Here is a 72,089-nt window from a genome sequence, read left to right as displayed (position 1 = left end):
TGTTAGTGTTCAGATATGTTCCCAAAAGGTTGTCTTGAATTGTTGAGACTAAAATGCCCATTGCCCTAAACCTCCACACTTTTTATCATCCAAAGGGGAACCTGTTCATCTTTGTGAATAATATCGATCCTGAAAGTTACAGCTTTGCACTTGTTCTTGTACATAGTAGAGAAGGGAAAATGGTTGGGAATAGGGGTTTGCCTAAGTCAAACCTTGTTTTAGGAATTAACTTTAAATGATGGAATGATATACCTCGGATGTGCAATTGTTGATGATGATGCTTTGCTTCTTGAATGTAATCACATATGTTGTATGAAACGGCATGGACATGAAAAACTCTAATCACACACACATGCTTGCATATGAATGATGTAATTTTGCTTCACAATGGTTGAATGAAGGATATATAGCCTTTAAGATCTCTGGAAATGCTTGATGATGAATATTACACGGATGCAAGAGCGTTGGATATGTCAAATTATGATCCTTGGATGAAACTAGGTTGATCAAATGTCTTTATATAGGGGTATTTAGGTCATTACTAATTAGATCAACCTCCAACAGTCATGCAGAGCCACAAAGTTGAATTCCTGCTGGAGAAGTGAGACCCTTGCCCCTGTATATGGTGAAAATGGATAACAATAACAACAATATTGAAAGGCTATAATGAATTCAACCACCAAACCCTAGCCTAACAATCAACAAAGATCCACCATAACATATGAAGATTACCTAAGACAATGCAAATCAAATGAAAATCACAAAGATTATACCATCACATGTCCAATAGGGTTTTGATCTCCATTCTTCCTATCTCCATTGATCTTGCTTGATATATTTGCTCTCAGATTTTTATATGCACAAGAGCTCAACAAAGAACGGAATGTGGTTGTAAGTGGAATTGTAGTGTAGCCAAGTATTCCAAAATCAGTCATTAGTCATTAGGGTTAGACAATGAAGAAAGCATCTCCTTAAATAGAAGACACAATAAGAAATGGAGGGTTAAGATTGAGAGGTGTAAAAAGAGAGGTCGGCTAGGATTAGAGGGTAGGTATAAGAAATACCAAAATAATGAAAGGGGTAGGTAGTGTAGGAATTAAGAGATGAATGACATGTGTCATGTGTAGAAAGAGCTAATGAATTAATTAAATAAATAAAGATTTATTTAATTAATAGAAGAAGTAGGACAATTAAATAAATAAAATATTTATTTAATTTAGGAAAGGGATAATTTAAATAAATAAATGTATTTATTTAAATAAGAAATAAGGCTAGAAGAGGATAAATGAATTAATTAAATAAATAAAGATTTATTTAATTAATAGAAGAATTAGGCTTAGATAATTAAATAAATAAAATATTTATTTAATTAGACATGACAATTTTGGGTGTCTACATTTTGCCCCTCTTTGAGACAATGCAGCTTGTCGCGTTGTTTCAAAGAAGATAAGATAAACTGATACAGAGTTGCCCCAGAATGGGAATGATATGCCCCCTCGAGAGATTGGATGAAAAAGTCTGAAAAGATTGCAGACAATCTCTCGATAAGAAAGAAAGGCTAGAATGGGTTAAGCGAATAGAGTGACAAAGTCACAGGATGAAGAATACTGACTCGGGAAATGAAGACGAGGGCTAGGGTAGGCTATAAGATAGACCACGGGCAAAAGACATCCTCATTGTCATCCACACCCTTACAAGATCACAGTGCAGAGCGAGAAAAGAGCAGCAGCAGTCAGCAGCGATGGCTTTCATTCATAGATTCGACCGTGTTCGCCGATTCCAGCGACCAGCAGATGCAGGAGAGCCGGTAAGTACCCGAAAACCTCCTCGTACTTTCACGCATTTCAAGTTTTGTCATTAATGCATGCTAAGTAGCAATAAATGCGCTAGGAATAGGGTAGTTAAAAAGTGCAAAAACGCGCAACCGCGTCTGTGTCGGACAGGCGCGTCTGTGTCAAAATGCATAGGTTGAGTCTTTTAGGTCAAATCGGCAGTTCTGTGATGAACATACGCTGTCGATTGGATAAGCTGCTGAGAGGATACACTCAAGCAGGTCCTCTAGGAAGACTAGGATAGATCAAGGCACTTTGTGATGAACAGGGAGCACCAAGATAGGCAGCACTTTGTGATGAACAGGGAGTGCGAATGTGAGTGACACTTTGTGATGAACAGGGAATGTCACACACGTAGTACTTTGTGATGAACAGGGAGCACTACTAGGATAGATAGCAACACTTTGTGATGAACAGTGAGTGTCACTAGGATAGGTAAGTGTATGCATTTAGGTAGCAAGTAGCATTTTGTGATAAACAGTGAATGCCACGATAACTGACATGATTGACTGGTTGACTGCAGGAGTATCTGCCTATGTTGGAGTCACGGGAGAGATTCCCATCGACTCAGAGGTTGCAACCAGAGTTGTCGATTCAGGACATGATTTCTATTGAGGAGATGGGTCTCACACATGTGCTCTATGTGCCTGAGTTTCGGGCAAACATGGGTTTGCTGACTGCGTTGGCTGAGAGATGGCACTCCGAGACTTGCACGTTTCACTTGCCTATGGGTGAGATGACAGTGACATTGGAGGATGTGTACAGGATTCTGCATATCCCGATCGATGGAGAGTTGATTCCATACGATCATGACGGTGACAGGGAGGCATTGAGACGGGTATTCCAGGATCCCGGGTTGGAGATGCGAGCAGGTCACGTGGCCTGGGATACCATGACCGCCACAGGTTTAGCATTGCCGACTGTTATTGGGGGAGCTATCAGTGGGTATTTATGTCCGGACAGAGCCACACGAGGATTGGCAGTTGGCTGGGGAGGGGCATTGGAGACACTGATGACAGAGCACACCAGATATGCATGGGGGCCATGTGTCTTGGCCCATTTGTACTATGAGCTGCATCAGTTTGTTTACCACGGATCAGTGGGCTTGGGCTGCGGCGTTACTCTCCTTCAGGTGTGGGCATATGAGCACCTTCCCATCACATGGCCGATCCACTTCAGAGGCAGAGGGCAGGGACGGAGCTTCGTGCATTTGTACGACATGATCACATCCCAGCCTCGGATTGGTAGATTGGAGCATTGGAGGCGCATCATATATGACATAGACATGGTTATCTAGAGGCCGTACCTGGGGTGCGAGGAGTGGGATGACAACGCATTGGAGCTACCCTATGCATTCAGGAGCAGGTATCTTATTGGGCGGACGCCCTATATTCTGGAGAGGCAGCTTGTTGACAGGGTATGCAGGCAGTTTAGGCGGATTCAGCGGATGCCACGAGGCTCGGGCATGTATGCCCGCACAGTCAGAGATCAGGTACAGTTCGGGCCGCTTCTATCATATGATCAGGTCGTGACACAGCTGACGGAGATGATGCCATTACCATGGGATATGTGGCCGGAGGTAGAGGATGCAAGGATGGACGCAGAGTATTCTACGTATTGGGCAGAGCATCCATTTCCGAGATTGACAGATCCGGGAGAGCTGCTGGAGGGAGAGGTGGGAGGGGATGATGATGATGATGATGGAGGAGATGGAGGCAGGGGTCGACGGAGGCGGAGGGGAGTGGTGGGAGAGAGGCGAGTAGCGCCTCGGAGGGAGGGAGGACAGGAGAGAGCAGCTCAGGTGGTGAGAGGCCGGGGTGGACTGCCCCTACAGGTACCAGCAGCACAGGGTCCTAGACAGATGCAGGGACAGGGACAGGTACAGGCACAGGTACCTATTCAGGCACCGAGACAGGTGTAGGCAGAGGCACAGGGACAGGCACCTGTAGAGGAGGAGCCACAGGCAGAGGCTGAGGGCGGAGATCCTGAGGAGGATGAGCTGTTGAGGCTGCGAGAGATCTGCCAGGGCCAGGCAGATGAGATTGAGGATTTGGTGCGAGAGAGGGATCACCTCAGGATCAGGCTCAGGGACACAGAGCGGGAGAGGGATCAGGCTATCCAGAGAACACGAAGGCCGAGACAACTCTGAGGGCAAGGAGGCGGGCAGCAGAGGATGCAAGGGCAAGCTACGCATATGTGCTGCGAGGCGGAGAGGAGATCGCCTACTGGAGGGATCTATACTATGCTGTTGTGCCAGCAGATCAGCGGGCGAGGAGCTTCCATAGATCGTCGCGCACAGTGACGGCTACGAGAGGGAGTCGCAGGAGGCAGGCGTCCAGCGGTGGGGTCATGGGCCCTCCACCACCACCAGAGAGACAAGGGGATCCTGGAGCGGGACCATCTAGAGCTCAGACTCCGTCGAGGCCAGGCGGCTCCGAGGGAGGGAGTTCATCATAGCCATAGAGGGCTCCCCTTTGTATCAGTATATGTACCATTTTGTATTGTAGACACCTGCGGGTGATCTTGTAGCCATATGATTCTTTTGACATCATTGTATCATGACACATTTTGATTATATATGAGAGATGATCCATTTTTGCGATAGCTATATGCATGTGTACCTTATGTGATGAGATGTTCTTATGTGATACATGTTTTATGATATGGATGCTTATATGATGCGATGCAATATATTTTTGTTCTTTTATGTTGTATATATGATGCATGATGCAAATGTGAATGTATGTAATGAAAATGAATATGATACTGCAAATGATTATTTACATAATGAAAATGTGAGATGTGCTAACATGTGTTGTATGCAGGATGTGATGCATTTATGATATCTATATGTATGTAGGAAATGCTTATATGTGGTAATGCAGGTGTAACTATATGAAATGCAAATATTTTTTTGGTGTGTCAGTATACTCAGTCATGTGGCAGCGGGCTACGCAGACTCGAGAAGGACAATGGAAGTCAATCAAGAAAGGGGGATGGAAGATAGAAGATATGAATGTGAAAGAGCTTCGTGTGCGTTATCATCATTGAACTTTATTATGGCAAAATAGGTTATGACAATCGAGGCATATGTTCGACCCAGAAAGTCATTGTACCTGTTTGCATGGAGATAAGACAGTCACAAACAAGGAATGCCCCAGTTCATACTAGACTCACAGTGTCCTCATATCCTTGGACAAGTCATAGCATTACTAAGAGACAATCCACAGACAGCAAATGCAAATAGGTGACGATACCCCATCCTCGCCTTTCTAGTCAAAGACATCCTGGAGATAGAATCTCTAGTCAAAGACATCCCGGAAAAGCTAAAAGACATGTCACCAAAAAGATAAAATCAAAAGAAAACCAAGAGTCGACACCAACATCCACTGTAGTCCTCAAGTTTAGTGTCTCTTGTCACTTGTTTAAGTCTTATTCGATTGTGGTCACAATGTTCACTTTCACAAAAAGGATAGATAGCACTGAACCATATGTTATCTGAGTCTGTTGAAAGATTTGATTTTGTTGAAGCTCATTGTTGCTACTGTGTCTCATTTGAAACTGACTGAATCCATGAAACTGATACTTTATTGCGGAGAAGATGAAACTTTATTGCGGATCTGTGATGCAAATGTTGCTTTATTGCAGATTGTGCGCGGATAGACTGAAGGAAGCTGGAAGAAACTGTACTCCTTGAAACATGTGATGTTCTCAGTTCCACACCCATCACTAGACGTAGGATTGGCCGTAGTCACAGATAGGATCTGATTTATTATGGATGGAAAGGGAGGTGAAAAGGGAGATTTATTATGAATGGCTAACCAATCTTGGGTAGATCAATAACAAGCCATGATGGGAATGGGTAAGTTTATTGTGAGTGAATAGGTTGTGAGTGTGTGCAATGTGAAAGGATGAAAGTGAATCCTGAAGGAGGGAGGAGCAATGTCTCTACGCATGGCGCTGGTGACCCAGTTTTCACCATGGTACTTGCCCAGGGCGCCACTGAAGTGGTTTTCACCGTTGGACGAAATTATTTCTCTTTACTTTTTTGATTTTTCAATTTTTTTGTGTCACAAGGCGCCTGTTTGCCAGGTTTTCACCAAGTAACGATTTTTTTGTTTTATAATTTTTTTGTATTTTTGAAATTTTTTGATTTTTTTTTATATTTTTGAATTAGGATGTTCCGAAGAGCTTATGTGTAGAACCTGTGAAGGTGCATGCTGTTGATAGGATCCTCCAAGGGTTCACCTTCTGTAGTTGAGAGCTGATATGCCCCAGATCCATATACCGCTGTGATGATGTAAGGACCAAGCCAATTTGGTTCAAACTTGCCCTTCTTATCTCTGTCTTGCTGATTCTTAGGATTTTCTCTGAGTACTAAGTCACCTACCTCAAATGTGCGAGGCTTGACTTTGTGATTGTAACTGCGACTCATTCGTTGTTGGTAAGCCTTGAGATGATTAAAAGCAGTATGTCTTCGTTCCTCCAGCAGTTCTAGTTCTTGTAAGCGAGAGACCCTGTAATCTTCATCGTTGATTATGTTTCTCAAGGAGACCCGTAGAGAAGGTAGCTCGACCTCAATAGGCAAGATGGCTTCAGCGCCGTAGACAAGTGAGTAGGGTGTAGCTCCTGTAAGTGTGCGGACACTTGTGCGGTAGGCCCAGAGTGCAGGATTGAGTTGGACATGCCAGTTACGGCCAGCGTCGTCGACTGTCTTTTTAAGGATTTTGAGAATTGTTTTATTAGACGCCTCAGCTTGGCCATTACCTTGGGGGTAATATGGTGTGGAGAAACGGTGAGAGATATGGAAGCAGTCACAAAGTTCACGAACATCCTGATTTTTGAAAGGACGCCCGTTATCAGTAATAATGGAAGTAGGAATCCCATACCGGCAAATGATGTAGTTCATGATGAAGGTAGCGATTTGTTTCCCAGTAACTTGTGTGAGAGGCACGGCTTCAATCCACTTTGTAAAATACTGTGTGGCTGTGATAATGAATTTATGTCCATTGGAAGAAGGAGGGTCAATCTTGCCTATGAGATCGAGTCCCCACTGACAAAAGGGCCAAGGAGATGCAAGTGGTTGTAGTTCCTGTGCTGGTGCATGTATGAGGTCTCCATGAATTTGACACTGCTTACACTTCTTGACAAACTGATATGCATCTTTTTCCATAGTAGGCCAGTAGTATCCAGTCCTGATGAGTTTCTTGGCCAAGGTAGGACCACTAGTATGCAGACCACATATCCCTTCATGCACTTCTCGTAATGCAATCTGAGCTTCGTCATTCTCTAAACATCTAAGAAGGGTGCCATCTAGACCTCGTCGGTATAGGATATCAGCTAAAATGACGTATCGAGAGGATTGGCGAATGAAAGTGCGGCGTTGATTGTTTGATAGATCGAGAGGTAAGATATTGTCGCGAAGGTATGTGAATATGGGACCATATAACTGGGATTCAGGACCAACAACACATATCATTTCCATAGGAGTGATCTCATATGACAGAATCAGCAGATTGTCTACCAGAAATTCATAGCAGGTCTCATTTTGCGGTAGATCAATGAGCGAAGCAATTGTAGCCATGGCATCAGCAGCGCGATTCTGTTCTCTTGGTATCTGCTCAAACTCTATCTTTGCAAAGTGCTGTTTCAGATCATCTACCAGTTGTTTGTAAGGCATTAGCTTTTCGTCTTTTGTTTGATAATCATCAGTTGCTTGACGGATGACAAGTTGAGAATCCCCAAAAACACGAAGTTCTTGGATCTTCCATTGAACTGCAATTCTTAACCCAGTTGTTAATGCCTCGTATTCCGCTATATTGTTGGTGCAAGGAAATGACAAGCGGTATGATTTTGGTATAGAATCGCCTTGAGGAGTTATAAAGAGTATACCCGCTCCTGCCCCGTGCTATGTGTATGAGCCGTCAAAATATAATTGCCATGGCTTTGCAGGTGATATTGTTAGAATGGACTCATCTGGAAATTCTGACTGTAGAGGAGCATCATCTATCATGGGAGCATCTGCCAGTTGATCTGCGATTGCTTGTCCTTTTATAGCTTTTCTGTCCACATATTCAATGTCGAATTCACTCAAAATCATTACCCACTTGGCCAGCCGCCCAGTAAGTGTAGCTTTGTTGAGAAGATATTTTAGTGGATCAATTCTGGCAATCAACTTAGTCTTGTGAGTGAGCATATAATGTCGTAATTTCTGTGAAGCAAAGACCACAGCGAGACATGCACGCTCAATTGGTGTGTAGTTCAGCTCATATCCCACCAATGTGCGACTGATATAGTAGACTGCTTTTTCCTTGCCGTCAGGTATTTGCTGTGCTAGGAGTGCCCCCAGTGCTGTTGGAGTAGCCGATATGTAAAGTAGTAATGGTTGATCTAGAATTGGTGGCATCAAAACTGGTGGGTTCAACAGATAATCTTTGAGCATCTGAAAAGCTTGTTGACAGTTCTCATCCCATTTGAACTTGATGTTTTTGTGTAGCAGGTGCTGGAAAGGGTTACACTTATCTGCAAGTTGTGTTATGAATCTTCGTATGGACTGGAGTCTCCCTTGTAAAGACCGAAGTTGACTGATATTCTTGGGTGGCGGCATGTCCAAGATAGCCTTGACCTTTGCTGGATCAGCTTCTATTCCTCTTTTAGACACAATGAATCCTAGGAGCTTCCCGGAGGTTACTCCAAAGACGCATTTCTTTGGATTTAGTCTTACCTTGTATTTTTCCAGCCGATCAAAGACAACTGAAAGTATGTCCAAGTGGGTGTCTCTGTCTATTGACTTTCCTAAAAGATCGTCAACATAATCCTCCACTGTTATGTGCATGAGATCATGAAAAATAGTGGTCATCGCTCGTTGATAAGTGGCGCCTGCATTTTTCAGCCCAAAGGGCATGACATTCCAACAGAAGGTTCCCCATGGACAAGTGAATGATGTTTAATGTTGATCTTCGGGTGCTATCCTGATTTGATTATATCCAGAAAATCCATCCATTAAAGATAACATTTCATGGCCTGCTGTGAGATCAACAATTAAATCAATGTTTGGTAATGGGAAATCGTCCTTTGGACAAGCCTTGTTGATATCTCTGAAGTCTGTACATATTCGAATGCTGCGATCCGGTTTACTGACAGGTACTAGATTGGAGATCCATTCGGGATAATCAATAGGGCGTATGAATCCGACATCCAATAATTTCTCCAGCTCTGCCTTGACTAGTAATGCCACTTGCGGGTGCATTTTCCTTAATTTCTGCTTTACTGGTTTTGCCCCCGGTTTGACTATTAAATGATGCATCACCAAATCCGGGTCTAGCCCAGGCATATCAGCGTAAGACCATGCGAAGTTGATTTGTCGTTCCTTGAAGAAGCTTATGAATTTTGCCCTTTCGGCCTCTGTCAATGATTGAGCCAAGAATATGTTGTGTGGGACCTCTACTGTACCAATGTTTGTCTTTATAGTCTCCTCTACCAACATAGATGATTTTTCCTCGTATGATGCTGGGAGAATGTCGAGCCTTCCATCTTCGGGCGCCTCAGAGAGGTTTTCACCCTCAGATACGTCCTTTCTTTTTACTTTTTTGGAGTCAGATAGCGCCACAGTGTGGTTTTCGCCATAAGACCCTTGTTTTGTTTTTATTTTCACATTTTTGCGACTAGAAGGCCCGACACCCTCACCAAAGTATGCTATGTTGTTGAGCTCTATGGCGTATCCTACTTTGTGGTCTCCAGGGGGAAGATCATCTCGAATGCCAAGGTAGTCGATAATAGCTTCGTCATTTTGAAATGTATCAAATTGTGCTGGTCCTTCATGATCCCAGTCAATGAGTTGAGGATGAACAAGGGGAAGGTCTTTAGTGCTTTCAGGGTTTGCTGGACGAAGAGTGAAGATGTGGTTATATTCAGGTATGTCAAGGCAATCGTCGAGGTCATTGATGGCACTCTCCTCATCAGTTTCGATCGTGAGCGAATCCAAATTGTCATCACTAGTAGAGCCTTCTGGGACAGGTGTCCTCATCCTATGTGATCTTGACCTAGGGCCTTGAAACAAAGCTTGTGTGGGATCCTTATGGGTTGGTTCTTGACCAACTCTGAACTTTTTGTAAAATTCCTCCTCCTCTGTGGGTTCATCTGGCTCTCTGAATGTCTCGGTGAGCTCATAGTCACTGGAGGATTTGTCTGAACCCCATTCCCACTCATTGGAGTCTGTGGAATAGTAATCCTCTTGTTGAACTTTGGCAACTTTGATTCGCCATACCTCTTTTGTTCTTTTATTATGTGGTCTGGGATTCAGAAAACCAAGCCCCTTGGAGCGTTCCCTTCTTGTAGTTAGCTCAGGTTGTAAGGGCTCCATGACACCTTCTTTGCGTAGTCCGAGAGGGCTTTTTCCATCATACCCAAATCTTTGCAAAATTTTGAAGCCTTTGCCATAGTTCTCACAGGGTATAATAATCTGATCATGTGTGTCCTCTTCAACGTCCTTATAGAGCATTTTATATAAATTTTCTTCTTCTAGTTCACCCCATTTTTGAAAGGTAGTAGGATCCCATTTGAGCATCATGATGGAGATTTGCTTGTTAAGATGTGGCCTCCCATATTCCTTGGGAGAGGTCATGACTTGTCGTAAAAACATTGTTTGATTCAAAGTGTATTCTCCCATGCCTTTGTCTTGAAACTTGGCTCTAAGTTCACCTTGTTTGGATGTCGAGGGCTTTAATGACTCAGGATCAATATATGCTGAAGAAGGAGTAGCCTCACGATTGCTGGGAATGATAGTCTCAGTATGTGATCTCAAGTTATTACAATATATGAATGGATTTGGATCACCATTGACCGTTACCTCGACTCCATTGTGAGGAAACTTAATGCACTGATGGTATGTTGATGGGACTGCCCTCATTTCATGAATCCACGGACGTCCTAGCAATATGTTATACGTGAGATCTAGATCTAGGACTTGACAAACCACATCCTTTGTGACTGGCCCTATTCTTAGCGGTAAGGCGACTGTGCCCTTGGACGAGCGCTCTTCATCATCATAAGCCTTGATGGTGATTTGGTTTGCAGCATTCACAGCCTTGTCAGAATATCCCAATTGTCTGATGGTGCTCAATGTACAAATATTAAGACCTGCTCCTCCATCTATCAGGACTCGCTTTATTCTATGTTTATGTATGAAGGCTTCAACATGTAGAGGTGCATTATGTGGCTGACTTATGGAGGCGTCATCGGCTTCTGTAAATGTGAGGGAGTGTGGAACGGATAGGTATCCCACCATGGCTTGAAATTGGTCCACGTTTAGATCAGTAGGAACAGCAGTATCTCTCAAGATTTTGTCAAGGATAGCTTTATGTGCAGGAGATATACGTAAGAGCTCAAGAATAGAGATAAGTGCAGGTGTCTTCCCTAGTTGTTCTACAAGGTCGTACTCAGGCTTGATTGATGAAAGATTGGTATTCTTAGTGGAGGCACCTGGCAACGTGATCTTACCTCGACGGGTTGTAACATGACATTCAGAGGTAGATTCAGACGAAGATCCCACACCTTTTAGGACAATTTTGGGTCTCTGAGAAGGATTCTCAGGATTTTTGTTTTTGATAGTAATGGTAGAGATATGATTGTCCATTGAGATGTGATTGATAGTAGAATTATAATTGTAAGGTGCTCTAGTATAATTGGCTTGATCATCTGTGACTTTGCCTTTTCCTTTGTCATGTTTTGGGAATGGTTCCTTAAACATCTCATGCTCTTGATTAGATGAATGTCCCTCAATCTCTATATCTCCTCTGTCAATGAGATCTTGCACAATGTTTTTCAATCGATGGCAATTACCTGTCTTGTGACCCTTGCTCTTATGAAACTCACAAAATTCATCATCATTCCACCAATTCGGTTTGACCTTTGGTTCATATGGAGGAAAGTCTGGAACCGTGATTACTTTGTTTGCTACAAGCTTTTTGAATACTGATTCAAGTGGTTCTCCCAATGGAGTGTACTTCCTTCGTGGTTTAGAAGTTGTTTGATTGTTCACTTGATTGTTGGTAGAACTTGATCCAGAAAAGACGAACTTTGGTCTCACTGTGTTGGCATCGACAACGCCATCATTAACTGTATTCTTGTTCTTGTTCCAAAATTTTGGTTTGTCCTTTCCTTTGAAGTCTTCTTTGTTTTCTTTGAATAGCTTGATAACTCCTTGTTCAATTAAGACCTTTTCTGTTGCTAGGCCCTTTTCAATGACATCCTTGAATGTAGACAAACAAGCTTTTCTGAGATCATAGCCAATAGCTTTATTAACGTTTTGTGTAAACATCTCCACCATCTGTTTTTGCGGGATTTCACAAGAGCATCTGCTAGCTAGGTTTCTCCATCTCTGTAAAAATGTTGCGAAAGATTCTCCTTCCTTTTGTTTCGTATTGCACAAGGTAGTAACTGAGACATCTGTTTCAATGTTGTAAGAGAAATGCTAAATGAATGCCTCTGCCAAATCGCCCCATGACTTAATACTGGGAGGTAATTGAGAAAACCATTCCATAGCTTGATCTCCTAAGCTCTGTGGGAACAACCTCATTAAGTATGTTTCTTCTGCCGCTACCTCAATGCAAGCTGTGAAGAATTGTCTTATGTGTGCCTTGGGGTCTCCTCTCCCTCTATATTTATCAAATTTTGGTGTCACAAAGTGTGGAGGAAATGGAGGCATTGGAATGCTCTTATCGAAAGGATAAGGGCATATATCTCTCATAGTGTATGTAGGTTTTGATGTACCCATGTCCTCCACCTTCTTTTGTAGATCTCTAATTTGTTGCTCCAAATTATTCTTGGGAGGAGATTGATTTCTTGTAGCATACCCCATGTTTGAAATGCCCATTTGAGGAGGAGCTTGTTGCATGTATGGATGATACTGATCGTAGACATGTCCATATGGAGGTCTATATTGTTGAGACATATATGGAGCATTTGGCATAACTTCATGTTGAGGGACTCCATATCTGTTTTGTGCATATATACCATATTCAATAGGCCTTTCATTTTCCATTGTGTTGCCCCCAATTTTGACATGAGGTCTCCTTGTGTCAAAATGTTGAGGATGTCCTTGAGTATCCACTTGTCTTGATTGATTCATACCTTGAGCATGTGATTGAGCATAAGGCCTCCATGATGGTCCTTGAGTGTAAGTATCATATGTTTGAGCTTGTGTATGTGGGATTGCTGGCTTTTGAAGCAAAGCTGATGGTGACTCCGGCATCATATTATTCGGTCCTCTGTTTCCTCCACTATTTGGTCTCCTTTGATCCATGTTAGGTTGAGCTTGTTGTGAAGGTCGACTTTCCATAAGTTGAGATAAGTCAAAATCATGCGGTATTTTAGCTCCACTTTGTGCCATCATGTTTAAAAAGTATTGACGATCTCTCCTCATTATCTCTTCAACCAATCTATTGAATTGAGGGTCCATTATGGATTCTTGTATGTCTGCTGATAGTATTGAAGAGTTGTCCACTGTGTCATTGTGTGTAGCATTGTTGTTTATAGTGTTTGCGCTTTCCACATTTGGATTGTGTCTATAAACATTCATGTCTGGTAATGTAGTGTGCTCAGGATTGTAGAATAGATCATTGTCATACTCATAAGAACTCATATTTACGGATTCTTGAGCTTCTTTAGCTATTCTCCTAGATTTTTGAAGGCGGGTTTCAACCATGAACTAGGTGTTAGACCAAGATGTGAGAGACTAGATGAAAAATGACAAGAGTACGTAAGATCAAGAGTTGTATGGAGTGTAAGTGAATCTTGAGGTGTACTTGCAATATCCAAAGTGTAAGACCAAGTCTGTAAGTAGTAGAGTAGGTGTGACTTCCAAAGAGAGGATCGTTTCTCTTGATGAGGTAAGCTGACCTTGACTCTAAGTAAGACCAAATGAGACCCAAAGGTAAGAAACCTTGATGAGGGACCACTTAGCAAAGTGTAGTTGTATGTAGTGTGTTGACAAAGTATGATGAGGACAAGCAAGTGACCTTTTGACTCAAGTTTAGACAATTGTGAATGTAAAATGAGGTATGAAGCAATGATGGACTGTGTGAAACCTTAGAACAGGCTGAATGCTAGATGAAATCTGAAGAGACAACCTAAGAAGCTCAAGTATGCCGAAATTGATTTCTTTTGTTTGCTGGACTGTTAAAGTTTTCAAATCCTGACACAGACGCCTCTGTATACTTCACAGACGCGTTTTCCAGACACAGACACCTCTCTGTTTGACACAGACGCTGACAAAAACACAGACACTATTCTATACTTCACAGACACGCTTATCCGACACAGACGCGGTTTGAACAGACACAGATGCGTTTCTGTAACTTTAGTGCAATTTTTCCAATGTGTGAAGTTGTTTTGTTGTGACCAAATCTGTTTTTTCGACTGTTTTTCGTGACAAGAGGACTCAATGTTTGCAAACTGTTTAGACTCCAAAAGTGTGTTGTTTGATGTAAAAAGTTTTTGCATACACTTGAAGACACAAAAGACACAATGTTTTGCTGTTTTGTCTTGAATGTTTGAGTGTTTAGCATAAGACAAGCACAAATCTTAGGGCTGGCCAAGACAATAGTTGTTGATCCCACATAGGGTTTTACCCCCCAGGCTACGCTATTCAGAGCGGATACTTAGATGCTTGACCTCACTGGCTCCACCCTCGACACTCACTTCTCGGGTCAGCCAAGCATCAGTCCCCATGAAAACTCCCCATGGCGAACTTTGTATCTCTACTAAGAACCGTATGTGTGTGGGCCGCTACCAGAGGTCTGACCTCCTGCCTCAACAACTAGAAGGATTTGGGCATCTAAAACAAAGAGGTGCTAGTAAGGGCATCCGCTCGTGTGGCCATACATGCGGCACTTTCAGCTCTGTAAATACAGAAGGCTCCCAGCCGGTAGGGGTTACGCCCTACAAATGATCAAATAAATTTGATCAAACGGGTTTATGGGGAGACATAGTGTCGGTATGAACTAATCAGCACACGTTATTCATAGTTTTCACCATGAATACATTTGATTATAGTGGTTTGGATGAGGTGGGTTTTCCTCGCTACCACTTGGGTCATTCTCTTCTCACTAGTAGTCCTAATGACCACACGGGAAGACAGGCCCTCTAAAGAGTAAACAAAAAGAGCCTATTGCTCAAGACACAAAAGACAATGATTCAATTTTAGTGCACCAATGGAAGTGTTTGCTAATCTATGAAAACAAGGCACACAACAAAATTACGAAACCCTAGCCAAGGCCCTGCAACAAAATTGTTAGTAGTTTGGGTTGTTTCAAATGATCACCCCTTCCTGCAAGCACACAAGTTAGGTAAATTTTAGAAAACCCAAAAGACTTTGTGAAAAGGGGCCTTCAACAAAAACGTATTTGCCTCCAAAGCAAGCTGCACAAACCAGGTTAGCTAGATCTGCAAGAGTTAGCCGAAAACAAACCAGATCTGAAACCCTAAGTACAAAATCCGAAAACCTGAATCAAAGAAAAATTGAAAAATTGCAAAACAGAATGCGCAGACGCCTTTATACCAGACACAGACGCGTCTGAAAGACACAGACGCGGTTCTGTAGTTCATAGACGCGATCGGATGTCATAGACGCGACTTCCGAGTGCAGACGCGATAAGATCCAGCATAGACGAGGTTAAAATTCTCAGACGCGATTCCAGAAACCTGCAAAAAAAAAAAAAATTGGCAGAAACACAGACGCGATTCCCGATATCGCAGACGCTTCTGAAACACAAAAACGCGATCCGAACACTCGCAGACGCAGAAAAAACCTAAAATATCGTCGAAATTGTCCGACCTGCAACTTCAAAAATGCGAAATCTGCAACAAAATTGTTAAATGCAAAGGGACAAGAGTCCCACCGGGCGTGCCAAAATGTATATGGTGAAAATGGATAACAATAACAACAATATTGAAAGGCTATAATGAATTCAACCACCAAACCCTAGCCTAACAATCAACAAAGATCCACCATAACATATGAAGATTACCTAAGACAATGCAAATCAAATGAAAATCACAAAGATTATACCATCACATGTCCAATAGGTTTTTGATCTCCATTCTTCCTATCTCCATTGATCTTGCTTGATATATTTGCTCTCAGATTTTTATATGCACAAGAGCTCAACAAAGAACGGAATGTGGTTGTAAGTGGAATTGTAGTGTAGCCAAGTATTCCAAAATCAGTCATTAGTCATTAGGGTTAGACAATGAAGAAAGCATCTCCTTAAATAGAAGACACAATAAGAAATGGAGGGTTAAGATTGAGAGGTGTAAAAAGAGAGGTCGGCTAGGATTAGAGGGTAGGTATAAGAAATACCAAAATAATGAAAGGGGTAGGTAGTGTAGGAATTAAGAGATGAATGACATGTGTCATGTGTAGAAAAAGCTAATGAATTAATTAAATAAATAAAGATTTATTTAATTAATAGAAGAAGTAGGACAATTAAATAAATAAAATATTTATTTAATTTAGGAAAGGGATAATTTAAATAAATAAATGTATTTATTTAAATAAGAAATAAGGCTAGAAGAGGATAAATGAATTAATTAAATAAATAAAGATTTATTTAATTAATAGAAGAATTAGGCTTAGATAATTAAATAAATAAAATATTTATTTAATTAGACATGACAATTTTGGGTGTCTACAGCCCCATTTTGAAATAGGGACCAGGGCATTAGGTGCTCTGGTCCTAGGACTAGGGCGCTAGCGTCCTAGTCCTTCTCAGTTAGGGACCTTAATTTAGCCCTAGGGAGAAGGATACCACTTTGGTAAATCAACTAGTAGGTGTACATGGTATCAAAACTAGAGAATTAGTACAAATAAGACCTAGATAGGAGATGAGGGGAAGATACACTAGAGTAGGGGCACAAACATGAGGTGTAAAGTGGCTCGATGATAATTTATGATGCTACATTTAGCCTCTACTTTAACGAGAGTATGAGCCTATGCAAATACTCATGGTAAAGTAGATGAAAGAGATGAAGGAGAGGAGTAATTGGGAGCATAATCATAAGGAGTATAAGACATCACTAATTTAAAGGAACCAAGCCCCCAATCTTAGGATCTTAACTCACTCAATCGCATGCAAGGGCACACAAAACAAGACAAAAAACAAAAAGACAAATAAAGGAAAAAGACACACCACACAAAAGCTAAAAACCAAAACAAGACCTCAAGTCAACTAGTTGAAGAGACCTCGATATCAAAATGCCTCAACCAGTAATTTATCATTCTTAAAAAAAAATGTCATCTCAAGAACACAAGTGCTCACATGAAAGAGAAAGAGCACACATCATCCTTGACCTACAAATAAAAAATATATGAGTTCATGAGAAGAAAGAGAGAATCATGGATACACATTTTAGATGTGTTTTTCTAGGTGATCCATGAGAAGAAGAATGAGAGAAAACATGGATACACATTCTAGATTTGTTTTTCTAGGTGATCCATGTTGGGGAGGAGAGTAGGAATAGTCTAGCTATGTTTTGCTAGTTCTACTCATCCTCATGTGTATGTGCAAGTAATGTCTGGTTTGAAGTGTTAATCATCCCATATAAGAGTTTTTTTTCTTTAGTTTCAAGCATGCAACAACTTATGTAAGACATATAATGAGAAATGCCAAGGGGTGTGTCTCTAGTTTTGGGAACATCTTATATAAGAGTTTGTTTGCTTTGATTTTGAGAATGTCTAACCTCATATGAGACAAATATATGCCTGGTTTTAAGGACATCCCATGTAAGAGTTTGTTTTCTCTAGTTTCGGGAATGTGCACCCAGTCTAAGACCTATATCAATCTTGCGTCTAATTTCAGGCATGAAGCATCTCGTGTAAGAGTTTGTTTTATCTGATTTCGAGAATGAACACCCTATTTAAGATATTGCAAAAAAATAGTATAATATAGTACAAAGAGGGTGATATGTATGCCCCCCCCCTTAAGTTGTCAACATAGCCATATGTTGATGTCTTAAGGAAGCTAGAAACAAGGATACCCACCTTCAACACCAAGGAGATATCCTTTAGGCAACAATGTTCATAAATCCAAGCTAAAGAGGCAATACTCTTACAAGCAAGGATAAGATAGTTGAAAAAGAGATATCTTGCAACAAGTGTAAAGAGGATCCTTGGAGGAGAAGAGATCTTTGTTCAAAAGACATCTACCTCCAAGAGGATATTTGAACAAACATAACATTTGAACTACCAAAAGAAGGGAAGGAGAACAAGAATGCATGTCTTCCTCCTATTGCTAGGTGATAGGGATTCTTGATGAAGGATGACACACTTTTGACTCAATGTGAGGGGTAAGTTTATAATAGATATACATTTCCAAGTGAAAAAGGTCTTAGCTAAGGATACACACCTCTTGCATAAGAGAGAATCCATGAACAAACAACAACTTCACACAAGGAATGACATCAAATCATAAGCAAACACCACTCAACAAGGGAAAAGTAGATCCTTAGAAAGGATAAGAGAGAGATCATTTCCCCCGAGCGTAGAGACAATGAGAAGAATTACACAAGCTCCAAGGAGAGATTGGACATAAGCAAATGCACAATGTACTCACATGAAGGAATATTGAATGCAAGAAAAGACATGAATATATGTAAAATGCAACTCTAAAGAAGAGATAATCTTCAAAAGAAAGAGAGAGATTTGGATTGAAGAATCACAAACTCCCCTAAGGAGAAATTAATCACAAGAGACATACCATTCCATTCAAGAAAAGACATAAACGTATGAAAAATGCAACCCCTAAAGGGAATAGTGAAACCTTAGATAGAGAGAAAAAATAAGAATGATATTCTTGACCCCCAAGCATAGAGGCAAAATTGAATTATGTTGCTACCCCAAGATGATTGTAGTTGAAAAATCATCACCCCTTATGAAAAAGATCCCCCAATGAAGTTAACTACTTATGTCATAGGGCGAGGAGAAACATGAAGGATTAAAGGAGTGATAAGGCACCACCTCTTCACCAAGGAAGAGTGTAAGATTGGTTGGAAGAGCTATGCGAGCCCTATCACATTGGTCTTGAAAAAATGTTTTAAATGTTTTATGTTTTCCAAGAGAATGATAATAACTACGATGAAAAAGACAATGTTCATCACATTTCTTATGCTTATAATTATAATTAATTTTAATGAAAGGGAAAACAACATTCTTATCATAGTTCAATCTCCAAAATATTCTAGTGGCTAATTTCTCTTGGTCATCAATAGGAGTAGGTCTTGTCTCTTGTGATGTAGGACAAGGTTTGTTAGAAGAAGATGGATTGTCATTTGTGATTTTAATAGTTCCATTATCAACTAGTTCTTGCATACTTTTTTAAAAGAAGAAGTGTTTGAAGAAGAAGCACCCTTAGATGGATGATAAGTCTTATGTCTTGAAAGATAATCCTTAAATTTTTGAATTCTAAGGAGATCATCCATATGTGAATCATGATAATTTTCTAGACCTTCGATAGTAATTTGTGTAGGAGGGTTTATAGGGACTCTAATTCCTTATTCAAATTTTCCAAGTCCTTGTCCTCTAAAACCTTGTTTTGATATTATGTTATAGCCACTCCTATAAGGATTTATTAATTGAGGAGGAGGAACATTATATTGAGTTTATCTGAAATTTGTAGTGTAAGTGTATCCAGAAGGAGAAAAGGGAAAAGTAGATAAAGAAAGAATGTCTTGTGTAGGGAGATTTTCCTTTCTATCATTATGCATATCCTCTTTTATAGGTTGAGAAAGATGATCCTTATCATCTAAGGCCTCATATTTACTTAATGTTATGTGGGGAGATAGATCATGACTGATATGCATAACATCACCTTCTCTACAAACATTTTGATGATTAAGATAGGCTCTAGGAGAATAAGGGGGATCTAGACAGATTGAAGCACCAACATTTTGATCTTACCCCCTTGTGCTAGGGTATGTGTACATGACTTTAGTCGATATCTTTCTCTTCAATGCTTTCTCTCAATTAGAGAGATCATTGATAGGATTATTATCTTTTTCATCATTCACATTAGATACCCTATGAGAGGTATAAGTATTAGGTTTTTCATTAACATCTCTAGGAAAAGGATCTACAAAAGCTTTGATTTGATCTACATATGTAATGCATTTTCCTAAAAATATCACCATAAAACAACATGCACTAAGGATACAAGCTTTGAGATTGAAAAGATTGGTAGGAAGCAATTTGGAAATTCTAAAAATGCAATATGCCAAAGTGCCATGAATGAAAAGAAACAATGTGAAATGAAAGAAACCATTATCCAACACATGATTATGATAACTGTAAGTGATAAATAATGTAATCATATGTGAAATAGAAAATAAATCTGATCTATTAAGTGCCATTATGAATGTTTAAAATCAGATTTGAAAATAAAAGTGATGAATTATGCAATCCACAAATCAAATTAGCCAAAATAGATTAGGTTTTTTGTGAATTTAACCTCCAAATTTATGTAACTTGAGTAAAATAAGATCTATGAATGCAAAATTGAAAATGAAAATGTTCTCAAATCAAATCTAAGACAATCAACCTAAATTAAACAACTCACAAATTTAATTTTAGAATTATAAATTAGGGTTTTTGTGAATTTAACCTCTAAATTTATGAAATTCAATTGAAAATTAAACTTATAAATGTAAATGTAAATTTGAATTTTAAAATGCATAAACAATCAGATCTAAGAACATAAATAAAAAATAAGGGTGTAAGATGTTGGGTTCACCAAAATGTAATAGATGAAAAATTAGGGTTTCACCTAATGATGAAGTAAAACCCTTGATTTTTGCTTAGGGGCCAATTAAATTAAAGAGGGGTGAATGCAATATATCTAGCCTCAAATCAATAAGGATAGGGCTATGAATTTTGATTAGATTCACTAGTTAAGATTTGATTCCCTCTTTTTTAGTTGAATTGTGAAAATGTTGAAATTAGGTTAAATGTGCTACAATTGAAGCAATTATGCATAAACAATGGGCTACAGTCACCAGATAGAGCCACAAACTTGGATCTGAGCCATATGTGAGTTTTTGGATCTATTCCCAAATGGTCGTCCTGAATTGTCGAGACCAGAATGCTCGTTGCTCTGGTCCCCTGGACTTTTTGTCGTTCAAAGGGGAACCTATTAGTCTCTGTTAATTAAGTTGAGTTACAACTTCACACCCGTTCCTACGCACAGTAGAGAAGAAAAAATAGTTGGGAATAGGGGTTTACCTAAATCAAACCCCGGTTTAGGAATTAACCTTGAATGAATTAATGCAAATACTAAAATAAATAATGGAAAGATATACCTCAGATCTGCAATTGTTGATGATGATGCTTTGCTTCTTGAATGTAATCACATATATGTTGTATGAAATGGCATGGACATGAAAAAACCCTAATCACACACACACATGCTTTCACATGAATGATGTAATTTTTCCCCACAATGGTTGAATGAAGGATATGCAGCCTTGAAGATCTCTGAAAATACCTGATGATGAATGCTTCACAGATGCAAGAGCATTGTATATGTCAACTTATGATCCTTGGATGAAATTAGGTTGATCGAATGCCTTTATATAGGGGTATCTAGGTCATTTACTGATAAGGTCAACCTCCAACGGTCATGTGGAGCCACAAAGTTGAATTCCCATCGTAGAAGTGAGACCCTTGCCCTATTTTGAAATAGGGACCAGGGCGTTGGGTGCTCTGGTCCTAAGAATAGGATGTTATTGCCCTGGTCATTCTCAGTTAGGGGCCTTAATTTAGCCCCAGGGAGAAGGATACCACTACGGGAAATCAACTAGTGGGTGCACATGACATCAAAACTGGAGAATTAGCACAAATCGGAGCTAGATAAGAGATGAGGGGGAGACACACTAGAGTATCCCTAACACAAACATGAGGTATAAATTGACCTGGTGACATTTTATGATGCTACAAAATATTTTTTGAGACATACTCATAATTTTCAAAATAATAAAGAAACATCACCTACTCTTCTAAAATTATTCATCATTAATCAAAGCCTTTTGATAGAACCAATTTCATTTTCACCAATTCACATTGTGTTAATTGTGCTAAGAGATAACATCCATGTAGTTAGATGAAAAAATATATTTAAAATACATAAATAATAAGAAATTCTTTTGTACCCTAAAAAAAAGTGAGAATAAATGAAAAAGATAAGTTACACTATGAAATTTGTCATAATTTTGGTATATAAAATGTGTGATTAAAAACATGTGGATAAATGCCTTATATCTCATTGAACTAAACTCAATAAGTGAGCTACTAAAAAAAATGACATATGTTACCCATACTTTAGAAAGATTTAGTACTCTATGCTTTGTCTTACAAAGTGTAAGTCCTCAAATGGATTTCTAATTACTAAAACATAAATTGTTTCTAGTTATCATTAATTTATAATAATTGATGAACATATCAAGTGTTACACAGATGTATATAAATTGATTGATTGCATATTAATTAAATCACAATATAAATACAAGTATGTGTCTATAAATAATAAAACTTTTAAAAATAATTAATTGAACAATGACAATAAATTATATAATATAAATGAAAATGGGTCTTATATTGATTTACTAAGAAATATTTAATGTACAATTATATTGACTAACTCATGTTGGTACTCACCTAAAGGGTTAAATCCTTCCACAAATTTGATGTAAAGAGTTTCTAATATATCCATGTAAAGTAAATAACCTCTATAAAGTTAAGTTATAATACTCACCTCAAAAGATGATTAACACTTGTCACTTAGTGATACAATCTTGAAATGTGTCTATATTTACTATGTTTTTATTTTTCCTTTGAAAAGGATTATATAATGATAGAGATTTTCTTCAAAACTTCAATTGACAGGAATGCTACTAAATATAAAATATCTATTTATCTAGAATGTAGTATATGTGAAGGAAGGAAGGAAACTTCCACCCCTTCTCTAAAGAAATAAATAAATCTTCAAGATAATAATGATTTCCTTACTCATTTACGTAAATTTCTCTATGAATACCACTTTATCCCTTAGTTATACCCACTTTTTCTTCAAAGTGGACTAAGCATTTAACAAAATTGTAACATCTATAATTGGTTTAGCCTTGAGATAGGGCTAGATCCCAATCTTCTCCCAAACCTCTTTGATTAGTCATCCTAAAAACATCCTCCATTAAGATAATAAAGAGTTGGAAAATCTCTTTGATCGCATATTTAATTCTCTTTTAAATATGACACTGCAAACTTTCTTCTCCAATATAATTATAAGACTATCTTTAAAAGATATATTCATTGCATTAAGGCATGTTACAAAAAATAGGTTTGTCAATGGACTCCTTTTGTATCTAAAAACATGCCCTTTCTTATCAATCTTTTGCATGATGTAGCTAATTTGATTAGCTTGAAATTTGGAATGCAAGGGTTAATATCATCTTGCTATATACTTCCTCTAAATTAGTACCCTACTAACAATCATGCGATATCACTTGCAGGTGCCTTATCACATTAATCAATGGTACCCTAGGTTTTACTTCCAAGGTGGTGATACATTGCCACTTTTATAGTAATCCCTAAGATTATTTATTTGTATCCATATCCTATTTGTCTTTGGTATTCTAAATGGATATTTCATTATGCTTGAATGCACTTGAAAATGAGTATAAATATGGTGAGTAAAGATCCTTACTTGATTCACACATTTCTTAATGAGTAGGTAGTCCAAAGACTGAATAACTCTCAAATCAATTATTATTTCTCTTTTATATTTGTGCAACCTTTTCTCATTTAAAGGCCAACCAAAGTTTATGATTTTTTTTATTTTATGTAAAATTAGTCAATTTCTATATTATAAGATATAAACTAACTTAATTGTCATTTGTTAGGTTTGCTAAAAATGAACAAAGCAGTGAATTTAATCATATTATAGATATAATTGTTATTTTGTTTTCAAACATATAGATGTCTTCTATTGTGTTTCACTAGAATTTCCCTACACTTTTGAGTTCCTCTTATTTTTAGCTTATTGTCACTCCAAACATTCATGGAATGACCTATCTTTCTCTTTCTCAACCACATTCAAATCCTCATTTCATTAGTATCAATTTATAAGTATCCTCATGCACAATTTTATAATAGCATAATTTATGTATAGCTAATATACACAAAATAAGTCAATAATTTACTTTTTAAAATTATTAAATAAAAATTATAATAATATAGTTGGGTTCTTCCTATAGTATGTTGGTTAAGTGGTGGTGTTGTTGTGACTACCAAGGTTCAAACCTTCGTTGGGCCATTATGATTGCAAGCTCGTGCCTTCGCTAATCCAATGTGTTCGTGGGTTTGAGCCTTAGCACTGTTATATGGGGACGAGGTCGCCCATTTATGGCCTCATTGATTCATCTCTAGGTCAAAAACGTTTCATGGATTCACAAAGTGTGTCGTGCCAGCATCACCAATCACGTTAAAAAATTTACTTCTCTTTTTTATTTTTTATAATAGTATAGATCAAACTATTTAATTCTATATAATTAATCAAATATATATGAAAAATCACATCCAACTGATATATTAATATACCCACCTAGCAAGAATTAGCATAATTAGCATGACACCTTCCATCACATGACATGCACATTGATTTAGGTATAAAAAATCTAAGTTTGTTCAATTGAGTTTGAAATTGATCGAACAAATATGAATAAAAAATTATTCACTATAAATATAAAAAGAATCTGATTAATCTATTGATGTTCATGGAGACTTTGGTATCATTGTTACAAGGACAAATGTTACTTTAACTATTTTTGCTTCATTTTCTCCACAAATCTTTGGAAGAACAAATTGTGTAATCTATATACATATAAATTATGCATAAAAAGTATGATAATTATAACCATGTCAACAAAGATTATTACAAAAATAGAAAAATTTATCACATGAATTTAATATATTCATCCATTTTAATATACAATATAATTTAAATAATAATAATTTCATTTTATATATTATAATACACAACATAAATCAATAATTAATTTTTTCTTCTAGTATTCTTCATTCTCATGATGGATCACGTGGTGTAATTCGAAATGTTGATGGAAAACACTTTCACACAATCTAATCCAAAAACAACATTGATTAGATCTATGAATTGTGGAAACCTAATATCGTTAATTATTTTTTTTCCACACTATTAAATAAGAACATTAATAATAACATTATAATAGTATTACTCAAAAAATTTAAATAGATAAAATAAATTACATCTAACTAATATATTAATATTCCTCCTCGCAAGAATCAATATAAATATTAACTTGAAATACTTCTAAATTTAATTATGTAAATGTTTGTCAAACAAACATTTTCTGTAACACTCTTTAGGGGAGAGGACTCAGTAGTTGTGCACCCTAACTTCATGCTTCTCAAAATCCTACATGAAAATTTCAAATCACTCCCAAAATTTTACAACAACTTACTTGGCAAGTCCCCTCCTTATAAGTAAGGTTTCAGGGCCACATCATCAAATATGATGCCACATCAGCATGGTGTCAAAAACAACCAAAAGAAAAGTGAGACCAATTGGTGTGCAAAAGGGCCCCAATACTTGTGCAACTGATGTGGCATCGCATGATTGGTAGCTTTTTACAACAAATGGTATATTTCATTCAATTATTGGTACTCATCATAGCAATAACAACTTTAAAGGCACAACTATTGGTGCAATGTTGTACAAAAATTGGACACTAAATCAGCAAGTATGGGGGTATTAAATCAACAACTTCTATCACAAGAATTGGAACATGCTCAACTACTGGGTCCTTTCCCCTACCTACCTATCAGCAAGATATTAGAAAAAAAACACATCTACTTTTTTGTAAAGGAAAAAATAAATAAAAAGCGAAAAGCACACAATAAATAAAATTGTTAATAACTATAACTTTCAAGGTCTCTCTAAATCCAATTGTTCGAGGTTGGCCCTTAATTTGTTAGCTTCATCTTGATATAGAAGAAGAAATAATTTTAATGTCTATGAGACTTAACAAAGTCTACGGAACAGCACATCAGATCTAACTGATTTTTGCAATTCTGTCACTTTCTTGTGTAAAATGATGACAAATGACCCCAACTTCTCAACAAAATACTCGCTAAAAACATATAATATTTTATAATTTTGTTGTATGGACAATTTGAATCTTGATATAATTGTTGGATAGTCTGTGTTGTCGTAGGGCGATTAATTGCGCAGTTTCTGTCGACGGAGATCCGTGTTTGATGCAGAGTTAATGCAGAGGAGGGTATCTTGCTTACCTATTAAGGCAGTTTCGGTGATAGGGTTGTCTTCTTCCTCAAATTCATAAAACCATTCTAAATTAACAGGGCGTAAATTCGCGGGTACAATCCCTTCCTTACCCTTTTTTTTTCAACTTTTTAAATATAATTGATGTTTTCTTGGAATGCAGTAGAAAATTGATTATAAATGAGTCGGGCAGTATGAATAATGAAGCAGCTGGTTCATTTTGTAGGCATTTTAGTTGCAAGTATTTAGGAGGGCTAAATGTGGTTGATTCGGTTTTTAATTTCAGTAAAATGGAGGAGGTTTGTTACTGTATTTTTCTAACAGTGAAGGAATCTCACAATTTCCGTTGTGCTTCAATTTGATAAAGGACGTTGGCAGAATTGTTCTTGTGAAGGAAAATTTGATGTGATTTTAATTTTAATTTTGAAATGTATGGGTTTATGGTGCGTGGAGTGAATTGTATGATAAAGTATTTGATGAGTGGTTTTCCAACTCAGTCTCTCTAAAATAGACATTACGAGGCCTTCAATAGACGCACTGGTCTCTGGGTTTATTTGGTTTCGACAACTTTTAGGCGTCTTTGCGCTGCAAGGAGCGGAGGAAATCCGTATGACTAGGGTTGTGTTCTAGTAAAGAGCATCTCAAATGTCACGAGATCGAATCTTTGCAATGTTGAGGAATTTAGTCCATTGTCATGTTCAGTGCTAGAACTCTGCTTATCATTACCCATTAGGGTGATTTGTCACCATTAGAGTGAGTTGGTATCTATAGCGTTCAAGGCGATACTCTTCTCATTGGCGACAACCCTATTTCTCTGTGGCGAACATGTGTGCATTTCACTTTATCAAAGCTGATTTGACACTGATGTTCCTCTCCAATTATTTCAAGGGTAGAGCCATGGGGTGGTTCCGAAGGCTTTCTGTGGGGATATAGCTATGGGCGGTTCTACATGGGAAGAAGCTTATTCATGTAGGGTTATTAGGGTGCATGCATATGTTTTGTAAGTCATCCATTATTCATTTAGAATAAAGTATTTATCTGATATATATAAGTGAATGTGATAAGTAGTTGAGTGGATATAATAAGGGTAAGAGAATGATAAGAATGTGTTCAAGAATGTTGTATGGGTGTATCTTATATTGAGTCATAGTGTGGAGTAGATTTCTTACATTACGGAACATTCTATTGGTGTTGCCCTACCTCAAGGGTTTGATCTTCACCAATGTCTTTTCATCCATTTTGTAACTCCATTTTATCAAGGGGTGTATGGATTTGTCTTATACCTTTCTATATTGTTTTCCTTATAGAATTTGTCAAACACTATAGAATAGTAATTACCACCATTGTCAACTTCCTAACAACTTAATCTTTCTATTAGTTTAGTTCAAGAGAACCTTAAATTCTCTCAATTGACTAAAGACCTTATATTTACTTCACACAAAATATATATGATACAAAGATTTTGACAAGGAATAAACATGTACAATGAATTAGATTCAACAACTATACATTAGAAAGAATTAGATTAAAATTAAACACAGTTGGTCTCTTTCAACCACCTTCAAACCCTCATCTCATTGATACCAATTTCTAAGTCTCATCATATGCATTTTTATAATAGCATGAATGTATAGTTGCAATGCAATAACGATATTCTCTTCATCAACTTATAAACCTTGTCTTGTGAGTTTTCCTAGTGCCACACATAACCAGTAATTACAAAAAAAATATGTAACTATTTTTACTTCATATACAAATTACAATAGTTTATCTCTGATTAAGACTTAATAGATTAAAATCAAAATAAACAAATAAAAAATCTATATATTCACAAATCTATTAGCTATCTCACCAAGCAAAAGGATATGAAATGACACTAGAAATATCTGACCATAAGTGATGCATTATATAGACTTAATTAAATTACGTGCTAAATTTTGAATCTGCAATTCACTATCAAATTTGTTAGCCTAACATAGACAAAAGATAACACAATTAATCTAAATAAAAGAACTATACAAAATAACAAGGGTAACTATGAGCCTACCTCACCTATTTCCTACTAATCATGCATCTTTCCATTTTCTAAAAGTGCTCCTCACCTTTTGATTTTATCCTTTCTTCACCTCCTCCAACTGTTCATTTTATATGTATGCAGGTTTCATGAAAACAATTTAATAAAAAAATAACCACGTTAACATAATACAGGTCTTTGACAGATAACCAACAATTTATGTGAACAGTGATCTGCATTGAACTCTATGCATGCGATTTTACAAAGCCAATAACATAATCTAGCTTGTCAAATGCTCAAAACAAAAACAAACAAAAAAAAGTTAGAAAAACTTTTAAATTTTTTTTTTGCGGTGTAACAGTGCACATTATCATTATTATAGTGCAAGCCTATTTTTTTTTAAGACTCTTTCATTTATCATCACCAATAATCTCCACAAGAACATTCTCCCTCCTTAAAGTGATGGAAACGGTTTGCATCTCTTACGATAATTTCTCTTCCAACAATCTTGGAGATAAATTTCGTTGCAATGTGGCAGTCAGCACATATTCGTAGGTTCTTAACAACTCTAATAGCTGATCCAAGAGGAGTGTTTAACAAACCAAACGCAATTGCCAACTTTTCACTATGGTAGCATAGAAATAATTCTTTTTCCTCCTCTTCCACATCATTGAGTAAATGCCTTGAATCCGGAAAATACCCTGCTGCCTTCATCTCCCAATCCAATTTCTCTAACTTTGCATAAATTTCCTGTGTCTGTGGATGTGATCTGTCCCCTACACAAAAAACATGTACCGTTTTATGGCCTTCAATCCAACTACATCCAGGGATCTTTTTAATTCCTTTATCTTTCATCAATCTTCTTACTATTTGAACCTCACTCCACCTTCCCGCTTTTGCATAGTTGTTTGAGAGAAGAACATAAGTTGCAGCATTTTCTGGATCCAAATCAAGAAGCAGCAACGCCGTAAATACTCCCAAGCCTATATTCATATGTGCTCTACAAGCACCAAGAAAACTCATCCACAGACCCACCACAGGTTTTAGCGGCATCTTAATGATAAAGTTTAGGCAGTCCTCAAGATAGCCAGCACGGGCAAGTAGATCAACCATGCACACATAATGATCAACTGTAGGTGTGATGCAATAGGGGTCACTCATGTGATTGAAGAATGTACAGCCCTCATTCACTAAACCTGCATGGCTGCATGCACATAGAACACAAGCAAAGCTTACAGTGTCAGGATATGTCCCAGAGTGCTCTATTAATTCAAAGATTTTGAGAGCATCTTTGCAAAGTCCATTTTGTGCATATCCTGCAATCATGACATTCCATGAGACCACATTTTTTTGAGGCATTTTGTCGAACAATTCACGTGCCTTGTCTATGCTTCCACATTTTGCATACATATCAACGAGAGCATTTCCAACTCGAATATCTGACAAAAATCCCCTTTCCATAATACACTGATGAATGTCCATACCCTGTTCTAATGCTCCCATTTTGGCACAGGCAGGGAGGATGCTGGCAAAGGTTGTGGAATTCGGCTTTACACATGCCATTTGCATTCGGTTGAAAGTTTCTAAAGCCTTTTCAACATATCCATTTTGTGCATATCCTGCAATCATGGCATTCCATGAAACCACATTTTTTTGAGGCAATTTGTCAAACAATTCATGTGCCTTGTCTATGCTTCCACACTTTGCATACATGTCTACAAGAGCATTTCCAACTATAAGATTTGACAATAATCCCCCTTCCATTATGCTTTGATGGATGTCCACACCCTGTTCCAAAGCTCCCATTTTGGCACATGCAGGGAGGACGCTGGCGAAGGTTGCAGAGTCTGGCATTACACCTGCTAGTTGCATTTGCTTGAAAGTTTCTAAAGCCTTCTCAACAAATCCATTTTGTGCATATCCTCCAATCATGACATTCCATGAGATCACATTTCTTCGAGTCATTTTGTCAAACAGTTCACGTGCCTTGTCGACGCTTCCACATTTTGCATACATATCTACCAGGGCAGTTGCAACTACAATATCTGATAAAATGCTCCTATCCTTTATGCTTCGATGGATGTCTATACCCTGTTCCAAAGCTCCCATTTTGGCACAGGCAGGGAGGATGCTGGCAAAGGTTGCAGGGTCTGGCTTTACCCCCGCAAATTGCATTTGCCTGAAAGTTTCTAAAGTCTTTTCAACAAATCCATTTTGTGTATATCCTGCAATTATGGCATTCCATGAGAACACATTTCTTTCAGGCATTCGGTCAAACAGTTCACTTGCCTTGTCAATTTTTCCACATTTTGCATACATGTCTACCAGGGCAGTTGCAACTACAACATCTGACAAAATCCCTTTATCCTTTATTCTTTGATGGATGTTCATACCCTGTTCCAAAGCTCCCATTTTAGCGAAGGTTGGGAGTACGGTGGCAAATGTAAATCGATCCGGTTGGAGAACTGTTTGTTGCATGTGGTGAAACAGTGTGACTGTCTCTTGAGGGTACCCGTGTCTTCTGTACGCTGCAATAATTGTATTCCATGAGAGGTTATCTCGTTGTTCCATGTGGTCAAACACTTTACGCGCATCCACCAAACTTCCGGATTTGGCATACATGTAAATAAGCTTATTAAGAAATGCTGTGCGTGTAGCGAATGAAAATCGCTTGTGGGTGATGAAAAAGTGAACATTTTTTGCCTTGTGAAAACGCGATCTTGAGAATGCAGGTCTGCAATAATTAAAGATGCTCATTAATTGAGAATATATTATGCTCTGAGATTGAGATGAATAATGGACAGCAATGGCATTTTGTAACTGTAGTTGAAGTGTAGAAAACGTGCAATTCATACATTTTACTCATTATAATGAAGCTCACCATGGAAGGAGAAGGAATCCTCTTCCTTATGCAAAAGGGCCGAGGTAAACAAGAAAAACCCCTCCATCCCATAAAAAATGCAGAGCTTCGCTATCGCAAAAGATGATAAGCAGATTGGGTTGCTGCTCCCTCAACACAACGATAGCAGACATGCAATCATATCCCCCATAATTGCATCATACGAGAACGTAATGCCAATTTAATCGAATCTGTAGGCAATCTCAAAATTTAGAACAACTAACTCTTTGATCTGTGTTCTGCGTTGATATCCGGTGTAATTATATGTGCATCGATAGAATAGGTGGAGTTGCATTCCCTATCTTTTCCACTGTCACATTTGTTAAATAATAAAAATATGTTAATAAATCTACCTAAGACTTGAATGAAAATATACAGATTATCTAATTTGTTGTAATACTTTAATCTAAATTTTATCGTAAATTGTTTGAATTAAATCAACGATAGTATTTGTTAAATGGAAGATCATAAAAATTATTAAAGAAATAAGGTTATTTTATTATATAGATTGTTATAATAGTGGAAAATATTTTATAATTTAATTTTATGTTTGTTTTGAAAATATATGTTGTTATCAATACATATTTATCATTATCGCATTTTTTGTTAAGTCAAGTTCTTTTATTCATAGTTGAAAAACTTTCCAAAAACTCTTTTGACTCGCGAGTCAAAATGTCAGGTGAGTTACTTGCCCAAAAACACTCCAATGAGTTTTTGAAAAGCTCTCAGTGATTTTTTCTATAAAACTCCTCAAAATCCATAAATTTTTTTTTTCCTTATTTGCAGTTAAAAAAACATGATTTTCATTGGTGGTAAGGTTTCAAAGGCCTTAATTTAGGCTTGGCTGCCCCTTGACCCCATTGGGGGCATTGCCCCCAAACCCCCACAAGGAGCATTGCCCCCTTGACCCTATTGGGGGTGTTGCCCCCAAATCCCCATGAGGGACACTACCCCTCCTCATTGGGGTCTCCACTCCCAAATCCCCATTAGTTATTGGAATTTATCAAATAAAAAACTTGATTACAATGAGGGGGTAATAGGGAATCAGAATATAACTCTTCAGTGTACCTACTTAGATGTCATTATTGCACAACTTGCTGAAAATATCCTTAGATAAGGCAAATGTTACATATGACATGGCTAGTGGAAGTGGCATTATAACACATTTATAGTTGAACTTGTGCTTTGGTCTATGGTATGTATCAAATTCTAATTTTGATTTATATAAGATGGAAATTAGTAACATGCTCAACAAATTTAGTAACATGTGTGTTTTTTAAGAATATTTCTAAATAATTATGTATATAAATTGTTTGATAAAATTGTTGAGTTATTGTCGAGTACCGAATTTTTAAAAATTTTGGCCCAAAAGAATTATTGCCAAGAAAGAGTTTTTCAACTATTGTTTTACCCATATCTATCCTAGTTATATGGTCATGTATTTCCACACATTTAACTTATCTACAACAATTGCCTCAATTATCTTTGCACACACCCCCAAAACTTATTTCTTAACATGATTTTTATTGTCTTTCTTTTTCTAGGTTAGATTTGCACATACAAGGTTGCCCCTTGCAAGCATGAATTTGACTAGCCTTATTCCAAATTAAAAATCCAACAAATTTGCCCCCTTTTACACCTTAGAAGTGATCTCACTTGAGAATCTTAGATCAAGGATGACACATTATTATTAGCTACACAAACAAGGGAAGATAAATATTCTTAATTTTTAAGTAAACTTACTATGTGTAATATTATCACACTTAGAATAAAGTATTGTCTAAGGTAAAGCATGAATATTTTTGTATTGAAAAATTCACTTAAAGTGAAGCTTAAAAATGACATCAATATTAATTTCTTGGACTTTGTGTTTGATGAAGATTTGAACATAGGATCGTTTGTAAAATCTTAGGTTAGCATAGAGCATAAATATTCTTAAAATGACCTAGGGTAATGCACACTAAAGAAAGTGCCAAATAAATAACAAAATTGTCAGAGTAAACAATTTATGATGCTATATTCGGCCCCCACTTTAATGGGGGTATGAACTTGAACTCATACCCTTGGTAAAGTATAGAGTAGTCAAAGCTAAGACACTCTAGAGATAGGATGATGCCAAATTGAGAATGTGCAAGCCCCCAAAACTAGGATCCTAGGTAAAGTATAGAGTAGTCAAGGCTAAGACACTCTAGAGATAGGATGACGCTAAATTGAAGAATCTGCAAGCCCCCAAACTTAGGATTCTATTAACCCACAATGCCACATAGATAGATAACACAAAACAATCATGCATACACATATACAAGTTATACACATGAAAAGTAAACATAACACTAACAAAACAAACACAGATCATAAAGTAATTATGAAACATGATATCATCTTGCTATTTTTTTTTGGATTCTTTGGTATTGTTTAATCTTGCTAAATTTGTCTAAGTATAAAGCTCTAAAAGACCAAATAATGTGCCTAAAACTTCGAGTCACAAGTTTATCTTATATTTTTTTGGTGACTTGTTATGCCTAGGTGCCAATTTTAAGTCATAATATTACAACCCTTTATAATGTCTATTTACCAACCCCTTTCCTTAGCAATCAATTAGTCTCATTGCTCTTAATGTTTCCCAATTCTATAGTCAGTTAACAGGCTAACATTATTAGATTAATATTTAACATATTTAATATTAACGGTCAATTATGTAATAGTTAGATAAGTTAGCTAGTTTATAATTTATTATTTTTGTTTCGTTTAGAAACTTCGTGTGTGTAATCTCTTTAAGAGCTTTCTACATTAATACTACACATGTTAGTCATGGGGGCAATCTTATCACTCAAGACTCCTACACACTTCCTTCTACTGGCCTTGTATTTGTTTCCTGACCTTTTCCTATACCAACCTATCATAATGTTCCACCATCACACTCCATGACTTCACCTACCTATTCCAATGTTCCACCTTCTTATTCTCAACCCCTCCAACTTATCACAATATCACACCTCCATCACAATTTGACATGTCAAATTCTAATTCATTCACTTGCCAATTGCATTTTCTTTTCTTAATCTTATGACAAATACAATGTTTACATCATTTCTTCTTTCTCTTACACCTTCTTCACGTTGACAACCATATTATCTATTTTTGGACATTATTCATTATGGTTGTAGTAATGTGCAAATTCTACCCCGTATTACTTTGGTCCATTTTTATTATCGTCGAATTGAAGGAATGTGCAACCATTCTCTTCTATATCATTTTTGAACGATAATTGTTCTTGAGATAGTTGACAAATTCCTTCTACCCACATGATTAAATAACATTACATTATGCTTTTTGCAACTTGAATGGTGACATCTTTTCGATATTAAATAGTCACTAAAAAATGACAGTAAATGATTCATGCAACAAATAGATGTACTTCTAGCTCAGTAAAATGTATTGTAATTGAGAAGGCTTACTAAATTCAACAAGAGCTTGAGAAGGTAGGAAAACATATTTTTTGGGTTTTTTATTTTATTTTTTATTTGAGTATTTCCATTTGATTATGTGGTAAAATTTATTTACGAAGTGAAGTATTTCCATTTGGATGGTACAATTGTTTGGTAGATTTTTGTCAAGCTCTATCAATTGAGCATATCCAACTCTACATGCAATTCAAGAAAGCTTTATGCTACTATGATCGATGATTATTGTAAATTGAATAGTTTTATGACAAACTATGACAGGATCTTGGATGCGAAGCAAAAATATAATAAGATACAAAGACGTATGTGTTTTTTAGTGTGCATCTCTAACTCGTTACCCACTTTAATACACTATAAGATACATTTATTCTTGTTTAAATTTGTGCTTTTCACAAGCCAATAAAAATGAGCCATAAATTCTTCTTCCTGTCTGTATTTTGTTATCTAACCAGAGGATTCTTCTTTTGTCATCTAATATAGATAGAGATCGAATCATTACAGAAAAAAAAATGTTTTATCATTATATTTTCTATTAATAAAGAATATTAAATATTTGAAATAACGACATTAGATACCTTGCTTGAAATATAACATATTTTAAGACCATTCATGGTAGCTACTTCTAGTTCTAAGGAACTTTCTAAATTTCTCTTATCAATAGTGAAGAAATTTCTCTTATCAATAGTGAAGACCACAATGAATATATATGATCCATAGTTTTTTGTTTCACTATTCAACCACATGAATGCTTTATAGTGCTTCTTTATTTTTCCTTTCATCGATTTGTAATTAATTATTAAATGACTTCAAGTAATGACTTGTATTTCTTAATTTATGTGGTAAAGACGTAGGGGAAAAATCACACTTTGATAAACTTCACATAGAAAGAAATGATCCCTATATGTTCCACACCATTGCCCTCTTAGGATTGCAATTCAATGTTCTCATTCATTTGGCTAGGTTACATGTTCCATTCTCATCAAGGTGTTTTGTGCTTCTCTTTGCCATCATGTGATTTCTATGTGGACATCTACTTCATATCTTGCTCAATTTTGTGTTCCCCTTTGTCACTGGTTGCTCACTTTCATTTTACTTCATTTTAGAAGCAACCCTCCTTGGAGTTTATTGAGTAGTAGAATGCATTGTGCTCAAACAAGTTGTTTTCAATATGTGAATAGAGCTCAAGGTCATCTTTGTTTATTTTTTACGACAATTACCACCATAACTCAAAGAACTTATAGAATTTATTGCGCCCAAAGAAATCATTTTCATCATATTGATAGAGCTCAAGCTCATGTTTGTTTATTTCTTCCTCTAATTCCTCTACTCTAGCAAAGGGAACTTGTGTCTCTTATCATGAAATGCAAATTGAGATGAAATATTTTATGTCCTTATATTCAATTAAATGCTATGTGGCATTTGATAAACATTTTCATCTCTATTAGGAAAATAACCACCCTTACAAGAGAAGCAAAAATACTAAATTGATAAACTTGACATAACCATTGCACCTCCATTATAATAGTTATGTAAAATGTCAAATTGTTTATTGAAACAAATAGACCACTAAAAAGATGAAGCAAAATTCAAATAAGAAATTGATAGCTTGAAGACATTGTCAATCTAAAGTCATGATTTTATTTCAAAATTATATATACAGAAATACTATTCTATTCATATGATATTGTAAATTTAATTAATATATCTTTGTGCATATATAAAATTATATTATCTAACATATTAATTCATTTGTATATTTTTCTATGGGCATAACCTGACACCTCCTGCCCGTGCAAGTGCTAGCTAGTTTAGATTATTTGCAGAAATTTATTATTTGTTTCAGAAATAATTAATAAATATTTAGTGAGAACTTTAGAAGGGAGCGATTATATTTTAATAATCGCTAAAGCATATAAAATGAGCTTTTTATTCTGTAGCCAAGCGATATATTATTTGAAAGATAATCTTTGTCGACGAGTTTCTTTTAGCGGGAGGTTCGTTTGTATGAGTTTTATGCTCCATCTTCTTTGGTAACGCTAATATTCAATCAGAACAAATTCTTGATTCGACAGGAGCTTCGCAACCATCAGGGCTTCTTTCTCTGACGGGGTCGATAGGGCCTAGCTAGAATTTATCACAATCAGATAAAGATTAAAGCGACCAGAGCCAAGGAGGTGATTGCCACGAAAAGAGGAGCTATAGAGGTCAAACAGGTTTACATCTTTATAGCTGGTAACTGGAAGGACTGCATATCTGGCTTAATTATCCAGTAGCGCCCAGTTCGGTCAAAGGACGACTTGGTGTCAAGCAGCGATAACAAGGGAAAATCGCTGTAGATTGCGCCTGGGAACGCAAGCTTGGAAGATGATATCGAATATACCGGAGGCCACCGGAAGTTGTTTCTTCAAGAAGGATCAGTATGTTATCAATTCTTTCATTTATGATATATAAACTGTAGATGGATTATCGATTTAAAGAAATCGATATTGTTTGTTTCTGATTCCACTTAATGTAAAAACTGGTGATATTGGTATTCAAGTTCATTCTGAGATTTAATGGAAAGTTGTCCACTGTTTTATTTGAAGATGTATTGATATTACAACTTTTCCTATTGCATAAGTGGGTGTCTTTCACCTCTTTCTGGTAATGGCATCATGGGTGTTCAAGTTTCATTCACCACAACAAAACCCCTCTTTCTGCTAACTGCATCTCTGGGGAAAATCCCTTTTCCTCAACTAAACATGAGAATAACTCCAAAAACCTACCCAAAAAGCCCTTCCAGCTCAGTAGAATCAAATCTTTCCTTAAAATTTCTTCCCCCAGGCAACAAAATCCAATTACATTGCAATATCTCATCAAAATTTCTCTGATAAAACCTCCTTAACCGTATAGAAACTCACTTAAAAAGAATCTCCAATCCAAGACAAGGTAGAGATGAGTTTTGTGTTTGAAGAAACTCACCTGAGTTATACAAACGACTTCCTCTGCTTCTTTCAGTCTTCAAGAAACTCTCCTTACAGCTTGAACTTCTTCAGCGGTGTCCCTCAATTGGTCTTGGAGTACCTTTATTTCTTCTTTCGTCTATTTCTTCTCTCAATCTCTTTCAAGGTCTAAAGCTACAAGCTCTGTAGCCTGGGCTTCAATGAAATGCAATTGTGAACCCTTAACTCCAACCTTTGTAGCTACTTCCTTCCATTGCCATCTGTAATGCTTCCTTCAACTCCTCAGCACATCTTTGTTCGAATTCTACTTCTTGCTTCCTTTTCTCTACCAACCTTAACATGAATGAAGATCTTCTCTTAACATCACTGTAAATTGGATTCAGTTTTCTACAACTAATCTCATCTAATATAGACCATTTCTGTAAGTGTCTTTCACATGAAACCACTGGTGACAAATGATATATAATTGTGTTTCTGAACACATTTCCTCAATATCGACAGTATTTTCTCATTAAAGATAGTGAAATATATGTACATAATCGTCAATAAAACCTGCCGAGTTATAAGTCTACTGTAGGAACAAGTGCTTTCCTTGATATGCGTTTCCACAGAAAACTTACACATATTGTACAATTGTAGTAATGTTATAGCAGTGTGGCAACAACCTTCTATGCAGCCTATGACACCTTAGCATAAACAGAGTCTTACCATTACTCTTTCATTCTCTCCACGTCATCTTTGGTGGTAAAGAAGAATAAGCTACCTTTCCTGACCATTCAATTACGCAACTTGAAGGCCTTTTCCATATTACCTTTCCTGCAATATCCATCAATCAATGTATTGTACGTTACTTCATTATGGGTCACCCCTTTCTTTGGCAACTTGTTAAAAATTTAGTGGCCCTCTAAATTTTCTCCAATTTACAAATAACGTTAATTAGTGCATTGTATGTTACAACATCAGGAATAATGCCCTTCAACATTTTGCCCCTTAGCTTGAAGGCCTCATCCACTTTGTTAGATACACAGTAACAATTTATCAGAACCCCATAAGTAACTTTATCTGGGACAAAGCCTCTCTTTAAGAATTGCAGCAATAGCTTTTTGGCATCATCTATCCTCTGAAACTTACAAAGTCCATTATGCTTTGTATTGTAGCTAACCATGTTCGGAAGAACACCTTTGCATTTCATTTTGTCAACCAACTTCAAAGCCTTCTCATTTTCTCTCATGGTGTTTTCTTTAATTAGTGCAACACCACTTATATCAGTCTGATAAAGATCGCTGTCAATCATTTTTCCTAATAGCGTGTTTGCCTTCTCAAGATTTCCGCTCTTATAAAGCCCATTGATGAGTGCACTGTAAGTAATGACAGTGGGCAAGAAACCCTTGCCAATCATTTTAAAGTAGATATTCGGTGTTCCCTTCTCTGCATTTACCATCAATGAGAGTATTGTATGTGACATCATTTGGAACCAAGCCCAATTCAACCATGTCAACCAACAGGTTCTCCGTTGCACAGACATTGTACCATTTCAAATAGAGTTTCTCTACAATCTCTGTGCTATAGCGTTCCCCTCAATGACTTGTACAAGGGATACAATCCACCAAATCAGAAAAAAGTCAAAACACAATCCTTTATGTATTAAAACTGGATTAAAAACTACATAAATAATAATAAACCTTAACTTGCATGGTGCAATCACAAAAGAAAGTTATAGGGAATCGAACATTTGGGCCACAGAGAACTCGAACCTCCAATAGCTTTTCATTGAATAAGCTCTGTTTGTCACCATCAATACCCTTAAAACACCCACACATATCATATTTACATCAAATGTATTTTCTGTTCACACAAATATACTGACAAGGGTCTAATGATTCATTTTAGAGTTTTCTTGTTGCTTTTAAACTGGTTCAATTTGGTGTACCAAAATAAACATTAATTTAATCAAAAAGAAGTTGTTTATTTATTTAAAAATGTTGATTTTTTTTTATATTTTTATTAAAAAAAAAATTATTTATAAAATCATTTAAACTATATTTATGCTTACCATTCTATTTTAGATAGTTTAAAAGAGTTTATTGTTTTCTTTGCAAAACACCTTAAACACTATTAAATCTCTTCAGTTATTGTAGCCCTTTATGATTTTTGCAATACCACTTGAGATAATATATATATATATATATATCCACAAAACAACTGTGAAGAAGATAAATAATTGGCTTTACAAAGATTAGATTATGACATAAAATTTAAATACAAAAGCAACACTTATTTAAACACAAAAGCCACAATTATTCAAACGCAAAAGACGAGTTGTTTGAGCATAACAAATATGCCCTTCTCTAAGAAAAGCAATAAATAGCTTTACACATTATTTAACATTATTTAAAATTAGAACAACCATGTCCTAAAAACATTAACCAACACTCACATTTAATTTGTCAAGGAGGATTACTTCTAGTTAAATGCAAATTATTGAAAGAGAGCAAACAATGTCAAACAATTAAATAAAACGCGTTAAATAAAATTACAAAAATAATTTAATTTAATATTTTAATATATTAATCACAATTAGTAAATATTATTAATAACTATACTGAATATACACTTGCGTTTTTTCGGTGCCACTTCTAGCCAATCGGATTTTTGTTTTCCATTTTAGACTTGTCATTGAAATGGGGTTTTTGATTTGGCTGAAGCTATTCTGGCTCCATAACAGACCTTTCGTACAGCGTGTTAGGGACAGGTTAGTCAATCACAACCGTTAATTGCAAAATTGACAGTGTAAAACGCGCGACTAACACGCGTGTTAGTCAATCCGTACTGTCGTTTTGGAGCTAGAATAGAGACATCCATTTGATTCATGCTTCATACACTGACGTCTCCGGGAATAGAAACTGTAAGCGTCACAATCACATTTTGGGTACCTATTTGTTTTGCTAATAATATTTTCAATTTTTTGTTTGTGCTAAGATCCCTGTTTCTGCTAGTACTAGACTGTTTTGTTTGAGGTAAATTGTTTTTCCTTGACGCCCAAGTGGGAAAAATTATGTCCGACGGATATCCGGTTCAAGGAAATTGCATTTTGACAATACCCGTTACAAATTTGTAGCAAATTGGCTGTAGAATGACAGATTTGAGTTCTAATGCCACTAACAATATTGTATGTGGCTTTACAAATTTCACTTCCCCTCTTTAAAATGCGCAAATTTCAACAAAAACAAGAAAACCCTAATTTTGCAGGTTCAAATCTCTGAGGCGAGATATACTTTGTGTTTTAGAGCAACCTTCCATTCAGCTCAGTTAATGCAGCCAAAAACCCCGTGTACTGAGTTTTTCTAAACTACGGTTGTTTAATTTGGCTTACTACAGATTTATTGTAGCCTGCGCAAGTCTTACAACTATCACTGCTCTTTTGATGATGACTATCATCAAAATCCAAGTTCTATTCCCTACTCAGCTGCCTTCTCATAAAGAGAAAAAGTCCCGGTTCCTTTATCTACGCTACCATTTGCTTAAATTAGTTTATTTTTAAATGTGAGGTGCGTTCTTCCCCTTAACAAACATTTAAAAATCGGCAGATTTGATCAAACGTTGGGGTTTTCACACTCCAGCCTCACATGTTCCATGGATTTTTTTTTTCATCTGTTTCAAACAAAATTTGCTTTGCTAGGGTTCCCTAATACTTTTTCAGTGCAAACTCTCTCCATTTCTTACAATGAGCATAATTTTGATTGAAGCTTTTTGTATTTGCAGGAGTGGCATCAACATCGGGATCGCATAACCCCAGGTTGAATCCAAGTAAGCATGTCCAATACTCATTAAATTTTTCTTTATTCTTCAACTCATTTCTTTTGCAATTCTACAACATACGCTGATGCAGAATGGAACACTCCTCTCCAGCTCTCAATTTAAAACAACAAAACTTGAAAACAACTACAGGCAGAGACTCTCCGCTCAAAACAACACTGGATTGCAACGATGAAACAAAACTATGTTCTTGTTAAATCTGCAAACACATTACTACATGCATTCACAACTCTTTACAAAATGACCATTCATTGGCCACTCAACTCTGCAAATTATCTTCTCATGGCTACTTTTATCCTCAAAGCCCTCTGTGGTCCAGGCCCACACACCTCCTCCTCTGTTTTCCACATGCTCCTAGTAACGGTGAGGTACCCACCTTGGAACTGTGGGAGGGAATTCTAGAGCCTAGGATACCCGCCTAATCGTTTGAATGTACCAGCTTCCCTTAGCGCGATTCAATATCCATACCCAGTACATTCAGTTTTAGTAAAAGAAAAAATTAACCAGAATCTGCAATTTATTTTTGGAAGTGTAATCGAACCATTTCTCTATGCATTCCTACGCACCTTGACTATTCACCTTCTCATGTCGAGTCCTTACTTCCATCGCATGTCTGATCTGATCTTTCCAACTCACACTTCTTGGTTTATGCCATCATTGCATTACTTGATGCAAATTGCAAACAATTCTTTTCAACCAGATTGAGTAAATATGCAATGATTGAAATTACATTACCAAGAAATCACTAGATACTCAATTTGAAATGCAAAATGAATTGAATGCAAACATTTCATTAATCAAAATTTGGGGAAAAATTTGGAGAATCTACTACAAACAATTTGCTTCTTGTGTGATTCCCCTGTTCAATCCAAAGCCCTCACAAAACTATCTCAACTAAATCAGTGCCTTATCCCACGAACCATTACTTCTTTTCTCTTCTTTCATGCTCATTGTCCTTCTTTATTTCCATGCTTCTTTTCATTACTTCCGGGCTCTCATGTTCCAGAATTTTTCCCTTTTTAATGTCTCATTGCACAGCTGTTCCTCTTGATGTGCTAACTTTTCTTTCTCCTTTCTAGTTGCCTCCACCTGTGACGCCTCGTTCCTCTCTGTCTTATTTGAACTGTTATTCTCTGCATTAAAGAGACTCACTGCCCAGAAACAAAAGACTCTGTTCATTGTTATACGGCCATCTTGTTTTTTATTTGAAGCTGTTCACAACTGCTTGATTTTATCCCAACGGTTCCTCTTCTTCTCCTCATCGATGCCAATTCATTGCCTTGTTGGAATGGGAAATGAAATGACCATATCATCTGAAAAATGGCCAAAAGATATCCATGAAATTCCATGTGACTGCAGTTTGGCATTATCAAACAGTTTGAGCCTTCATATATAGCTACCAGGTAGTTGTAATTCCAACATTTAGTAATCGGATCGAAGAATTTTAAGAGGTTAGGCAATATGGTCACAGAGCTATGGTCGAAACAAACTCTACAAAAATTGAAAGAGAAGTTAAAACAAAACAAAACAAATCAAAATCAAACTAAAAATTTGTTTTTGGGGGCGCTGATTGCAGATACGCCCAGATGCTCCTGCACCATTACTTATTCTCTCTTTTCACCTTACCATCGTGCCTTCTTCATACTTTGGCAACCAATGTAAAGCATTCTTTTGATCTTTCCCCCTCGAGACCTGTCAAATTACATTTCATTCGAAAGTTTCTTATATTTTGATGGATGTACGCACCTTGTTCCCAGACTCCCATACCGGCTGCGAAAAGGTTAAGGATTTTGGTTTATGCTGTCACTTTGAAAGTTTGTAAGGCCTTTTTGTTGGTGGATGTTAGTTTTATACTTTCAGATTCTTGTAAAACTTAGAAATCAGAATTTAGTTTCTAATTAAATTGTTTGTTGTGAAATTTAGAGATTGCTAGATTTAGGCATAGCATAGAAATGAACAAATAAGAATAAAAACACAATTACCCTAGGAAAACCTCCTAGGAGGAAAAACCCAGCTAGAAAAGATCCTCAAATCTAATTATGGATTATATTCATATAACGGTTACAACACTTATCTCAAGTACTTTAAGATGTCTGAAGTGTTTGCTCTTAGGGCTGATGGAATCAATAACAGGTCTGTACTTTCATGAGCATCAGGTCTGCCCCTTAAACACACCGACCAGCACTTAGACTCAAGCCCTAGATCTGCACTCTTGGTGTATCTTAGGTCTGCACTTATGCTTGAAACTGATCAGCAACCCTAGCACTTTAATTCTGGAACAGCTTGGCCTCCTTTGTGACAGTATGAACTTGATGTTTGCTTCTTCAAATGGCAGGAATGATTCGCATAAGTTCCTTCACCAACTTTCGCATTAATCAGATGTATACTTCGCATCATTAGGCATATGTGTATTTCGCATCATTGGCAGATGTATATTTCGCATGAAGGATATTTGATTGTGTATTGAATGAGGTGAATGTGTCCTTATTTATATGTGATGCAAGATCCATTTATGTCGGCCTATGATAAATTAATAACCTTTAATTTATTTGTGTCTTTTTAACCGAAATGCTTTATTAGATAGGGTCGGCCCTATTCAAGAAAGCACGTTATCTTGCATGTAGCGTGGGGTTTAAGGAGTGCCGTGAGGTATAGGGCCCAGCCCTACACGTTGAAGAAGGGGCTGGTCCCTTGGGCGGATTCCAATGTTGCCCAAGGCAATTGGAATCCACCATTCCCTAATTACAATCAACAGTCCATAGCTTCGATGGTGTTCATACCTGTTGTGAGGTATTCACACATCGCCCCATTGCAAATGGGGACCCCCACTTTTTCGCTTTCTAGGTTAGTCCTCTTAGCTTAGTTGTGTTAGTGTCTTTGCTATTAATCTTTGTATTGAAGGGATATAGTTTCTAAAGTAGCCAGAGAGTTCATCAAGTCAGGTTGGTCTCTTGAGGATGGAGTGAAGATAGTCGGTTGTGAGCATGAAAGTAGATGGAGAACCCCTTGAATCATGCCTAGGTTTCTTGTGTTATCTGATCATATTTCTAAGAAAACCTTGGTTGAATGCATAGTGTCCTCTTACGTCCTGTCTTTGCTCTAGGTCTGGAGCGAACTCACTTCGAGGCCCGTCCCTTACACATAAGGCCCCCTTTTAAAGGTTAATTTGGCATGTTTCATATTGGAGTGAATGAAAGACATGAAGGTTGAGCTAATGAAACAAAGGCAAGTGAAAAAGGGCGAATAAAGAGTCTACCTAAGGTCATGTACCTTGCTCCCCAATTGGAGCGAAATTTGCCTTAGACCTTGTACCTTGCTCCAAGTTTGGAGCGAATTTGCTAAAACCCTATCCCTTGTTCAAGAATCCAAGCGAATTTCCACCCTAGGCACTTTTAAGGGTCAAATTGATGGTACTTTCATGTGGAAAGGTTTGAAAACTTAAGGCTAAAATCAATAAGGTAGAAGAAAGAGGAAGATATTGAACTAAGGGTCAACACAAGGACGTGTACCTTGCAAGTAAATTAGAGCGAATTTCATCAAGGACATGTACCTCACTCCAAGTTGAGAGCGAATTTTTTTCTTGAAGACATGTACCTTGCCCACCAAATAGAGCGAATTTTACCCAAGTCATGTACCTTGTCCAAGGTCAAGAACAAAATTCTTATTGAGATCATGTACCTTACTCCAAGTTTAGAGCGAATTTTTCCAAGGATATGTACCTTACTCAAAGTTTGGAGCGAAATTCCTTGAAGTTATGTACCTTGGCCACCAAATGGAGCGAAGTTTTTCCAAATCATGTACTTTCATGTACCTTACTCAAAGTTTGGAGCAAAATTCATTAAGGCATGTACCTTACCTCAAGTTTGGAGCGAACTTTGTTGATGTCATGTACCTTGTCCAAGACCAAGAGCGAATTTGGTTAGATCATGTACCTTGCCTCAAGATTAGAGCGAGTTTGTCTTGAATCTGTCCCTTGCATCATTTTTGGAGTAAATTCTTCCACCAAGACAATGTACCCTGCTCCTTAATTTGAGTAAAATTGGTAAAAGCCTGTCCCTCACCATACATTTGGAGCGAATTTTAGTCATGTACCTCACCATATATTTGGAGTGAACTTTGCATAGGACAGGTACCTTGCTCCATATTTGGAGCGAATTTTGCTCATGACTGTACCTTGCACACAACAATGAATTCAATTGGTACAAAGGTGAGTTCAACTATTAAAGGATCAGATCCAGAAATCAAGATGGGCAGATTTCATCACTGAGCAGTCTAAATTCATATAAAGAGCAGCAAATTCATATTGTACAAAGGGAATTCCTTCAACTCCAGCAAATTCACTGACTACTATCACTCCTCTTTTGACCAGATTTAGTAAAAAGTTTACATAAAACCAGAGTGAGAGATCAATTTAAAACAGGATGTGTGTGAAGATCATATGTTATGTATTTGATACTATGCTTGCTTTGTTTTGCAGATATGCAAAGAAGATGATGCAAAGCAACACCTTGAAGAAATGAGAGGGGGAGGATTGCGAGACCTACACCACTATGCAGATTCAAAGGAAAGGCTTTATCAACAAACACAAGGAAATCAAGCAAGGGAAGATCTCAAGATCTTCGAAGGCTCTCACCACATCATGGAAGCATGAGGATATCACAAACTGTAAAGAAAGATCATTCAACTACCTCGGGGCCGTGGTACATAAAGGAAAGATAACCTACATGATGGAAGAAATGTTTTACAATCTTGAATTCTCTTCGGGAATCCAAGAATCAAAGTCAGTATAATGAAGAGCTAAATTCAACCAGTTGAATCATTCATCAAAGTATATCATGAGCAAGAGAAGGTCAATCAAGGTCATCACCAAGCATATATCTGCTTCTCATCATCATCATCACTTTAAGCAAACTGGATAATGTTGAGTATGAAGAGATATCTCTCAACATCCCTTCATGATGATGAATCAAATCAAGTCTACAAAGTGCAAGATTGAGGTGGCATCCCAGTCACTAATCCACCAATCCGAGGGATCGACGTCAACGCGTCTAAGTTCAATGAATCAATCTGATATATGAAGGCACAAACTCCGATATAACTACCCTCAATATCTATTGGTCCACATTCTTTGAATGTAATTTTCTCATTGGCTAAGAAGAATTTGTTGTAACAAACCTTAATTAGGGTTTCATTGTAAAATCTTGGCCATTGATGGAGATTCAATCTTGGCCGTTCATTGTAAATGAGCTCTCTATATAAAACTCAAGCTCTTCATTTGTAAATGTTAATAGTTAGCTTATAGTGAATAGAATAATAGATAGCTTAGAAGAATAGTACTTAGAATAGAAGTTAGATTAGGAGAAGGCAAAGATTGTTGTCAAACCTTGCTGTAGAGAACAATTGATTTCATTGAAGTTATGGTGAATTTGATTTGTTGCTTCAACAACTCGCATGGTCTTTACTTCTCAATTTACTTTCATATTGATTAATTTGAATGGAGGAAATTGTTGAATGCATTTGTGTGGAATCCGTTTAGTCCATACCACTAGCTTCTTGCTGATTGTAAGCGTGCCTCGTGTGGTCAACTGGAATGATATGAGCATAACCTCAAATTGTTATGCGTCCATTGTTTCTGCATTAACTTGAATGGTGATCAATGTTCGATGATAATGATTTGAACATCTTTGAAATGTCCTTAGAAGATTGCATTGAGCTTGTGTCAAATTGTTCAAGTTGATGGTGAGACCTCGCCCAGTAGGATTCCGCTTAATCATTCATCCATCTTCTTACGTTCCAGGTCTTAGAATAGAATTTCTCAACCCTTCATCTTTTGCTCTTTTTTTAAACTCAAGTTAGTCTAGGACAAAAGCATCACTAGATTGCAACATTAGATGATCTAAGTTCCAGCAAATCAGGCATTCAAGCATTCAAACGTTACCTCACCAAGATCAAGTCATTAACCTCCAAAATTGCCAAGGAATAGGTTTTGCTCAAGGACCTAGGCAAAATATTAGACCACTTGGGAATTTTGCTCTGGACCCTTTGGAAGGGTCAGGAGCGAAATTTGCATTCTTGGCTCAAATTCTTCTCACTTTGTGACCATACTCGCTTAGATGCATGTCTAAGGATTCCCTCAATCTTAACCAATACCAAGCTTGATGCAAAATTGGAGAAAAATGGAGTTTTTAAGGATTTCGCTTTGGACCCTTTGGAAGGGTCAGGAGCGAAATTCCTGAATTAGGCTCAAATTCTATCATTTCTTCACTCCAAAATGCCTCCAAGACAAGCATATGCTAGCCTTCTCTCCACCAAAGCCTAGGAATCCACCACTTGACCTTCATCATGAGCAAATTAGGTGAAATTGAGAATTTCGCTTTGGACCCTTTAGAAGGGTCAGGAGCGAAATTATTGACTTGTTTGTTTTCCTTCACCAAGGTCTATCCTTTTCACTCTCTTTACTTGGAATCTCATCTTTGGATCCCTCTCCCATGCATGCAACACTTGTTTGACCCTCAAAATGGCTAGAAAGGAGAATTTCGCTAAAAATCATGGCTAGGGACAGGACCTATTTAAGAGTTCGCTCTGGACCCTTTGGAAGGGTCAGGAGCAAAATCCTAGTTTAAGCTCAAAATCTTGATCATTGGTGGCCACAATCAATTCGAAGGCATGCCTAGGGGTCCTTCCAAGCTCAATCTACCTTGATCCACACTTAGCTTGACACAAAAATGGAAGGAAAAGAGGGATTTTGGGAATTTTGCTCTGGACCCTGTGGAAGGGTCAGGAGCAAAATTCTAGTTTTGAGCACATTTCTTCATTCTTTCAACTCCAAACCACCTCAAAAGGCGAGGACACGTCACTCCACACCTATCTATGCCATAAAAACCAAGGATTTGACCATCTCCAAGGGAAAATAGGTGTCCTTCAAGAATTTCGCTCTGGACCCTTTGGAAGGGTCAGGAGCGAAATTCAAGATTGAGGCTTGATTTTTCATTCCCTTCGCCCTCATTCACTTCCTAAGGCGAAACATGTTGATTTACTTTTAAATACTCCCAAGGAACTAAGATCTTGGTCCAAACAAGGAAGAAATGGGTGTGTTCTTGGAATTTCGCTCTCGACCCTTTGGAAGGGTTAGGACGAACTTCTTGACTAAGGTTGATTTCACACTCCATTGCTTCTCTTTGCCTTCAAGCTTGATCAAACTCACTTCTCTCAATAATCAAATCCATCTGCCATCCTTTTAGCTCAAAACAAGGTCGTTTTCATCATTTTAGGCAATATAGGGGGTCAAACTGAGGATTTCGCTTTGGACCTAGGCCAAGGACAGGACCTATAGGGAATTTCACTCTGGAAGGGTCATGAGCTAAATTCTCCTTTTGGGTTGATTTCTACCACTTCATCACCTCAAACCTCTTCTCAAAGGCAAATATGCATCAAAGCCTCCTCAACCATGCCTCAAAAATCCAAAACTTGGCCACATCAAAGAGCAAAATAGAGGAAAAGTGAATTTCGCTCTGGACACTTTGGAAGGGTCAAGAGCGAAATTCTCATTTTAGGCTCATTTTCACCTTTTTCCTCCCTTCTTTGGCTTGGATATAACTTATTAGGCCTCTCCTGATTATCCTCCAGTCCAAGTTAGTATTCACTTCAAGGTTTTGTGAAGAAAAAAGGGTCTTCTATGAATTTCGCTATGGAGCCTTTGGAAGGGTTAGGAGCGAAATTCCTCCTTGTGCTCAAATCCTGATTTCATTTTCATATTTCTTCACTCCAAATAAGTGTTTTGCCCTCAATAATGCCTGGGAATGAGCTAGTTCTATGTTTGGATGAAAGTAGAATGTCCTATAGAGGAATTCGCCCTGGACCCTTTGGAAGGGTCAGGAGTGAAATTTGACATTTTGGTCTCTGCGTCAGGATTCATATATGGAATATAACATTTTCTTATACTTTAAGTTATATTCCATATATACTGTCAGGATGTTTGAGAGTGGTTTCGAACCTCCAGGAGTTATAATCAGTGTTCCACGGGCGTTGGGGACGGGGGGACGGGGGGACGGGGGGGACGCGTTTCCGGGACGGGGGGACCAAGGGCCTAAATTTGGGGACGGCGGGGGGGACGGCGGCGGGGGGGGTGGCGGGGTGGTGGTGCTCATATACTTGTACATATACATATAGTACTTGAAAAACTAGTTTTGAAAAGATGTATGACAGTATTACAGTGTAAGAATTACATTTGAAATGAGACTATAGGAAATTTGAAATACTAAATCTAAATACCAAGATTTCTAAGTTGTGTTGTTATATGGAGCCTAATCAAACTCGGAGGTTAGATTTTCCCTACTTCTATCGGCGCGGTTTCCCCCTATATTTTTCAACGGGGGTTTGGGGGCAGCGCCCCCAAGTTGGGGTCAAGGGGCATCGCCCCTTGCGGGGTCAAGGGGCAGCGCCCCTTGCGCGTTCCCTGTCGCGATACAGGGCGGGGTCGAGGGGCAGCGCCCCGCGAGGCCAAAAATACTTTTATTATTTTCTAAAGGCGTCGGGTGTTATTTTTCTATTGGCCCACGTCCAATTAGAGTTACCCCTTAACCCTCAAAAAACTTAAAAACTCACTTTTTTTTAAAATTTTAATTTTAAACATTGCATATAAGTGGGGGCGACAGGAGACGTCTGGGCGTCTCCCCGTCCTTGGAGAGACGTCTGCACGTCTCTTGAAGGACAGGGAGACGCCCAAACGTCTCCCAAGGAGACGTCTCCACGTCTCCCTGGGAGACGCGGGGACGCGGGGACGTCTCCGCGTCCCGGCGGCGTTTGGGTGGCGGTGGCGGGACGGCGGGGGACGTCGCGTCCCCGTCCCCCCGTCCCCGAGACGTTTCTGACGGGGGGACGCGCCCAAAAAGGGGGGGGACGCGTCCCCGTGGTTCACTGGTTATAATGCAAAATCTAGTTTTTGGAGGATTCTTCAATTTTCCAGACAGTCAAATTTCAGGATCAGGATGACATTCCAGACGAAGCCAAATTTCAGGACATTTGATGACATTCCAGACTTCATCACTCACCAATTTGACCTAATTCAGATCTTCAAAGATGATATTCACTCACCAAGCTTCATTGACCTCCTGAAACTCAAACAAGACACTATTAGCAACAAGAGAAAAACTTTGTCCTAAGGATGACTTTCAAAGATGACCCTAACCCGGAGCATCCAATGACTCACCTTTAGCTAAAACAGAGCCTGCTATCTTAGTGATCCCTCTGGCAACATTCAACATGCAAAGGCGAATAGACAAAACCCTAAAATACCTAGAAACAAACCCCAGAAAGCAAAAAAGTAGGGGTCCCCATTTGCAATGGGGCGATGTGTGAATACGTCACAACGGTTAGATAATGTGGGGGGGGGGGAATTGGTTTTACTGATTTCTCCAACTCTTGTGCAAAACACAGTATTAAGCACTAACTTACCGCACCCTACACTCAGCAAAACGGTGTTGTTGAGTAAAAGAACCGCACAATCACAAAAATGACTCGGTCTATGTTGGAATATTGGAATGTTCGTAAATGTTTTTGGGCTGAAGCAGTCTATACTGCAATGTACCTTCTGAACTGGTCTCCCACACAAGCCGTTAGGAGGATGACCCAAGAGGAAAAGCTTGGTTTGGGAGGAAGCTTAAAATCAGCCACTTGAAAGTTTTTGGCTCTACTGCTTATGTTTGGATTCTAGATGCAAAGAGATAAAAATTGGATTTATAGAGCCAAAATTTGATGTTCACGGGCTATAGGGATAATCACAAGGCTTATCGGCTGATTGATGTAGACATTGATTGTCTCATCTTCAATTGAGATGTTGTGCTTGATGAAGGAAGGCCTTTTCAGCTTTCTACTCTTGTTTTCAGTTCTAAAGATTAGCCTCTGAAGGCTAAGGATTTGAGTGTCCGACTTCCCTTAGCTCCACCTGAAGGAAGGGATTATGCTGACTTTGACACAAAGATTGTCGATTCTCCTCGGCAGGATCTTTTTCCACCAGATTTTCCTTAGGAAAACCTGAATCAGCATCCAAATGAGTTTATTCCAGGCACTCCTACTTATGCTGATCCTCTTGCATTAGATACAAGTGCTTCTACTCTCTGGCTTGAATGGTGGGAAAAGACCATTGGTGCTGTTCGTGATGATGAACTTGTTGAGGGGAGATCTTCTAGAGGCAAGAGAAAAATGAACACAACGAATTTTTCTCTCATGGCAAATTTCCAGAGTATTTATGAGCCTTAGACTTATTTCGAAGCACAAGGAAAGCCTAAACAGGAGAAGTCTATGGAAGATGAGTGTCATAGTCTTCTCAAGAATAAAACATGGGTTCTATCAGATCTTCCACCTTCAACCAAGCCAAGTCTCGCTTTTACTTCTTAAACAAACCCGCCCCCCCTCTTGTCCTCACCAATGCTTCCAACCCTTACATCGAAGGCATTTCCCATAATATTGTTAAGATTCTTCTCAAAAAAGGTCTTTGATGTTCTTTCAAGCCTTTTTATGTGTGAAAGAATCTCATCCCTCCTCTCAAAGGCCATAGAGATATCTTTTTGGACTCCGGTATCTATAAGATTGTCTGTTCTTGCGGCATGCCATATATAAGCGAAACTGGTCTCTCATTTAGCACTAGAATTAAAGAACATAGTGTAGACATCAAGCATGAGTAGACCCTCAACTCAGCCCTGGCTGACCACTCCACTACCAAACATCATATTTGTTTAGAGAACACCCAAGTCTTGTTCAAAGAAGACAACCTCTTCAAAAGAAAACTCAAGGAAGCTATTTAAATTTACAGTCACCCCACCAACCTCAACCATGATGATGGTTGGAGTCTTAGTGTTTCTTGGCACCCCTTGTTAGCCAACCTTAGATAGTCTTCTTCTTCCTTTGTGTTCTTGCTCTTATATTCCCTTACTCTCATTAGCCCTAAGCCTATTAATTTCTTCCCACTATCTTGGTGCTCCCGTGGCCTCCACCCCCCTCCCCCTTCTATTTATTTTTTAATTTTTCCCTTCTCTTCCCTACCTTACTTTCTACATCTTCTTTCTTTTTCTCTTTTTGTTTTCTCCCTTTCTTGTGTTTTTGCCTTTTTTTGCATCATTTTCTGTTTGAGTCTACTTCCTACTGTCTTATCTTTGTTCTTTTTCCTCTTTGATATCGCTTTTTGCCTTAATTTTTTGTTTTTGTTTGTTTTTTTAATTTTTTTTAATGTATAAATTTTTATTTGTTTCTTGTATATTTTTAGCAACGAGTATAAGTTTTATTGATCTTATAGTTTTAGAGTTCTTATTACTTAATGGTTCTTAGTTTCATCTTTTCTATATATATATATATATATTTTTCATAGTACCATTAACATGTAGTTATGATGATTATAAACAATCTTCATTGTTATAAAAACAACAAATCTCTCGAGAAGGGGAGAACTATGAGCGGGAGTGGGAGAGGTAGGAGTGCTAGTTCTAGGGTTTCTTCAGGGGAGGAGGATGTCGACTCTAAAGATGATGGAGATGATGAGATATGGGTCATTGCTTGGGGGGTTTCCCCGGACACTCTTTTGTTCGGTGCCTCTAGGTCGTTTGGCTTTTTCCGGACTCTCTTCTGTGGTGTGCCGGTGGATGGGTGTGGTGCTCCCCTGGCCCTTTCGATGGTTGTTGGGGTTTCTTCTGGTGGGTTTGGCTTCGTTCCCCGTGTGTTGTTTCGAGCGGTTCGTTTTGTGTTGGTCGCGGTATTGTGCTCAGTCCGTGTTGCGTGGATGTGGCTAGGGGTGTGGCCCGTGTTGGTAGTGGTCGGTCGGTGGGCGTGGTGTTTGTTGGCTGTTTTGTGTTTGTGGGAGTTGGTGCCGCTGGTGATGGAGTGGGTGGAGTTTGCCCCTCTTTTCCGCCGTCTTTGCCTTCCCATTTTGTCTTTTGCTTCCTTTGGGGGCATTCGACTTTCTTGGGAGGCTTGGAGCAGGGTTTGGCTCGGTCCTAGGTTCATTTGTTAGATTTGGTGGTTTCCCTTAGTTCTTTTTGTGCTTCTTCTCTCGTGAGGGTTTCCTGTGCTTTCCATCCCTGGTGTTTTGATGTTCTTTTGGAGATGGGTTGCTCTCCTTTTGTGGTGGAGCGTCTGCTTCTGTGTTGGGTTGTGAAAGGTGAATCTGGGCTTTTGGATTGCTCTCTTCTTTGTCTTTTCGAGGCGACCCTTTCTCCTATTGAGGTGGAGACTAGATGGGAGGGATTGGTTCAACTTTTGCTTGCTGGGAGAGGATTTTCGGGGTTGTTGATCTGCTTTCTTCCATGTTTTATTGAGGTGACACTCTCTCCTATTGAGGTGGAGAGAAGGGATGAAGGGTCTTTTTGACTGCTGTTCTTCATGTTGCTGGTGGGGGCGACTTGTCATTTTTTTCATGGGCTTCTTCATAGAAGGGTATGAGCTTCCTGTCTCTGCCTCGTTTCCCTATCTGTTTGGTGGGTTAAGGGAGCCTGTAAAAACCCTCTTGGTGTCTTTTGTGTAAGGTTTTGGGTGCCTTTTCAAAACCCTGCTCCCCAGATTGGGCCTTCAAGCTGTTCTGTTGTGATTTGGGCTTTATTTGGTTGTGGGAGCCTTTCAAAACCCACTTTTTTGGTTGGTTGTGGGAGCCTCATAAAACGCACGCTCAAGGTTGAGGGAGCCTGGAAAAACCCTAAGCATTGTGTTCTTTTTAGGGACAGGTTGGATGCTGACAATTTTCAAGGGCCCAGTTTGGCCGATGTTTGGTTTTGGCTAGGATCAGGTTTTGCTTTTGAGAGCCTGGAGTCTTTTTTATAGGTTAAGGGAACCTGGGAAAACCTTTCTTGTTGGTTGAGGGTGCTTGTTAAACCCTTGTTCTTAGCTTTTAGATCTATAGTTTGATGTCTTAGATCTGTTGTTTTTGCCAACCTAGGTTGTATTGTTTATTATTGTTCTCTGGTTGGCGTATGTTTTGCTAAGGCTGCCTTGCTTGTGTAGTTTCTATTGCCTCTGATGTTGTAAAGTCGGACTCTTCTTAGGAGGTTGTGGTTGGGCTGCTTATTTTCTTTGTTGTATCTTTGTGCAACGTTTCTTTGTTGGTTCCGGATCCGTGTAAAATCCGAGGGTTTCAAGTCCCTTCAAAACCTGTTGTACGGGGTTTCTGGTCCCCTCAAAACCTGTTTATCCTAATAAAAAACAATCTTCATTGTTATTGTTATTCACTTATTAATTAATCATCTTTATTAAGTACTACTATTAGGCATCATTAATAATTATCAATAATAATGATTATTATTCTTCTTTATTACTTACTAACTTTATTTAGTACATATTAATTGCCTTTTCTTTGTATCTTCGTTAATTTGAACTTTTATATGGTTATTTCTTATAATGACTAATTATTTCTTTATTTAATATTTACTTATGTTTCTTTATTTTTTCTTAATATTCATCTTTTAATCTTTTTGTTAAGTATAAATGTTTATAAGTATAAATAAGTATTAATGTCGATATCTTGTAATCTTTTATTTAAGTATAGATATTTCTAGATAAATAGATTAATGTTATTATCACTATTAATAATGATTATTAATAATCATCATTAATAATGGTTATTAGGTAATAATCATCACTTATAATGATTATTAATCATCTTTGTTGCTAATCATCTTTAATAATGATTTTGTTTCCTCTATATTAATTAATATTTATTGGTTGTCTTTTTTTATCTTCTTTTATATTAATTATATATTGTTTATTTCTTTTTATTCATTAATTCTTTTTTATACTTAATAGTATTTCATTTATTTATCTCTTGTTACTGATGATTTTTAAATATATATATTTCTTTTATGCACTCTCTCTCTCTCTCTTAGTTGGTTACTTTTTTGACCTTCTCGTTCTCCCATCCCTTTGCCTCCTTCCCTTTCTCCTCCCATCCCTTTTATTTATATTGGGTCTGCAACTCTACATCTTATATGATTCCTTTGGCTCTCTTCATCTTGATGATGGATCTTTTTTTAACTTGTTATTTTTATACTAGATGCAAAAATCTTGAATACAATTGATCCAGAAACAACATTCTCTTGATATTATGGATTGTGGGAATCTCTTATCGCCAAATGTGCCTCTTTACTTGTTATGATGATATCAGCCACATAAATGACTAGAAGGATGATGTCATTACACATGCTTTTGATGTACAATTTAGGATCATGCTTTATACCCAAGTGTACCATCAAATTTGTACTTGATTTTGTACACCCATTTGCAACCAACATGTTTCTTCCTTGGTTGAATATCTGAAAGAACCCAAGTCTTATTCTTCATAAAACTTTGATATTTGGCTTCCATGGCCTTTGACCATTCAGGTTTACCTTTCGCCTTTGCAAAAATTTGGGGCTCATAAACACTCTAAATGTTAGCCATAAGAGCAAAGTTAACCGTGTTCTACTTGCTCTTGGCTCTAGATGGTTTGCCTTGATCATTTCATTGTCTCGAACATCTCTAATGAGTTTTCCTACCACTTAGGCCGCTTTGAAGAAAAGTAGAAAACCCTCCATCCAAATCAGCGTGGTCATCATGACTTAGATTGCTTGGTACTATATCATTTGGATATTGATCCAAATTCTCTTGAGGAAAATCTTCTAGCACAAGTACTGGTACCTTTCTAGGAGATTCCACATGTTCATGTGTCTAGGAGATTTCACATAATCTAAATCATTGGAGTCGCCCCCTTCAAGTGTAGCTAATTTAGCCTTCAAAAGCATTAGAAGAGAGTTGAAAAGGCCCAATTTCTTCATCAATCACAACAACCTTGTTGAATGTCAAATGATTAGTGCCTACATCAATCAACATGTAGGCTTTATGATTGTCATTGTTCATTATGAACATCAACTTTTGACTCTTAAGAGTCAAATTTCGTCCTCTTGGCATTTGGAGCCATGTACACAATAGAACCAAATTTTGTCCTCTATCCTCTCTCGAACAAAGACTCCCCAAATGCTAAGCTACATGATCAGATGGGACGACTCCAAGGTTCTCGATGTTAGGTCTTGACGTGCTCTTGGATAGACTCAGTTGTTTGATGTGATATTGCTGGAATCATAAGGTAGACTTACGTTGAATGCTTGAATGTCTTGAATATTGCTGAAACGTGGGATTTCACTTGATTTGAAAAAAAGGGAAAAAGGATAAGGGTTGAGGAAGCCAATCTAATCCTAGGAATGCAAGAGCAATGGACAATCTTTGATGAAACTCAACTAAGCTTTGCTTTGACATGCCCTAAACATCTCCACAAGGCTAGTGCGATCTTCTAAGAATAGCTTTATGATTTTCAAATCACCACTACAAGCATAAACACCATCAAGTTGATGCATATCAATTAAGAAGCGATAATTGAAGTTAATCTTGGCTAAGATGGATCTAGTTGACTATACAAGACACTTTACAATCAACAAGGTGTTAGTAGCATGGATGTACGAATTTCACCATTAATCATACACAAGGTTCTTCCATTCATCTAAACAACATGAAAATGAATTGAGAAGTATAGACCATGCAACTATTGAAATAACACATCAAATTCACCATAGCTTCAATGAAATCATATGCTCTTTACAACAATGTCTTGGCAACAATCTTTGCCTTCTCTTCCTACTCCATTCTAATTACTATCTGCTGTTGAACTATTAATCTACTTCTATTCTTCAACTCCTCTATTAACTATTAACCCTTACAAATGAAAGAGTGGAGCCTTATATAGTGCTCTCATTACAATTGAGTGGCTTAGATTGATTCACAATCAATGGCCAAGATTACAAGATGAAAACCCTATTTAGGGTTTGTTACACCCATTACAAAGCATTTAATGCTTGACCAATGATAAAATTACATTCGATGGGACACATGTCCTTTCTTGAATAATTGACCAATAGATGACAACAGTAGGTGCATCGGACTTTGTACCCACATGTGGTAGTTATCTCTTTGATGGATAAGTCAGGTATATTGAATTTGAACGCCTTATCTTAGAATGATTTGATTGGATAAGTGATGACTGGGTGCCACCTCAGCTTGTTCTTTGCAACTCATCACAAGTTGTTAATGAATGAGGCATATATCTTGATACTCAACATTATTGAGTACTTGATGTGATGATGACTTTGCTCAAATCGATCCTCTAACGTTGATTAACTCTTCTGAAACTATCTTCCACCTTGATCACTTGCATTCTCCTTGTTTTGGATAGCTTGCCTTGATATGAGGAAGTACTTCCATTTATATGAATTTATATGTAGATTGTTTCCTTGTAAAACAATCCTCATTTGGGAATCCATCTCCTATACTGATGGTATCCTTGGATTTCCGAATGATATTCAAGGTTATCGAATTTCTTTTCCTCACATTGAAATGTCCCATGTCACATTATTCAAGTTCTTCATATTTTCCTTGATCCATTTCTTCACTTTCTTGAGATGTTCTTGGATGTGGTGAAGATATCTTTCTTTCTTTGAGAGTCATTTGTTATGGCTGAGTCCTCCTTTTGAGCGATGAAATTTCTGCCGCTCTTCAAACTGATGATCTTGCACTAGCTCCCACCTTTGTTCCAGACAGTTAATCCTACAAAACAAACAAAATTTCAGTCCTTAGCGAAATCTATAAATGAATCTATATGCTGACTGGAAATCTTAAATATTTTCTCCTTGAATTAGTTTACCTCTCCTTAATGTGAATTTGAAAAAGCAGATTCGTATTTGTTTTGAATTTGCTTTTGGAATAATGCGATATCTCTTTATATATGTGTCTTCCTTTACCAACCATCACACCTCTTTTCTTTCATACCCAGCCGACTTGGATTAAGAATATAGCCTGTTTGCAATTTCATTTTCCAATGTGGAAGGGAAGCTGACTTAATTTCCTACGTAGGCTCCCTCTTACAAGCTGGTGCTAATGTTAAATGTCCCTCCCTTGGCTTGGATGCAAATCGCACTTCCTCAAGTCGCACCTTGTCATTGCCAAAGGAAGCATGAACTCCTTATGTCGCTGATTGTCATTGCGGAGGGAGGATGTAAAACCTTAAGTTGCTGATATCCTTTGCCAAGGGATGGATTTTGGTCATTGCCAAGGAAGCATTTCGGTCATTGCAAAGGAAGGATGAAAAATTAAGGTAGCTGATATCCTTTGCCAAGGGATGGATTCGCCATGACTAAAGTCACGACTCGCACTTATCCTTTGTCAAGGATGGAAATGAAATCCTTATATCACATTTTTCCGTAGGTAAAGGAAATAACTCAAACCCTTCATTTGCTGATTTGGCTGGGCATTGGAAGTGCTGATGTCAGTGCAGTTGAATGGTCAAAGGAATTGTTGGTTCGGTCTTTATAGGAAATCGCAAGGCTTGTGAAGTGGCATTGTAAATGCCTTTAAAACTCTTAATCTCCATGGTAAGATTTGTGGTGCCCAAGCAATGGCACGGTAGTTGGAGGGGATCGAAGTTAGTGAGGTGGAAAGGGTGCCACGAGAAGAAGGGATGAGGGGATTCAGTGAAGAGGAAGTGAGTGGTAAGGAAGGTGCTGCGGGGGTAAGGTGGAAGGGATGTGCGGTAGGATGAGTGACGTGGTAGGTAGGGGTTAGGAAAAGGAAGTTGGGAGGAGGTGATAAGGAAGGTGTCGGGAGATGGGGAGTTATAAGGAATAAATGGATGTCGTGGCAAGGAGGGGTGTAGGCTAGGATAAGATTGGGTTATGAAAGGGTGGCAAGGAAGGTGGGCTAGGATAGGATCGAGGCAGTGGAAGGGTGGTAAAGGAGTGTGGGTAGTGGATGGGTAGGCTAAGGGAGTAAGGGGTAAAGGGTGTGAGATGTGGGTTAGAGAATGTGGGAAATGGAAGGTATGGGAGGTATAAGGGATAGAAAGGGTAGGAAGTGGGGGGTGAAGGTAGTAAGAAGGATAAAGGATGAAAGGAAAGAAAGGGTGTAGGGATGGGATGTTAGGAAGTGGGAGGAAAGGAAGAATGGTGAAAAGAAAGGGAGTTGGGAAGTGGAAGGATGAAAATGATAGGAGATGAAAGGATGAAAGATGAAGAGAGATGGAGGAATCAGGGGTGGAAGATAGAGGATGGAGGAAGAAGGATGGGTGTAAGGTGAAGGATAAAGAAAGGGATGATGAAGGAATAGAGGGATGAAGAGGGAGGTGGTAATGATAGGTGAAGATGAAGAAAGGTAGTGAAAGGAGATGGGAGGAGAAAGGTGAAGTGGAAAGGTAGGAAGGAAAGATGGATAAGTGAAGGGGAAGAAAGGCATAAGGAATGTGTGGAAGGAAGAGAAGATGATAGGGTTGTGGGATGAAGAGGGAGTGAAATGGAAAGATGGAAGGGTAAGAGGGAGATGACAATGGGAGTGATTGGGCTCGAGCACCCACTGGGAGTGTTGGGAGAAGTGGAAGTGATTATGCTTTAGTTCGCACATTTCCAATGTCAAAGGAAGTAATTCAAGAAAAAAGAAACTCAGAAAATCGCATTTTGCTGTTCATTTCGTCAGAAATGCATTGCATGTGGCCCTAACACTAGTTGCATGGTTCTGACATGGAGATAAATTCACAATTTTTTTTTTAAATCAGCAAAGCTTTTGTAGTCATGTCGCCCAGGTAAGGATCCTGTTGCGACCAAGAAATTTGCAGAAAATGATGCAAAATTCTTGCAGAGGCTGTGTCCAGAATCCAAAATAAAAAGCCCTCGATTTAACAGAAAATTATGGCGCGATTTGAGTTTGAAAACCCCTAATTTTGTAATTAAATTTTTTTTAAACACTTAAAACAAACACTTTTGCGATTTTGCTGACCCAAAATACTGCAAAACCCACAAAAAAATCGTGATTTTGAATGAAAATGGTGTCATGATTTTCAACAATAAAACCTTGTGTGATTTTACTGTGAATGAATGGTGATGTTTCAGCAAAAAATAACCCATGAATCTTGAAAATAAATTGGCCAAAAAAGCTGCTGAAAACCAACCACGAATTTCAATTTATTGAAAAAATTCGCCGAAAACCCACCCTTGTACGAATCTGTACAGCTTCCTTTGGTAGGATCCTCTATCTCGCGTGCAATTCGTTTTTGTTAGTCTTTGGAATTCATGCTCATCAATTCTAAGGTTTTTCAAAACTTGAGCTTTGATACCATATAACAAAAAGTAATGACATAGAGAATGATTACCAAGATATTCTATATCAACAAAGGAGCAAAAGTCTTCTTATATAGGAGATGCAAACAATTTTCATTTATCTGCGACAACTAAGAAAAATAGATAAAACTAAAAGAATAAAGATTATTCTCGAAGTCTATCCTAACAATTTATTTGACCATTATATCTAAATATTACAATAGTATTTTAACACAAAATTGAAAATACCACAAAAGATATTAATATAGGCTTTAACAAGGGCCAAAAATACCATGGTAAGAATTCTCACAAACGACACCTAAATTTGACTCATTCTTTATTGTTTACTTCCTTTAAAAAGGTGCTCTATGATGCATCATAGCATGCATCATAATTTGGTCAATTTTCTTGGTCCATTTTGTAAGCTTTTATAATCATGCTCTTACAAATGTCATAGAATCTGCATAAGCACTCCTCACATCCGACAGTGTCATAAAGATATTACAACGTCTTACAAACACCACAAGTTGCTAACACATGGCAAGGAGTGCCACCTCAAAGTGGGATGCCGCACTTTCCATGCAGAGGCAAACAACAAATAAATACAATAAAATAATTAACTATGAACATTAAGAATGCAGGATTTAGACAACTTTTTCTAAAATTGCTTCGAGAATGGGATGAAGTGGCCAGCTCGGAGTGTTCTTTTTTCAAAGCATTAATAAGTTAATAATGATCTGTGAATCCTCTTCTTCAATTATATTCTAGGACCCTATGGATAAAACTAGCATTAAACCAGCAAGAGTCACCTCCCTCTCAGCTGCATTGTTTGTTTTGATGCCTGAATCCTGAAAGCTGCCTATCACAAAAACCTCTGAAGCAAATGTCACCACATAACCAGCACTTGCTGAACCTGGGTTACCATGGGAAGCACCATCAAAGTTAAGCTTGCCTCCCTTCATTGGAGCTTTCCATTTTTTTTTGCCTTTCAATATTCTTAGGGATTACTGACCGTTGAATGGGAAAACACTTATCTACTATTTATTGATATTCTCTGTCTATTTTGCATTGTTTTCTCGTCCTATAGAGACCATATTCACTTCTCTATTTCTTTTTTAACCTTGCTCAAACTTATTACTCCTTTTGATTGCTTTTTGGTTGTTTATGGACATTACTACAATCTAATAATGTATAGACTTTTGCTCTTGTTTTTCCTTTATTTAACATTCCTTCTTTAAACTTCTGTTCATTTTTTATTTGTTTGATGATAAATCTAGAACTTTGTTGCCTTTTCACTTAAAAAAGTAGAAATGCTACTTCCTGCTTCTTTTTCTACAACTTTGTTTCAATGCGTTGTAATTGCTGTCTAACATGGTTCCGCTTTATCATTTTTCTAGTTATATCATCAACCAAAAGTAACAGTGCCATTCAATATGGTAACTTGAACTAGATGGAAAAAAGCTTAGTTACCGCATTCACCGAATTTCACCCATGAAATTCGAAATTCGGCGAACTTCAAACAATTGCTGAAAATTCATTCAAATTCGCGTCAAATTCCTACAGGTTGAATAGCATAGCATTTTTAATAAAATATATTTGGGAAAAATGTTTGCTGCAGGAGTTTTTTCGGGCTTCTTAGGAATCCAAGAGAAATTTTCAGCTTTTAAGGGCTCCGCCTTCATCTGGTTTTCAACAGTCTTCCCCGTATTTATGTCTTCACTTTTGCATCGACCTGACGACCAGCATAGGGGTAGAAATATGGCTGGCAGGGTTCTGATATGTTTAGGGTCAAGCAATTCGCGTCAAGATAGTTTTATTAATTTATGAATTAAGTAGAATTCAACTTTTATAAACGATATAATTATATTTAAAGTTAATATTTCTAATTTATTAGTATAAACTATAATATTATATGTCTAAAATATTTTGTAAATTTTAACATCTGTAATTAATAAATATAATTAATTAGTATAATTATATGTAAAGTTAAATATTTTTAATTTATTAGTACAATATTATATGTCTAAAATATTATTTAAATTTTAATATTTTTAATTAATAAATATAATATTATATATATTTAACATTTAATATTATTTAATTTATAAATTATGAATTTAATTTTTATGTTGACTTTGCTCATTAAATATATAATATATATATTTTTTTATGTGGTATTAAATTAATTTTTTATTTTATATGTTTTTGTGTGAACAAATCTAAATCTATTTACCAATTTTAAACTATTTTGAACTTTTTGTGAATATATTATTTATATTTTAAAAAATTAAATTTATGTAAGGCGAATTTAATGTCCAATTTTTTGCCCTTGCTGAACTTCATCCGAATTTTATGGTTGCCAAACACGAATTCGAATTCGAACATTGTGACTTAGGAAAAAAGCATATTGCCCATCAGTACTGTAACTGAACTTTGGGAACTGTTCTCAGTTGTTTTGATTTATTTAGATTGAAATTGTACACAGTAATATATGTGAAAATACTGTTATTACTGCTTGCCTGTGTTTTAGGTCAGCCATGTTCTGCTTCTGACAAAATTTTCTTGACAATAAATTATCAGGAGAGGGCGATGGCAGTGGCACTTCAAAAGCTGGATTTGCACTGAAAGCCATTCCTGTGGCCTTCTCTATAAAGAAGAGGAGTACAGGAAATTCAAATCGGGCTCAAACAAAGGCAGTGGAAAAGTCCGATATAAATTGCGAAACTCAAGATACTACCACAAATACATGCTTGTCCTCTTTTTGTGCAGCTTATGGTAGTGACTCAAGTGAATGGAAGAGGCATATTTGTGTATTTGCACAAAGGAATCACTTTTTTGGCTACAGTCCATCAAGTGGTAAATTTATAGACTTGGAAAATATATCACTTTCTTGGATTGTGCAAACAAATTACATAACCAACAAGAAAATGAATTACAGGAAATGTTTCTGAAGTTAATTATATTTGCTCGTTATATTGGTAAATTTATTATGGATGGACTTGCATTGATAATCCTGCAAAAAGTTATGACCCTCATGCAAGTTTAAACTTTATAAAATTGTGAGTTTATTACAATCTCACTTAAAAGTATGCATTGTATACTATTTGTAAGTTACAGTTAAGAGGAGTGGATGGGAGGAAATCTCATGTCACAACTGATTGGTCAGCAAGCTTCCATGCTTTAACTATTGAATAAATGATAATTTTTTGTTAACTCAGGGGTATCCTTGTGACCAAGCCCAGCGCCCAACCTGTCTTGTCTTGTTAACTATTGAATAAATTATGGATTAAGGTGGCAATGACAACAACCACAGCCAAAGCCTTGATTTTTCTTGGGTTAAGGTGAGTTTCTTCAACAGCTATCAATTAAGTTACTATGTTTAAAGATGACTTGTCTTGATATTCATTGGTAATTTATGCAGGGTTAAGAAATTTGATGCTCCTAGTCATGAATATTTCGATTGTAATCTTCTGTTGGAGGAATTCAGTGTTATCCCACATTTAAAATATGAAAGAGGTAAGCTGTGAACATTGGCTACATATAGGATTTTAGGCATTAAAACAGAGTAAGTACATTATTTGAATTATTCCTTTGTACAGGTATTTTTTAAGACATTGCATATTTGGCTTTGGTTGATATTCACTTCTCAGGAAAGTATATTTATTTTTGCTGTGTAAGTATTCCCAAGCATGTATTCTAATAAGACTGCTGCAATATGTATATATGCTTTTGCTGAATATGTATGTTTGATGTAATATTCTTGATGGTGCATTGCCCTTTGGGCGTATATATTTTGTGAATTTGTTGAACTCTGTCTCAGCAATATAAAAAAGGCGTGTTTTTTGTTTCCTTTTCATTCCAGCTCTAGAATTGTTGAAAGCAATGCCTTGCTTACAGGGCTCTGCATTATAAGACAGCAATTGGTTAAGTTTTACAAATTAATTTTTAAATAGTTTATCTGTTTCTGTTTTTCCCAATTGTAAAAGTCAACCGCTATTACCAGCTTTATAACGATGCATGTTATTATCTGCTGTTCAGGTTTATATTCAATTATTTTCTATTGGATAAGGGTAAGATGAATTTTTAAAAGGGGCCCAAACCTTTTTACAACCAAAAGACGCAGAAACAGCAGAAATTACATAAAAAGAACAGCCCAGCTAAGAACTGGGCAAGAGAAATGCTGACTTCATCAAAGTTAAAAGAAGACAAGAACCCAATACCCACACAAGCCAACAATCCAGAGTGAATAAGACAGAGTTCAGAGCAACAACTGCATTCCCCTCCATGAGAAACTGCAAGTGATCAGCCACAAAATCTTGATCAGACACCTCAATCTCAATCACCTTGCAATTCCTCTGACTTTGGGTTTTATTTCTTGGGTCAACATGCGTAGGCCCATCCTGTGGCCTTCTCCATAAAGAAGATGCAGAAAACTCAAATGGAGCTCAAAAAAAGGCAGTGGATAAGTCTGATTTAAATTGTGAAACTCATGATAGTACCCCAAAGACATGTTTGTCCTCTCTTTGTGCAGCTTATAGCAGTAACTCAAGTGAATGAAATGAGGCAGATTTTTGTATTGGTGCAAAGGAATCACTTTTTGACTATAGTGCATAATGTTCTAAATTTATAGAATTTGAAAATATACTCATTTTCTTGGATTGTGCATATTTGTCATTGATGTCAATATTTCTATGTCTATACAATAAATTGTGATTGTTTCTGTCAGTATTATTTTTCGTGATCAGATTCAGTATTCACAGCTGTTCTCTTTTGAATGCTTATCCAATACATTGTACTTGGTTTTGACAGTAATAATCTTTGTGATTCAGAATTTACTGGTGTATATGCCAGCACTCAAATGGTGTACAATCAAGTTCATATTTAAACATTGTAATGGGTAGTAATGAACAGAACAAAGATTCAAACATCACAGTTCACCATTATAAACAAATGCAGGGCAGTTGATGGCACAAGCAAAACGTGATTCTCCCATCCAGAAGTCGATCATCTTTGACAGGTTGAAGTATGGAGACTGATCTTTAATCTGAACTCTATGTTCTCGTCCAGAAACTGTTTTGATAAGTGCTATAACGAAGACAAAGGAAAATAAAGAAGTCATGTTGATCTTTAAAAAGAATAAGAAAACCCGATAACTGATCATATTGTTAAAGAGTTTTGTTGTTGAAAGGAGTTAAGAATGTTAGTTGCTCTCGGTTACTTGGTTACAAGTAACTATAAACTAACTTTAGAACCGAATTAGAACTTCCTTAGAAAGACTCCGCAAGAAGGAAGATGATATATATATATATATATATATATATATATCGTTGTGGTAATAATTAAAGTGATGAGAATATGTGATATAAACATTATTAATATTGGTAAGAATGCCAACAAATATTCATTAGAGTTGTTGATAGAAAGAGAAAGTGCAGCCTGTTACGTAAAAGTTTATCAAATTTTGTGATGTTGATACGTGAAGGAGGAATCTTCAAATACTGCTGTACGAGGTTATCTGCTCTTTGAAGTTGAGAAATACACAACCACTAAACAAGGTATTGCCACAAGGTATATTACAGAACTATATTTCTAATTCAGTTTGATTTGAAAAGCCATATACAGATTTGAATTCAGAAGGATACCTATCAAAATATAGGCTTTGTATTGCTCTCAAATAAAGTGCAGATTGTTTAACTTTGGTTTAAGTTAAGTCTGAAGATGCACACAGATTAGAGAGAGAGAGAGTCAATATTCATAACATTAGTCACAGAACTGATCACAAATCAACTTGGTGCTCTTTTAACAATGATTTCACGTGACAAAAGTGCAGAAGGTTAGGAGTTAAAGGTGTGATGAATTTATTGCGAATTAAATCTGATCTCAGCATTGTTGAAAGCTTCAAAGCTGTTTGTAATCTGTCATTATTGAACTTCTAATTTGTACATGGTTGGTGCCAGTGAAGTTTGAGTTGGTGCTCAGATTGTAGAGTTGGGGTGTTGAAAGAGTTGGTGCACTTAATATAGGGGTTTGGCGACTCCTTAGGGTTGGTGCCTTTAAAGATTGTAATTGATTTTAACCATGATGTTGGATTAGGACAGTAGATCCTTGCAGTCTTGCTCACTATGGTTTTTTCCATCTTGGGTTTCCACATCAAATCTTGTGCAGTTGTTCCATGTGTGATTGCTTTGCATTATTGTTTTAGTTTCAGTTTAAAAGCAATTTTACAAAAGAATTTAATTGGATAAAAAGTTTTAAGATTCATTTACTACTGATTCACCCCCTCTCAGTAGTAAACCTGTGTTCTACAATACCAACCAGAAAATAAATTACAGGAAATGTTCCTGAAGCTGATTATAGTTATTCATCTTATTGGTAAATTTATTATGGATGGATTTACATTGATAATTCCTGTTAAAAGTTATGAGCCTCATGCAAGTTTGAACTTTGTTACCTGCATAAATTTATTTGAATTGACATGTCTCGAAGTTTGGACTATTAAAATTGTGTGTTGATTACAATTTCACATTAAATATGCATTGTATACTATTTGTGTAAGTTACGGTTAAGAGTGGATGGGTAAAAATCTCATGTCACAACTGATACTTGGTCAGAAAGCTTCCATGCTTTAACTATTGCACAAATTATGGAGTAATGTGGCAATGACAACAACCACAGCCACAGCCTTGAATTTTCTTGGGTTTAGGTTAATTTTTTTTCAACAGCTATCAATTAAGTTACCATGTTTAAAGTTGACTTGTCTTTATATTCATTTGTAATTTGTGTGGGGTTAAGTTAAGATATTTGATACTCATGAATATTTTGTGTTAATGCATTTCACGTTTATTGTTGTTTGGTTGTAATCTTCTGTTGGAGGATCCAGTGCTATCCTACGTCAAAAATATGAAATAGGTAAGCTGTGAACATAGGGTACAGATAGGATTTTAGGCATTAAAGCAAGGACAGGGCATTATTTGAATTATTCCTTTGTGCAGGTAATTATAAGAGATTGCATGTTTGGCTTTGGTTGATATTCACTTCTCAGGAAAGTATATTTCCTTTTGCTGTGTAAGCATTCCCAAGCATGTATTTTATTAAGACTGCTGACAGATATGTCACTGAAGGGGATAAGACTGCTGCTATTAGTATATTTTCTTTTGCTGAATTTGTATGTATGATGTAATGTTCTTGATGGTGCATTGCCCTTTGGGCGTATATATATTTTGGAAATTTGTTGAACTTTCAGCAATATAAAAAAGGCATGTTTTTTGTTTCATTTCTATTCCAGCGTTAGGATTGTTTAAAGCAGTGCCTTGCTTGTAGGGCTCTGCATTATAAGACAGCAGTATTGATTAAGTTTTACCAATTACTTTGTAAATAGTTCATTTGTTTCTATTTTTCCCAATTGTACAATTGAACTACTATAATCAGCTTGATGATGATATATGTTGTGATATTTAGCAAAAGTATCTTCTCTTCAGGTTTATATTCTACTGGATATGGGTAAAGATAGGGTTTTGAAAGGGGCATAAACCTTTTTACAACCAAACGAAGCAGAAGCAACAGAAATCACAGAAAAAGAACAGCCTAGCTAAGAACTTGGGCAAGAGAAACACCAGTTTCATCAAAATTGAAAGAAAACAAGAAACCAACAACCTAGAGGAGAGAAGACATAGTTGAGAGAAATAACTACATTTTCCTCCTAAAGAAACTGCGAGTGTATCAGCCACAAATCTTGATCAGACACCTCAATCTCAATCACCTTGCATTTCCTCCGACTTTCGGTTTGTTTGCTTGGGCCAACATTCATAGGACTATGCTGTGGTTGCACTCCCACGTGGAGCATGTTGATACCCTCATTGATTACCCTTTTTAGATTCTCATTAATAGTATGCAATTCTTTGTTAATTCATTTATTCTCTCTTGTTTCTGATTGTCTTGTTTGAGCTTGATCATGTCCTCAATCGAGTCTTATTGTAGCTTATAGAATTTATCCTCATTTAGATTGAGCAATGTTTCCATACATCTATTGAGGCAGTTAAACAATCATCAATTGGAGTCTCTTGTTCTCCATCAAGAACCAGGTAAGAATGTTATGCAGGGAAATCTTATTTTCCAAACTGGAGGGAAAGACAGGCAGTTCGGCAGTTAAACAATCATCAATTGGAGTCTCTTGTTCTCCATCAAGAACCAGGTAAGAATGTTATGCAGGGAAATCTTATTTTCCGAACTGGAGGGAAAGACAGGCAGTTCGGAAAATAAGATTGTCTAGGCCAAAACATAAATGTTGATTAAGCAGAACTTAGCTTTTTATTCAACATCTTGAATTTTGAAAATACACTTTATTGAGATCCCAAGCCACTCTTGTCAAGAGCATTATTGAATAATCTAGTTGCAACATGCTCTCAAAGAAACTTGAGCATGGAAGCGCTAGCAAAAGAGGTGATTTAAAAAATCATGATGTGCCCAAAACATCATTTTTAATGCTTATGTAAGCATATCTTTCTTTTATCTTTTTAGCTTGTTCATCAATATATTTTTGTGAATGTACAAGGTTTTTTAAGTTCAAGGAAACCATATAAGTTAATTGTCATGATTAATCTCCTAGACAATCTTATTGAAAAATGTTGCGCCCTATGTTTCAATGTAAAAATGCTTCACCCTGTGTTTCAATGTAAAAATGACAGTAGTGAAGTTCTCCTCCAGGGTTTTCTCTCTTAGGAATACTATACATGGTAGATCCTTTGCTTGCCTTTTCCTATTTATTTTATGCATATCAAAGGCATCTATTTATATTTGTTAAACATGAAATTGTCATGTAGATGTACGAACAAGTTTTGCTGCTACACTATCTTTATTGTATGAAGATTTTAGGAGCATTGATTAGCTTAAATGCCATAATCAACCACTTGAACTATCCTAGCCTTAAATTGCTCTACTAGGTTTTCCTTTGTAATTTTTCACTTAGATGTTATCTAGATATATTGTATAGATCTAATGAGACTCAAATTATTCAAATTCTTAGGGTTTTTTTGAGTTTGTGGCAAAATACAAGGATGACTAATTGGTGGTACTCAAGACCATGATGTCTCAAATGTTTGGAGTAGGATTGAATAGTTAAATATATCTAATTTCTTTGCGATATTTATGGAAACGCATGGAATAATATCAACATCCCAAACTTATTTTTCATCAAATATACGTTGTGTATGCTAATGTTTTGATTAGGTAAATTGGGAAGGGCCCAAACATATTACAATGAATAATTAGAGCAATAAGATGGAATGAAATAAGTTGCTTTTGATTGAAGCAAGGTGTAGAACACAAAAGTACAACTATGAGGGGGGGTGAATCAGTAGTACAAAAACTTTTACCTTTCTTTGCAACTTTAAAATTTTACCAAACTTTAATCTGAATATTGAAAACATAAAAGATGCAACAACTGAAACCGAAAAAGATATAACAAGAAGGGCACAACGCGCAAGATTTTACGTGGAAACCCGATGTAGGAAAACCACGGTGAGAAACGCCGCTATGATCTACTGTCTTAATTCGACCTCACAATCTATACTCCAATTATAATTTCTTAAGGACACCAACCCTAAGGAGTCTCCAAGCCCCTGTCAATGAGTGCACCAACACTTTCAATCCAAACCCTTTGAGCATCAACTCAAGGTTTTACAAATATCAACTTTACAAGAAAGATAAATACCGGTGTTCCACAAGCGTTGGGGATGGGTTTTCGGGATGGGGGGACCAAGGGCCTAAGTTTGGGGACGACAGGGGGACGACGACGGGGGGTGGTGGGGTGGTGGTGCTGATATAGTTATACATATACATATAGTACTTGAAAAAATAGTTTTGAAAATATGTATGACAATATAACAGTATAAGAATTACATTTCAAATGAAACTCTAGGAAAATTGAAATACTAAATCTAAATACCAAGATTTCTTCAATGCTAATTGTTAATTGCTAAATAAAATTTGACAAATGAAATTGTCAAATTGGAGATTTCTATTATATCGAAAAAGGAAAATATGAATATCTGATTCCATTGCAAAGTCTATCATAATAAAGATGATTACATGATTCATCATTACAATGGGTAGCCAAATACAAATACTAATAGCAATAGCATTACAAAAGAGACTAGAGTCTAAGACAAAATGACAAAACTCAAAATGTAGCTAATGGAGGCCTCTAGTCATTTGTGAACTCCTCCTCACTGGAACTGCTGGACTCTTCAAGATCAAGATCCCTCAAGCTCACACCAACTAGCCTTGCATCTGAAGTGGTAGGATCATCCTCATCAATCTGTGAAGGTTCCTCTGGCTCTACATCCCATCGTGTCACTGGACTCTCCTTGTACACAAGTGTCTTGCGGTCCATGAGACATAAAGCACTGTGTACAACCACAGGCTTCTCTGCTCTCTTAGAGGTAAGTTTGTTCCTCTTAAGAGAGTGGATGAAGCTATATGTAGATCAGTTCCTCTCAGCAGCTGAAGAACTGGAAACCTGGGATAGCAGACGGATGGCTAGAGTGGTGGTCAAAGATTTCGGGCCATTACAATTCCACCACAAAAGTGGGTCCTCTTGTGCCATAGTTTCTATATCCATCTTTGCTGCATCTGAATAACCTCTAAGAGTGGCAAATCTTCCCTACTCAGTGCGAATTGTGCTGGCATCTCTGGAATAAAACATCTTCTCTACTCACCTAAAGAAACCTGCCTTCACCTCATCATCTCGAATTGGTGTCACTCTACCTGGTCTAGCATTGTACCACTTAGGATTCAAGGCAAAACCAACCATATGCAAAGGAGTGTTCAACTTGTCCCATCTACGTCGAATTTTCTCATTGTAGAATGCTAGAGAGGGGTCCTTCACTCGCACAACGACCCTCATCTGGTCAAGCATCGAGTCAATGCACTCATACACCTCTCCAAGGTTAGGTGCATCCCCATCCCCATATCTAATCACCTAGAATATTGGAGAAATGATGGAGACAATGTATTTCACATCAGTCCAAAACACATCACTCTTCACTATCTCCTTCACCCTTCTCCCTTGCTCTATCTTGGCCTCAGCCCACCTATTCTACTCATTAGTCATAACCATGAGAATGAAATAGGATGCATATCTGGTCTCAACTGGTTTCAAGAACTCCTTCGCGAAGGTCCTGAAGAGTGCATGTGAAGTGTGGTGGTTGCAGATAAACATCTGCACATCTCTCGCATTGGTGACCACTCCTCTAATCCAATCAATCTTCCCCATGTCCTTGAGTGCATTGTTCATGGCATGCACACAACATGAGGTCCACCAAATGTGTCTACAGGCTACCTCAATGAGTCTCCCTGCTTCTCTACACACATGGGCTGCATTTGTCACTACTTGGACCACATTTTGTGGCCCAACCTCCTCAATAGCCTCCTCAAGGACCTGAAATTGGAAATCCGCATCTTTAAGATGTCTTATACAATCAATTGCTCTAAGGAAGTATGGGCCCTCTGCACATGTGACCATGATGTTGATGAGTGGACAATGGCTAATGTTCATCCACCCATCCATAACTATGTTGCACCCCGATGCCACCCAACATGCCTTCATCTTTCCATCA

General features: G+C 37.3%; 1 protein-coding gene and 1 long non-coding RNA gene across 4 annotated transcripts; one reads left to right on the top strand and one right to left on the bottom strand.

Moving 5' to 3' along the window:
- Window positions 1-26,031: 26,031 nt before the first annotated feature.
- On the top strand, window positions 26,032-65,141 carry LOC131079151 (uncharacterized). Of its 3 annotated transcripts, none has more exons than XR_009113937.2 (7): window positions 26,032-26,289; window positions 36,644-36,988; window positions 41,276-41,320; window positions 63,055-63,330; window positions 63,693-63,815; window positions 63,896-63,990; window positions 64,513-65,141. It is a non-coding gene; the product is annotated as an uncharacterized LOC131079151 (long non-coding RNA). The 3 variants fall into 3 exon arrangements; XR_009113938.2 differs by lacking the exon at window positions 26,032-26,289 and adding an exon at window positions 64,074-64,147 and having other exon boundaries at window positions 36,520-36,988; XR_009113936.2 differs by lacking the exon at window positions 26,032-26,289 and having other exon boundaries at window positions 36,522-36,988.
- Window positions 28,441-31,396, bottom strand: LOC131079150 (pentatricopeptide repeat-containing protein At1g11290, chloroplastic-like). The gene is made up of 2 exons (XM_058017049.2): window positions 31,090-31,396; window positions 28,441-30,942 (listed from the first exon to the last, which is right to left on the bottom strand). The coding sequence occupies exon 2, from the start codon at window positions 30,828-30,830 to the stop codon at window positions 28,629-28,631; it is 2,202 nt and encodes a 733-aa protein (XP_057873032.2). The 5' UTR covers window positions 30,831-30,942; window positions 31,090-31,396; the 3' UTR covers window positions 28,441-28,628.
- Window positions 65,142-72,089: the final 6,948 nt, after the last annotated feature.

This window comes from Cryptomeria japonica, chromosome 10 (genome assembly GCF_030272615.1).
Source record: "Cryptomeria japonica chromosome 10, Sugi_1.0, whole genome shotgun sequence".
NCBI classification, from domain to species: Eukaryota; Viridiplantae; Streptophyta; class Pinopsida; order Cupressales; family Cupressaceae; genus Cryptomeria; species Cryptomeria japonica.
The sequence above is the reverse complement of the archived record's forward strand: the minus strand, read 5'-3'. Positions and strand labels throughout refer to the sequence as shown.

Coding starts and splice junctions, on each gene's coding strand:
- LOC131079150 (XM_058017049.2), bottom strand. CDS start 30,830: ATGTATGCCAAATCCGGAAGTTTGGTGGATGCGCGTAAAGTGTTTGAC.